We start from the raw sequence: 72,089 nt of genomic DNA, 5'->3' as shown, positions 1-72,089 counted from the left end.
GATGTTATCAAAGAGATTAGTAGAATTAAAGATGACTTGAAGGAAATTGATTAAGATGAAAACCCAATTGAAAAAACACAAAGGACAATTTTTCTTTTAGAGATTTGGGAAGAAAACAACAATGAGAAGCTCGGGGAGGAGGAAAACATGATTAGGGAACTTTAGGCGAAGTTGAGTACTTGGAATTGGAGTAAATTTTTGGGTTTGAGGATTTGGAACAACTACAACTTCAATCATTTTAGTTGATTCTTTTAGACATGACTAAACAACTACCATGGAAGGGGACACAATGGAGTAACAAATGGAACAAGCCAAGACTATATACCACTCTCTTCCGTCTTCACTAGTGGGACAAAAGAAACCAACCCAGTTGGAGGTTGATATCCAAAATGTTTGATTATATTTAAGTTTTTAAAGACTTTACTTCTACCAGAGAAATTTGCAAGTCTATATACAAGTCGATTTGTTAAGAGTAGCAATAATTTTTTTTAACATAAGTGCCTAGGGATTAATTGTCAATCCATAGTTAATTTTTAATATCTATAAAGAATTTTGAACTGTGCATTTCTTTTTTTGTTTATATTAAAGATTGTATGGTACAATCACAATACCCTAAGTTTATCATTAATCCAAAAATATCTATTTCCATTAAAAATATGTTATTGCTATGTATTATAAATAATTATGCACATACCCATATTAAAATAAATATTAAATATTTTCGTTTTGTTTTATTTTCAAATGAAAAAAATATTATATTTAATATGTTAGAGGAAGAAATTAATATTAAGTATGAATTATGTTATCTTTACTATGATTTAAAAACTAGGGTCTTTACAACCACTTACTAAAAAAAGCCCAGAAATATTTTTTTATACTAATTATAGTCATCCCCAAACATTTTTTATCTTTGCAATGTTTTATCTTTGCCTATGAATTACAAGGTTGTAAACCTACACTTAAATTTATCTTATTTATTTAAAAGGCTAATTACAACATAAATCTTTAACTTTTAGATATACTAAAATTTATGTCATTCTTCATGTTAAGTATTAACACGATATACCTTCTTTCATGGAAGGATAAGGTTTTTTAAATAACTTATTTGCATAATCATTAAATTCTCCATAGATACAGTTAAAGTATATTTATGAAAATTATTTTCTTATATTTAAAATTTTGTTTATAATTGAGATCAAATTTAAATTTTAAAATTTACTTTTTCATGCTTACCTAATCTATGTCTTATTTTGAATCCCATTGGACTTGAACATTACAAATACCTCTCTTAACTACAATTTTAAAAAACTTAAAAACAACCATAAAGCATCGAACTCTATTCTATCATTAGTCAAAAACATCGATAAAGCATAGAAATCTATTCAGTTCTCCCCTACGATATATTAAAACAATGCTATTTGCTCCATAAATACATGGGTTACTTAATAAGCATTGTCATATACATGGTGTTACTTAGTAAACATTGTCAAAATTTCACCAAACCACATGTTTGTTGATTCATAAAGTGTCCAATTTTTTGGTTGCTCAATTTTACTAAATTTATATAATCTTCTGTAAATTTACTTGTGTCATGAAATTGGATATATAAAAAAATATCCAATTTCATGACACACGGAAATTAGAGCAATATATTTTCTTTAAAAAATCATATAAGTTTTTCAAATTATAATTTTCGTGTCACAAAACACAACATTGCTATATAATTTACCGCTAAATTTATCATTATACTATTTTTAAGGGGTTGGTATCATGGCTAATGTGTTGTTCTTGATGACAACTTGCTTGATAAAAATGTATTTGATGTCAGTGATGAGATAATATGATTGTGGAACTCAAAGCAATCAAGAGGATATTTGATCCAAGAGGATCTTCAAAATGCTGAAAATTTTACAGTCTCAGATGCTCATGAAACTAGTGCTAAGTCGAAGAGCTCATCGCATTGATTCCGATGGTATATTCGATTTTTAAAATGGCCTCCGTATGACGGAAAAAGATGCTCATGAAACTAGTGCTAAGTCGAAGAGCTCATCGCATTGATTCCGATGGTATATTCGATTTTTAAAATGGCCTCCGTATGACGGAAAAACGGGTTCTGAAGTTTTTCCCAAACACACACGGAAAAACGCATTCTGAATTTTTTCCCAAACACACAAAAAATGGTCCAGAGAAGGCCAAGTGGCAGTGCGAGACACAAGCACGTGGCAGCAGGGTCGACACACCACACAGGGCAAATTTGCAAGTCAAACTTCCAAGGTGTGGGTTGAACCCGCGACCTCCAAGTCAAACTTTCAAGGTGTGGGTTGAACCCGCGACCTCCAAACCAACAAAACGAGACTTTACCAATAAGCCACAACATTGCTTTAAAAAAGGACACAATGCATATATTTGAAGTTTCATTGTTTGGGATAATGGGGGAAAGGGTTGGCAGAGCCTGCCATATATGGCGGCCTGCCAAACCCTCGATTAAATTAACACCGTTTTCAAACATGTATCGGCGCCTCCAAAGTTAGCATGGGAATATCGCACAGCGACCATAGTTATAACATATACAGTCCACAGTTATGGCATGGAGTTCCACATATCACGCGGGTTGATATTTGTGCTATGTTTAAACTTTGGTTAAAATTATATGTAACAACTATATGCCACAGGAGATATGTATCACCGTCGGGCTATGGTTGTAACTATATGCCACGGGTTGATATATGTGTTACCGTCATTCCACAGTTACAAACCATAAGTTATATATGGTCGAACATATATCCGTTGGTCCAATGGTTTCTACCATATGTGAAAAATGGCGTGGGCTTAATAATTCAAATATTCATATTTGTAATGTTGTTGCAACGAAGTGTTATGTTAATACATTTTGATGTAATCAAATCCCGGAAGGCCCGTGGGTTTCACCTCGGGACCTCTTGTGGATATTATAAAGGGTTTTTCCACTACACTAGAGCGAAGGGAGATATAAGAAGTTGAGTCTGTAATTCTTTTGAGTAGTGTTTGTAAATGCTTTTTGAGGCATATCTCGGTTAATATTGGGCTTTTTTGTAATTTAAAAGTTGTGTTGGAAAGTTGAGGCCGAAGCCTATCGGTTGAAAGTAGTCATTGATTTCTGTGAGCAGATCCCATAATGGTGAATTTTGATGTAAATAGACTTTATAAAAAATTTCAATACATCGGACGCCCATTAGAAGCGGACCCGGAGATGTAGTCCAGGAGGGACGAACTCCTTCATCAAATTTGTTGTGTTTGCTTCTTATTTCTATTGTTCGTGGTTGATTTCAAATTTCAAGTTTTAAAGTTTAATGCACATAAAAATCCATTTTCCTTATTAATTCACTTAAAAATCAACCTTAGTTAATATTTGGTGAAATTGTGCAAATAGTCAATTCTATTGTTTTTTTAATCATATTTTTGTATCAGAGCAAGGTTGATCATGTATTAGCAGGATATTTTCCAATGTGAATGTTGACTAGATCCAGGTTGCGACATGGAGAAGGGAAACTTGAGAAGATAAATCTAGAGATTGGAAAGAAGAAAGTCTCTCAAAAGTTGAATATGGGAAAGCCAAATGAAAGAGAAGCTCCTGAAACAAAGGTTGTTGGAAAGGAGCAATATCAGCAAACGTTCCTTAATATGAAAAGGATTATTGCAGAGCTTTATGAAGATAAGAAGACTGGACATGCAACTTCATCTTCTAAAGGCACGAAAGATAAAAAGGGCAAGGAAAAGCTGATGGTAATGAACCCCCTTCTCCTCCATCTTCGTCTTCTTCTTCTTTATTCTCTTATCATTCAAGTTCAGATTAATACCCACAAAAGAAGCAAAATAAATCTCCTTTTTTGAAGCTTAATGTTAAATTTGAGTTGCCAATATATGATGGTGAAATGAATCCTAAAAAGTTAGATAACTGGATAAATCAAATTGAGGTGTATTGTAGACTTCAAAATGTTGTTGATGAATTTGCAAAAATTCAGTTAGCTACACTTAGAATGGGAGGAACATCTTTGATTTGGTAGGAAAGTAAAACTCAATCAGATTTGAATCAAAAAGCTAAAATTATCTCTTCATAGTCTAAGTTTGTTAAAGCTCTTAGAAAACAACTCTATCATTTAGGATACATGCAACAGGTTGTAATGGATTGGAAACATTTAAGGCAAGGTAAAGGATGGAGTGTGCAAGAGTTTACAGAGGAATTCATAAAAAATTCATTAGCATTTAATGTTCCATTAAACACACGGGAAACTTTGTTAAAGTATATTGGAAGTTTGCATTCTTATTTGCGACATACATTGCTTATGTTTAATCCAACTGGCTTTGATGAAGTGTGTGTACAAGCCATTCATATTGAATCAGGTGGTAGACCTTTTTAGTCAAACTTTTCAAAGAAACCATTCAAGCATTCAGAGAACAAATATTCCAAAGAAGGCAAGGGAAAGAGTAAGTTGAAAGGGAAGAAATCGGCAACAACTAAGAAGGAAGGAGAAAGGCCTACTTGTACTCATTGTCAGAGGGTTGGACATGATGACTCCAAATGTTGGAAGCTTCATCTTGAACTTAAACCAAAGAAGTTCCTTAAGAAGAAGGGTGAAATGAAAGCTAATGCTGTAGTCCAACAAGATTTGGGATCTAACTCCGGTGATGAAAAGAAGATTACCGTTATGGGTCTGAGAGGTAATCCTTCTGAAACTATCTCTAGTTCTACTCGTTATGCATCTTCTTCAAAATATAATAATGTAATTAAAGAAAAGAAGAGGGTGGAATTGTTTCACATAAGGATCATATCCAAGCACACTAATATAGTCACATTATTCGATAGTGGATCACAAGAAAATCTAATTTCTGAGGAACTAGTAAGGAAGTTGGGACTGGAAAAAAAGTCATCCAAAACTATACCCTTTATGATGGTTGAAAGAAAATACTCAGATGCAAGTCACAAAATAGTGTCAATTAAGGTTCACAATTACAACTAATTTTGTTGATGAAGTTGAGCTAGATGTGATTCATTTGGATATATGTGGAGTTGTGTTGGGTAGTCTGTATATTTATGATAGAGATGCCATATTTCATAGAAAGGAGAATAAGTATCATCTCTCTAAAGATGGAATTGAATATGTTGTCAGGGCACACAGAATTAAGACAAACTTGGATTTATCAATGTTAGTCAAATGAAAAGGCTAATAAATTCAAGTAAAAAGTATATACTCGTGATTGTTATAGAACAACATAAAGATAAGTATGATGCTTTTCAAGGGTGATATCCTCGGTTTAAGGACAAATTGGTTGAAAGACTAGATTCTTATAAATAATTGTTTAAAGAACTAAAAGATTTACCTCCAAAATGAGAAATACAACATGAGATTCAATTACAATCTAATGCCCTCTTTTGAACATTGGCATGTATCATATGTCAGTCATAGAGAATGAGGAAATTAAGAAACAAATTCAGGAATTGGTTGATAAAGGCTTTATTTGACCTAGTTCTTCTCCATGTGGATCACTGATCATATTAGTCCCAAAGAAAGACAGAACTTGGAGAATGTGTGTTGATTTTAGAGCCTTAAATAAAATCACCATTAAGAACAAGTATCCTCTTCCAAGAATTGATGATTTTCTTGATCAGTTAAAGAATGTTGTTTACTTTACAAAACTCGATTTAAGAAGTGGTTATCATCATATTCGTATTGCAGAGAATGATATATGGAAAACTTAAGACTAGACAGGGGTGTTATGAATGGTTTGTTATGTTGTTTGGGTTATGCAATGCTCCAACAACTTTTATGAGAGTGATGAATGATGTTTTTCGTCCTTTTCTTAATAAGTTTGTCATAGTATGTCTGGATGATATTCTTATTTTTAATTCAAGTTGGGAAGAACACGTAAAACATGTTAAACAAGTTTTTGATGTGTTGCAAAGAGAGAAACTATATCTAAAACTTTCTAAGCGTGAATTTGGAAAAAAATCCTTAGTATATCTTGGTTACTTAGTTGGAGGCGGTCAGCTAAAAATAGATCCAACTAAATTGAAGTGATTCTTAAGTGGCCAAGACCTCAAAATGTGATGGAAGTTAGAAGTTTCTTGGGTGCAGTTCAGTATTGGAGGAAGTTTATTTCTCATTTTTCTTTTATTGCATCATCACTTCATGCTTTAACAAGTTCTAAAGTCTCCTTCCACTGGGGAGGAAAACAAAACAAAAAAAACATTTAATACATTAAAGAAAAAAATTGTTACAGCTCCAATCTTGGCTTTACCAAACCTTCAACAGCCATTTGAAATAGAAACTGATGCTAGTGGGTATGCAATGGGTGCAGTGTTATTACAAAAAGGAAAGCCTATTTGTTTTCATTCAGAAACATTTTCTAAAGCAGTTGCTAAATATCCAACTTATGATAAAGAATTGTATGCATTAATGGAAAGTGTTAAAAAATGGAAACATTATTTAATGGGAAAAGAAACAGTGATTCATACAAATCATCAGCCACTTTGATACCTTCAATCACGAACTAAGTTGCAACAGTCTCGACATTATGGATGGATGGGGTTTTTGCAGCAATTCCATTTAGTAATCAAATATAAGAAAGGAGCCACCAATAAAGTCACTAATATTTTATCAAGGCCTACTTTGAATGCTTCAGTTATTCTGCAAAACAGTTCTTTAGCACATGAAAGTTATATAGAACAATATGCTGCATATACTGATTTTAAGGATGTTTATGAATCACTAACTCATGGTGCTCAGGTGGAAGAAGTGAATTATCATGTTCATGACAGGTTATTGTACCATCTTGGCAAGTTGTACATACCACAGGAAGAAAGAGTTGTGTGGGTCGAACCTGTGACCTCCGAACCAACAATACAAAACTTTACCAATAACCCACAACATTTCTTTATTTAACAAAGGGCACAAACATATATTTGAAGTTACATTGTTTGGCATAATGGGGGGGGAGGGTTGGTGGAGCCAACCGTATCTGGTGGCCCGCCAAATCCTCGATTAAGTTAATACCGTTGTCAAACATGTATCGGCGCCTCCAAAGTTAGCATGGGAATATCGCACAACAACCATATTTATGACATATATGGTCCACAGTTATGGTACAAAGTTCCACATATCACACAGGTTGATATTTGTGCTATGTTTAAACTTTGGTTAAAACTATCTGTAACAACTATATGCCATGGGAGATATGTATGACCGCTGGGCTATAGTTGTAACTATATGCCATATATATAATGCCACGGGTGGATATATATGTTATCGTCATTCCACAGTTACAAACCATATGTTATTTATGGTCGAACATATATCCGTCGGTCTAATGGTTTCTACCATATGTTAAAAATGGTGCGAGCTTAATAATTCGAATAGTCATATTTGTAATGTTGTTGCAACAAAGTGCTATGTTAATACATTTTGATGTAATCAAATCCCGGGAGGCCCACGAGTTTGACCCCGGGACATCCTGTGGATATTATAAAAGGTTATTCCACTGCACCAGAGCGAAGGGAGATATAAGAAGTGGAGTCTGTAATTCTTTTGAGCAGTGCCTGTAAATGCCTTTTGAGGCATATCTCAACCAATATTGGGCCTTTTTGTAATCTAAAAGTTGCGTTGGAAAGTTGAGGCCGAAGCCTACCAGTTGACAGTAGCCATTGATGCCTGTGAGCAGATTCTAGAATGGTGAATTTTGATGTAAAGAGACTTTATGAGAATTTTCAATACAACAGACACCCATTGGAAGTGGACCCAGAGATGTAGTCCAGGAGGGACGAACTCCGTCATCAAATTTGTTTTGTTTGCTTCTTATTTTTGTTGTTCATGGTTGATTTCAGATTTCAAGTTTTAAAGTTTAAGGCACATAAAATCCATTTTCCTTATTCATTCATTTAAAAAGAAACCTTAGTTAATATTTGGTGAAATTGTACAAATAGTCAATTCTGTTGTTTTTGGATCAATATTCAAGTATCTGCAAAGCACTCAAGATTTTGGTCTATGGTATCCCAAAAACTCAGGTTTTGCACTTCATGCTTACATAGATGCAAACTGGGTAAGTAATGTTGATGATTGCAAATGTACTAGTGGAGGGGCATTCTATTTGGGACCTCGCTTAATTTTTTGGTTCAACAAAAAACAAAGTTCTATTTATTTATCAAATGTTGAAGCAGAATATGTTGTTGTTGCCTCTTTTTGTACTCAACTTCTATGGATGATCCAAACATTACAAGACATTCAAGTCACTTGTCCTCAACCTATACCTATTCTCTGTGACAACACTAGTGCCATAAGTATCTCTAAAAATCTTTTCATGCACTCAAAAAACCAAGCAAATCCCAATCAAATACCATTTTCTTAGAGAGCAAGTGCCTGAGCAAAAACTCAAATTGGAATATGTTCCTTCAAATAAACAAGTAGCAGATTTATTTACCAAGCCTCTTCCACGTGATTCCTTTGAATATCTCAAACAAAAATTAGGAATGATTCTTGCCTCTTCACTCTACTAATTGTTCTAATAGGCATGTCATGTTTAGGGGGGGGTTGTGGCAGTACAATTACAGATGGATGACAAAAGTGAAGTTTGAGAAAGTATACACGGTTCCCGTGAAGTAGGGTTGTGTACATATGCAGGTCTTGTTAGTAAAAGTCGCATACATAATCTGAACCATGGAAATCTGGATACCATAGGTCATTACCATGGTATTTTCCCAAAGTAATTAGGGCAGCAACATTTATTTGATCCCGTCAACAAATACTAACAACATTACCAAGGGATTTACCTAAGGTATTGGCTAAGGCAAAAACTATATAAGGAGATGGAGATCAAGGTGTTAAGTGTGCAAGTAATGGTTTATTCATGTGTGATCTAATATGGAATAGGTGTGCACTAGGGAGCAAGGAGAAAACTCATAAGAAATGTTGACATATATGCTTATTTGATTTACTTGTTGTAAATGTCTAAGCAACTAATAATGATGGATCTTTGACTATAGTAATGTTGTGATCTAAATGAGTTTCAGAAGTCTATAGTTTTGACAGTGAAGTTTGCGAAATGTTAGTTGTGTTTGTAGTGAAGGTATGTTTTAGTAATTTAAGATCTATACGTTGATTTACTTCTGGATAGTCACGTACATATGCATATATGTATTTGTTGAATCACATATATATTCTAAGATTTGTTTTTTGGTATGTTGAGATCTGTACATGTGTGTTTCACATTATAAGAGCGTATATACATAGGTATTCTGAATAATTGTCACGTGTCTATTCCGAGTGAGATTTGGTTAGGGTTTGCAATTGTTGCTTGATGATGATAGTTGATGATGTATGTTCTATTTGTTGTTGTATGTCAATGATGTCTCGATAAGCATAGTTTGTATCTGGTAGTGTTGATTGAGTTGATTGTGGATTGGAATATTGGTTAGTTATAATGTTATAGAAGTGTAGCTGGGTATGGCTCAATGATCTGTGAATGGTTCAGTACTTGATTCAGTGGTTGGTTCAAAGTTACAGTGATTTAGTTAGTTAAATGGTTCAATGTTTAGTGATATGAGATCTGTACGCAGGTTGTATGCAGAGGAAGCGCGTATATACACAGGTTTTCTTTGGAACAATCGCGTATACATTCTGAAGTAAATCTGATCAGGGTTTGTACTGACTGTGTTGATGATAGTGTGGTCATTATATTTATTCACGACTACTTACTAAGTGGATTGATTTATGCCTTGGTATATTGATGGATGGATATGCAATGGTATGATCTGGTTATGGTGATTCAATATTCTATGATGGTATCTTGGCTTGACCAGTGATTGATGATTTAATTCAGTGTTTGGGTTCAGAGTTGTTAATTGGTATTGAGCATAACGTTGGGTATGGGTCCATTTTTAAAATATGATGAAAGTTGGCCTACAGGTTTTGATGTGTATCTGAGACAGGTGGATCTAGTGTGAAACATTCTGAAACGTGGTCCATAAGAGGTGCTGAGGATTGGAGCCTTTAGTAAGGGAGTCAGAGCTTCCTTCTAGTGGTAGCTGGTAAATTTTTTCAGGGGGTAGGTGCTCCCTTCCAGTAGGAGCTGATAAATGAGATCAAGGGGTTATAGCTCCCTTTCAGTGGGTGTTGGAAAACGAGTGGAGGTTGGAGCCTCCTGCAGGTGGGTGCCTGCGTGTTGGTAAGAGTTTGCGCCAATACAATATGTAATAAAGTTTTTCTTTATAATAAAAAGAAGACGGAGACGACGACGACAATGGTTTTCTCCAACATTGAGTTTCCACCTAAAATCCTAGCGTGCTATGTGTGTTGCTAATGTGCTATGATTTATTTATTCTTTACTGCATACTGGATGATTAATGAATTAATAATGCAATGGTTAAGTCACTGATGGAATTTATGTTATATGGATATATGTGTTTTTCATTCACTAGAATCGCATACATACACGAGTTGCATGAAGAATAGCAACATACAAAATTCTGAATATGGAATTGAAAGTTTAAAGTGAATTAAAAATATTGATTCCCCCTCCTCCCTCCCCCTCCCTTCTCAGTGTTTTTTCTTAACATAAGGCAGGATAAAAGGGAGTCCATACTTTAAACAAATAACATTCACATATTAAATGAATACAATAAAATTTAGTGCAAAGTTTCTAATTCGATTTAATAAAAAAATAATATATTTTTATTTTTATCTTCTTCTCTTTTTTTCTTTTTTCTTTTTTTCGTATTCATATGTATATATACATTGTATAAATTTTGTTAAAATATAATCAAGTAGGATATAATGAGGTTAATGATTAATGTTGGTCTGATTTAGAATATTCGTTTGTAGTGCTAAGATCTTCCTCAGATTATAAACAAAATGTTTTCATTGTGCTTAAGGATTCATCAATTTTTGCAAGTGAAATGAAGAGTTTTTATGTTATTTTTATGAGCAATTTAACATAAACCATAAACTGAACAACAGCATAAACATATACAGAACATCATCAAAAACACATTACAACAAGCACATGATAAAGAAGTTCACCTCTCTTGGGCTACGTCTCCTTGGTCCAACTTCCAATGGCTTGAGCCTCTCTATTGTGCTCAAAAGTGTAAAAATCTATGTTTACAATGCTCAAATGCTTCCGAAACCTACTCCAATCAGTTCAGAATGTCCAAAAATGCTATCTAGCCTATTTTCGCATCCAATTTGGTGAAAAACTGAAGAATTATGACTTCCCTTAGTTCTCCCAATATTCACTCCACAAATTGCCCCATTTCTAGCATGATCCTACAAATTAGCCCCAAAAATGCGATAACTGGGTGAAAATTTCGTCGTGCGGCGGGCCATAATTTGTCGGCCGATTGTTCATCGCAAATCGCTATCGACATAAAAACCCACCGATCTTATGGTCTTTTTAACAAGACGGGCGATGTGCGATTGCGATGTGGCGGACCCGACAAGAGTATTAACCGAAACCTAAAGTCGCATCGCATCTAGGATCCTTTTGCATTTCACAATCGGCAGACAACCTAATGCGTGTATTTTTTTTCCTGCGAGTTGCGATTGTGATATTTGATTGTGTTTATCACATCATAACCCGGGTACGTTGGGGCCAATTTTCCGTAATGCCTTCCCTTCGCTGATCTGCAATTCCGATCCATCGCATCGCGCCTCCAACTGATTCTTGAATGCCTTCCTACTTGCCTTATTGTATCACACCTTGGCTGTTTTGGGGCCGATTTTTAACGCCGACCCACCTTTGACTGCGATTTGTGACATGCGGGTGCCAATGGCGGCTTGCCACTTGGCGCCTCCTAATTCATTGAAAGACTTTGCCACATCATCCAATCTTGCCATATGTCCAAGTCAAACCTGAACTTTGACTTGCTCTAACTTCTGCATATGAGCTCAGATTTGAGTGTCATTCACACCGTTGGAATCAGAATGATGAGCTCTTCGATCTGAACCTAAGTTTATCAAGATTCAAACACTTTGATTTTTGAGCCTAATTTTGAGCAGCTAATCACTCCTCCCCGCTGGAAGTCTTTTGGACCCCAAAATATCACTTTCAATTGTCTAACAAGTGAGGGTATAGTTCCCTCACCTTTCCAATCTCGATCCACTGATCACTAAATTGGAACTTGTGATCTGCACGATGCTTGTCATGCCTTGCTGTGAACTTGCCTTTGCCCTTTTAAAGTTGTTCTTGCACTGTTTGATTTACCATTTGGAATCGTTCAATGAACTCTTTGGCTTTGTCCATGTTGCTATCAATAGAAACATCCTTCTTACGAAGATGATATAAAACATTATGATTCAAATTGTAAACAAATTCCTCCACATGATTCCTTTGACTCAAGCTTGAATATACATCTTGAAAGTATGTATTCTTGAATATATAAAACATTTTCGGAAGAAATCACATTGAAGATTTTGGTCGACGTGTTTCGAACCAACCAGTGTTGTTCATCTTCGGGACATAACTTTCATGTAAAACAAAATGATGCTTGAGGAAAGTAGTTATACAAACTATAGGCTTAGAAAGTACATCAACAAACTTGTCGCTTATACCTTTCTTATACCTTTTGACCGAGTGGAATAGTAGAAGAAAACCCATCCAATGGAAGTGCCTTTGTCGTTGCAACTTAAACACTTTATCATTGAAAATTTATGAATGAAAAGAAATGGGCTCACCACATTGCATAAAAAATGCACCCATGGCATAGTCACATACAACAACCTGAAACTTAAATGACTATCTCAAGTTTGGAAAAGAAAGTACTGGAGCTGTAATGATATTTTGTTTTAAAGCATCAAATGCCTCTCGTTGTTTGCCTCCCCACTAGAATACCTTTTGCACAACTGTCAACAAATGCAAATGAACTACAATAGAAGAAAAAGTAACAAAATTTCTCCTCCAACATTGGGTTGCTCCTAAAAAACCTCTTATCCAAATCACTATCTTGAACTTGCCTGTGTAATTTACGAGTAGAGAAAAGGTGTCTGCGACTGCATGGGGATGTATGATTCCTTCACATGTGTCTGTAGGAATGGAGTCAATACCATCATAGGCTGTTACGGCTTCAAACTTGGAGAGGTCTAGCTTCAGCTCACCTTCTCCACGTCCCACGCAAACTACCAAAAAGCCTTTGGGAACCTGAACACGCTTGGAAGAACCAATTTCACGGCTCAAGTACATCAAAGAAGTTTTATCCAACATATACTTTGACATCTTTAGAAACAAATGTTCTTGACATACGACATCAAGTATTTTTTTCTCACACATGACATGTTCATAATGAAATTTTATGAAAATGAAAATGTCATCCAAATAGACTATCCTATCTAGAAATGGCTTCAACACATCTTTCTTCATATGCGTAAAAGTAGTAGGAGCATGGCAAAGACCAAAAAGAATAACAAGCCATTCAAACAAACCTTGCATGGTTTTGAATGTCATCTTCCCTATATCTCCTTCAACAAATCTACTTTGATGAAAACCACTTCTTGAATCCCATTCAAGGAAATTCTTACCATTCTTCTTAGGCGCCAAAACAAGAGGTGCACCACACGGTAAAGGAGTAGGCCGAATGATCCTTTTATTCAACAATCCCTGGATTTGTGTCTTAATTTTTGCGCTTTCCATCACTGACATCCTGTACATTCCAATGTTAGGAAGAAGACACTTTTGCTGCAACTGTAACTTAGGTTGGATTCCCCTCTTGGGAAGTAATCCTTTTGATTCCATAAACATTTCATCATATTGGTTAACAACGTCAACCAAATCAGTTTTCAAATTCAAATTACAACCATCAAACGCTTCATAATCAATATCATTCTTGGGTTTGATCATGAGAAGCATAAGATTCTTGCTCGAATTCACCAGTCTTTTCATTTGCCCTGCATTAACAAGTGAAAGATTTGTTTTCTTGCTATGAGCTATGACAATATATTCTACTCCATTTTTGAATATGTGATATTTGTTTTCACGTCAATGGAAAATAAATTTTCTATCATAAAGGTATGGGCTGCCCAAAACGATGCCACATATATCTAACGACACAACATCAAGCTCCACTTCATCTATGAATTTTGCGTTGATTGTGAATTTCAGTTTACACTTTCTCGTAACCTGAAATCACGCATTGTCACACACCCATATAAGCGGATACGGTTTATGATGTGGAAGAGTTTCCATATTTAAACTCTTGACAATGTTTTCTGAGATAAGATTGGCTTGAGAACCGTTATCAAACATCGTATCAATCTTGTTATGTTTCGATATCACCCTTATGTGAAACAGTTCTATTCTCTTCTTTGCATTTGGAGTTTCATTATGTGAGTTTGAAGAACTAGTGCTGGAAATGGATTCCTTTCCTTGAAAGCCCATGGCTGTGATTTTTGTTTCATCATCCGATTCAGATCCTAAATCTTCTTCTTGAGTGATTGCAGTTGTCTTTTCTTTTCCTTTGTTGTTGAATTTCTTTGGTTTCATTTTGGGATGAAGCTTCCAATAATGAGCTTCATCGTGACCCTCTCTAGAATAGTGTTTGCATATGGTTTTCTCTCCTTCCTTTTTAATGGATGCATTTTTCTTCCCCTTGAAACCCTTTTCTTTCTCTTTACCCTTAAATGGCTTTTTACTACCTTCTTCTGGGGTGTTTTTCCCTCTTGCCTCAAGATGAGTGGCTTGCACACACACATCATCTAGATTATTGGGATTAAACATTAAGATAGTATGTCTAAGGTAACTGTGTAAACCCCATATGTACTTCAACATTGTGTCCTATGATTGCAAATCTACACCTAACATCAGAGACCTTTTTTTGAATGGTGTAATCTTGCACATTTTGACCTTTAAGCTGTCTAAAGTTTTGCCAATTCATGATGGGTTTCTTCATATAAGCTAGAGGGTAGAATTGTCTTTGGGTTGCAGCAATGAAATCATTCCAAGAAAAATTGAGATCTTATTGTGTTTTTTAATCTCCTCTTGGGTCTTTGATTCCCACCATACCAGTGGTGCACCCTCCATTCTCAAGGAAACTAATTGAATCTTTATGTCATCCTGTTGAAGGTTTTGAATCCTGCAATAGACCTCCAACTGATGAATCCAATTATCAAGCTTCTCTGCATTCATTTCACTATTATACATGGGCAACTCGAATTTAACATCAAGTTTTAAAAAAGGTGATTTACTAGTTCCTTTTGAGGAATGATGATGACTATGAGTAAGGGTTGTATTAGTGGAAGAGTGTGAAGATGTTTGTGAAGAAAAAGATGAAGAAGATGGTGGAGAGGGTGGAGGTTTGTCTCCATTTCCATTACCTCCTCTTGAAGAGCCTTCTCTTTTGGGAGGTTTGGAACTTTCTCCTTGCAACCTACTATTCCTCTCTTCATAGAGGACCTTCACTATCTCTGTCATATCAAAGAAATCATTTCTGAAGGTATTCTCATCTTCTGTCATGTTTGTAGGTTCTCCTTCATGAGACATGATCTCTGGAGTCTCAACTGCAACTTGACGTTGCACTAGTGTTGGAGATTGTGGAAACCTTGCTCTTCTTCCCCTTGACCCAACTTCAGGGCTTCCAACTAGCTTTCCTTCACCTCTTTTAAGTTTTAACCTTGTAAGCATGGCATAAACTTGCAAACAATTAAATCCTTCTTTCACAAAACAAGCCTAGTGCTTTGATACCAAATTGGCTGATTTAGAATATTAGTTTGCAGTGCTAAGATCTTCCTCAGATTATAAACAAAATGCTTTCATTGTGCTTAAGGATTCATCAATTTTTGGAAGTGAAATGAAGAGTTTTTATGTTAATTTTATGAGCAATTTAACATAAACTAGAAATTGAATAGCAGCATAAACATATACAGAACATCATCAAAAACACATTACAACAAGCACATGATAAAGGAGTTCACCGCTCCTGGGCTATGTCTCCTTGGTCTAGCGTCCAATGGCTTGGTCCTCTCTATTATGCTCAAACGTGTAAAAAAATATGTGTTTACAATGCTCAAATGCTTCCGAAACCTGCTCCAATCAGTTTAGAATGTCCAAAAATGGCTATCTAGCCTCTTTTTGCATCCAATTTAGTGAAAAACTGAAGAAGTTATGACTTCCCCTAGTTCTCCCAATATTCGCTCCACAAATTGCCCCATTTCTGGCATGAACCTACAAATTAGCCCCAAAAATGCGCTAACTTGGCGAAAATTTCGCCACGTAGTGGACCATAATCTATCGGTTAATTGTTCATTGCAAATTGCAATCGGCGTAAAAATCTGGCGGTCTTATGGTCTTGTGAACACGACGGACAATGTGCGATTGTGATGTGGCGGACCCAACATGAGTATTAACCGGAACTTAAAGTTGCATCACATCTGGGATCCTTTTGCATTTTGCAATTGGCGGATAACCTAATGTAGGTCTTTGTTTTCTTGTGAGTTGCGATTGCGTTTATCACATCGCAACCAGGGTACGCTCGGGCCGATTTTCCGTAATGCCTTCCCTTCGCTGATCTGTGATTGTGATCCATCGCATCGCGCCTCTGATCGATTCTTGAATGCCTTCCTGCCTGACTTATTGCATCACACGTTGGTTGTTCTGAGGCCGATTTTTAACGCCGATCTGTCTGCGATTGCGATTTCTGACATGCGGGGGCCAATGGCAGCTTTCCACTTGGCACCTCCTCATTCATTGGAGGACCATGCTACATCATCCAATCCTGCCATGTGTCCAAGTCAAACCTCAACTTTGACTTACTCTAACTTCTGCATATGAGCTTAGATTTGAGTGTCGTTCACATTGTTGGAATCAAAATGACGATCTCTTCGATCTGAATCTGAGTTTATCGAGATTTTGACACTTTGTTTTTTAGCCTACTTTTGAGCACATGATCAAATGTCCATTAAGATTGAAATGTTTTATTAGACCTTAGGAAGATAAGAGATTGTTCTGAATTCTTTGGCATTTTATTCCTATGATTGGAAAACATTAAGAGAAGCATTTCAAGATCATCATATTTTTTCCGACTTAAAAGATCAAGAAGGTTGACAATGTGAGAAATATTTTGAAATTTAACTTGAATGTAAATATAAGCTAGACAATGTATGATTCAGGGAAAAAAAGGAGAAAATACTTTTCTTCTTCATCTCTCTTAGTGTCCAAAAGGGATAGAGTGTTTCATCTCATGGTGTTTGGGAATTGACCAACTTTTAGTTTCACTATGAAGCTCATGAGAATTTGTTCTTATTTTAGCAGCGTTTATTATTTGCTTTACAGTGGTCACAATAAAGAGATATCTTTTTTTTTGAGATTGGAATTGATTACCTCTTTATAATATCTTAATTTCCTTTTCTTTTCTAACTCTTCATCACTCCACAATTTTCCCTCCAAAATTGATTTAATAATATTTTTAAAATTATTCTTATTTTACAAAATAATATTTTTATTAATAATTTTACTAAAATTATACATTTTTATACCATCAACACTTAAATAAAAAATAATAATTTTAATTAAAACTAAAAACGACATTAAAAAATAATTTAAATTTTAAAATAATAATAATTTATTTTAATACAAATAAAATCAACAAATCTATTTTTAATAATAAAAAAATACAAAATATTTTTTCATCATCAAAATAAATAATCCACGTTGCATATTTTAATAATTAAATTTCATCTTTTTTAAAATTAGAAAATGTTGGGATAGTCACCTTTCATGGAGGATAGTTTTGTTCGGGTCAACTTATTGTTTAAAATTAAAATGATTTTGAAAATGTTGGGATACTCACCTTTCATGGAGGACAGTTTTTTTCGGGTCAACTTATTGTTTAAAATTAAAATGCGAAAGTTTTAATTTTAGATAATGTGATTGTTGTTGGACTTTATTTCAAAGAGTGGATATGTTGTTATTTCAAAGCGTGGATATGTTAATAATAACAAAAATTTTCGGAAAAGCGTGGATATGTTGTTTACCTTAAAATTGTTTTTGTTTGACGGTAAAATTATAAATTATTTTTGATTGGTTAATTTTTTATTTTTTTCCCTTTAAACGTAAAAAAATAAGTTAATGATTTAAAATTAAGAGACATTTGGTACGAGAAAAAGTTTATTTCTTTATGGATTATTAGTAATTATTTTAGGTGGCATTATTTCTTTTGAATAATGATGTTGAATAAATTTTCATTCATAGATGATAGTTATTAATGGTTATTCTCATCATTAGTTGGTAACTGAGTTATGATAAGTTTTGTTCCCTTAATTTTTTTTTGTATCTTTATAAAATATGAATGTTGCATATGTCAAACTACAATAGAGCTTTTATGTATGGGTTAAAATACATTGCATGAGGAAAGTACATGATCCCTTTGTTAGAGCTTCTATGATTACTAACATGGGATACTGGTTTTCTTATAGATAAAGATGAAGGTTAAAACCACTTCTTTTAGATGAGAATAAGACTTAAGATTACTTTTTATTGGTTAAGAGCTTATTTTCCTTGAATCTAAGGGAAAAGGTTAATACCCAGGACCCAAAGACATCTTACAAGACTAAAAGTCTATCCTCTTACAAATCACCAACATATTATTTCAATTTGCATAAGTATCCTTACATAATAAAAGACATATTACAAGATTAAAAGTCTATCCTCTTACAAATCACCTAACATATTATTTCAATTCGCATAAGTATCCTTACATAATAAAAATGGGTTAATCCACATTCACTAATAATAACCAATAATTAATATCTTTATTACAATATCCATGATGTGTAGATTAGTTAATTTTAGTGAAATTTAAGTCTCACTAATTATCATATTCAAACCTCTAAAAATATAGAAGAATTAAGAATGGAATCCACTTTGAAAGAATTAAACTCTGACTCAATCTCACTTCACAAATACAATCTAATTCCATCCACTAAACACGACCCCAACCCCACATTTTTATATATATATAACAAATTATCACATTAATATGGAAGTGTTTGTTATTTGATTAAGTTTGCCAATGCACATACGTATTGGAAATGAAAACAACTTTGTACCAACAACTGTAAACGCAAAGGCCTCCTTGTTTCGTGATTATCTACCAGTCAATTTTTGGAAAGTCCTTAGACTCCAATATCTACTAGTTAATTATTTGGGAATTCCGTAGGAATTCCGTAGACTCCACGATAATTAGTATTCATCTTTAAAAAAGCACGAAACAAAGATTTTGTATTCAAGGTCAATTTAAAATTGAAATACTCGGAAACTTATCATTAGTATAATTTCCAGTTTTGATTTTCTAAAAGTATCCCTTTTCATGGTGGTCCACAGAGGTTTTACTTTGAATTATTGTTTAATTATTTAAGGTATTTATTTAATTTGTAGTTATTTTTTAAGGTATTTATTTAATTTGTAGTTATTTTTTAATAAGATCAGTTATTTTTATTTTAAATTAGCAATGTTTATAAAAGTCGAAAATAAAGTAAATATTTTTTAAAATTTTATTTTTTAATTTAAATATGATAAAAATTAAAGTTTTTAAATTATTAGGATTTTTATAAGTTTGGAGGCTAATTGTTAAAGTATTTAGGTTATTATAGCATTTTAATGAACTAATTTTTTATAAACAATATTTTAAAAAAAAATTGAAGTGTCAATTAAAGGTTGATTATTGATTGCTACATGTTATGTGTGGGTTTGTCACTATGTAATGTTTTGATTTTCAATGGCTAGAATTTTGTTGATCTATGTTAAAGTTTAAGTACGTTTTGAAATGTGTTTTTGTGTTGTATATTTGAGAGTCAAGCTTGTTGCTAATCTTGTTGATTTATGTTAAATTTAAGTGGGTTTTGAAATGTGCTCTTATGTTGTCTATTCAAGAGTCAAGCTTTTCACAAATCTTGTTGACCTATATCAAGTTTAAGTGGGTTTTGAAATGTACTCCCGTGTTGTATATTCAAGAGTCAAGCTTGTCGCTATAGACAACCTCATCAAATTTAGGTACTAATAGTTTATTCTCAAGCCTAAATATCTTCTAAATAAATATGAATTGCTTGTTGAATAATAGGTTAGGGTTGAGCTTGTGGTTGAGCCCGTCACAAATAGGTGATGCTTTATGGAACATACTCATTATATGATGCATCACTTTACATTAAGCCTTTGACATTGTTGAGTAACAAAGTTTTCAACAAGATGTTTTTGCATTTATTTAACTAAGGCAGAGGCAATACTAAAGTCATGAGGGTTTTCCTATTCAAAAGACCTTTTAAAAGAACACTATATGGGAGATGCAAGATTCAAATGGTAATTCTATTACTTCTCTTAAGGAAATTCATTTGGAGGATGCTCGACATTTTGGCATGTAATATAAATCCAAGAATGGGGTGAATATAGAAAAACAATTAGAAGTCATAAATGATTTTCTGATTATATTTGATGAGGAGGTTAATGAAACACTGGACATATTGATTACATTAGATGGGCTAGTGGTTGTTTTGAAGTCATTTTCCAGAGATAAAAGCCTTGGACGAGACGATTGGTCAATTGAATTATTTCTTCATTTCATAGACATTATGGGACATGATTTATTGTTTGTGGCTAAAGAATCAAGAACTTCAGATTTTATATTAGGCACATTGAAGTCCACCTTTATAGCTCTAATTTCCAAAGTATTAAATGCTTCTTCTTTTATGGAATATCGCCTAATTTCCTTGTGGAACAAAATATATAAAATGATATCAAAGATCATTACCAACAGGATGAAATCCACTTCGTCTAAACATAGAGGGTTGGAACAATTTGGTTTTCTGCAACATCGCCAGATTCAAAATCTGGTTGCTATTGTACAGGAGTGCATTCACTCTATCAAGATTAAAAAGAAAGAGGTTGTTTTAGTGAAACTTTATTTACATAAGGCTTTTGACTATGTTGATTGATCTTTCTTGCATATGATTTTACATAAGATTGGTCTCTCGGTTCGGGCTATGAATTGGATCATGGCTTGTATATCAAGTGCTAACTTCGCGTTTTTGATCAATGGAGTGCCTTCCTCATTTTTTAAGGTTACTTAGGGATTACGACAGGGATGTGCACTATTTCCTCTACTCTTCTTACTTGTTATTAAGGGCATGAACATATTGATCATGGATGCACAACGTATTAGTACTTTCTCGGGTGTGGGACTTACTAGAAATTTACATATCACACATTTGACATTTGCATATGATGTCCTTTTCTTTGGAAAAATATCAGTATTAGAATGATAAGATTTACATCAGATCATTAGCATATTTGGCAAGGCTTCTGGATTATAGATGAACTCCTCAAAATCTTTGTTGAATACTTCTTCATTGGATTTGACATTTTTTCTAGAGATTGCTAGTCTTTTTAATGTGGAGTCTATGACATTCGATCAAGGTTTTAAATATCTCAGCTTTTTTCTTAAACCTAATGATTAAAAAATTAAAGACTGGCATTGACTTATTGATAAATTTAAACACAGGTTGGTCTCTTGGTCACATAGATGGCTCACATTGGGCAACACATTGATCTTGGTACACACAATTCTACAAAGCATAACGGTATATTGGATTCATCTATATATGCTTCCCAAATTCATATCAATAACATTAATTCTATCATTTCAAAGTTCATATGAGTCGGTTCAATAGATGCACAAAAATATCAACATGCTGTTTGGAGGTATTATCACTCAGAAAAGAAGATGGGGGTTGGGGTAAAAAGGACCTAGAAAAATTTGGTTGGGCACTATTGATGAAAATTTTATGGAGAGATCTCATTGGAGAAGGCATATGGAATTAGATCATTAAGGAGAAATACATGAGGAATCAGTCAATGGTGAATTAGATTAAGGATGGCGCCTGATTTCCATGTGCGGTCTCATATATATTGAAGAATATGATGATGGTTAGAAAATGGTTGTTGGGTAACATTAAGTGGCAGGTAGGGAATGGTACAAGGATTGAAATTGGTCTTGATCCTATATGTGGTTTCACTAGTGACCATTTGTTATCGATACCACTTATTTGTCTAATTCATAATTGTAGTGTTTATACATTAAATCAGATATTGACAAATTTTGGTGTTCCTTTTCCGGTCTGGACTTGCTCTAAGGACCTGGTATCAATTGGCGAGATGGCTCATTATTGGGACATGTATGTTCTAAATTTTATGTTGGTCAACATTACACTTAGCGATAAAGATGATATTTTCTCTTGGGGAGGCATATCTAACCAGGGTCATCTCTAGACGACAAAAGAATACTGGTATATCACTCCTCCATACTTAGAGACCTATCATTGGTTCAAGATAATTTGGGGTTGGCAGATTCCTCTCAAACTTAAATGTTTTGGCTAGATGGCATGGCGAAATAGGGTATTAACGTTAGATAATTTGTGTCATAGGGGATTTTGTAGTTCAGGTAGATGTGTTTTAGTGGATGTGAATTAGAGGATGTGGCCCACCTTTTTTTGAAGTGTTCATTTGCACATTCAATCTAGTTGGGCATTATGCATATCTTAAACATTAATGTTATTTGGAATACTGCTTCCTCGGAAACTTGTTTGGTGGATTGGATATTTGGATACAAGATATATTGTTCACTTCCATTATATATCATATGGGGCATTTAGAGAAATAATAGCTTATTTATATTTGAAAATACTCCTCCAAATATAAATGGCATGTGTATTAGGGTTGTTGCCTACTACATTGAATCTGGTCCTAAATTTGTGTAGGATCTTTGAGGACTCTTCTACCATTAAACATTGAGGATAGATTCCCTTTAGCTTATTTTGATGGTGTTGCAAAGGACAATGTTTGTTGGTGTGGTGCTTAATTTATTATAAACCCTAGACTTCATTACCGATTCAGCTAAATGGGGTTATGGTTCTAATACACATGTCGAGGTGCTGACACTATGGGGTACTTTATTATGTGATAAATGGCTGTCAATTGACACATTGGATGGTTTTGGATATTTGGAGGTGGTGGTCGAGTGGGTTTTAAAGAGGACGTCTTTCAACCCTCCGTCGCCGATCAATTGGTTACAAAGAATTAGGCAAATGGTTACTCATCTCCACAAGGAACTGAATGAAATGAAAAATTCTCTGTCCAAAGTGGGACTTAATCATATATTCAATGAGATATATTACACCAGGTTTGAAAATTCCAAACTCCAAAGTTCTTGAAAAATTCCCATGGCATGACATACATAATCATGGTTGCTACACTGGTTCTATAGTGGCTGTTTGGGAGGCGTTTTTTCTTTCTGGTGTACATGATGCTAGCATTATAAAGTCCATTGTGGCTACACAACTTTAAATATATATTTTCAGATATTAATGGAAATTTGACTCTTTTTTAGTTTGGACATACATATTATATCAACAATGGATATTGGCAAGTGGACGAAAGATGTTTTTCGTCCTCTGTTACTTTTTTTGAATTTTCTGGCGAATACTAATTCTGTTGGTTCGCATCAGTGATACATCTAGATGGACGTATATGTTATTTTGAGAGACATCTCACAATCTTTTGATATTGTTTTAATAGCATACATGTAGTGTGATGAGATAATAGAAAACCCATTTCAGTGTTTTGAGTGGAATAGAGATCACTTGACATATGTAAACAACTTCTATCTAATATAAGTTTGTTGGTTTTTTCTTTTTGAAAAAAAACAAGAGCTTTTACAAAGAACCATAAAACTAAAAAAAAGACAACAAATATAATTTTACACTTAAAATAGTGATCAACAAATTACAAGCAAAAATAAGAAAGATTAAAAAAAGAAAAAGTTAAAATTGCAAAAAAGAAAGAAAGAAAGAAAAGAAAAGAAAAATAAAGAAAGTGAGTAATAAAACTCTTAAAAAGCATGAATCTTTAAACTTCAATATAAGCTGATAAAAACAATATCAATAATGCAAATCCTTGCACATTTAAAAAAACATAAAAGAATACCAAGTAATGAACACAATACCGATAAATACAAATACTCACTCAAAAAAAAACCACTCTCCTTTTTCCGGTCTCAAAAGAAATTCAACATAATAATCCATGTGTGTTTGGAATCGATTTACATAATCCCCCATCATATAATTAGAAGTTAACAAATCAACAAAAATAAATTAAAAAATAAAAAAAATTAAAAAAATTAAAATTAAAGAAAAAAAAAAAAATAATAAAACTCATTAAAATAAAAATAATATCATTAATACAAATACTTACACATTAAAAAACATAAAAAATAGATAAAATGATAATAAAAACAATATCACTCATACAAATACTTCCACATCTTAAAAAAACATAAAAATACTTACACATTTAAAAATAAAAAAAAATACCAAATAATTAACACAATACTAAAAAAAAACATAAAAATACTTGCACATTTAAAAAATATAAAAAATATCAAATAATTAACGCAATACCCATACTTACACTTAAAAAATAAAAAAATACCAAATAATTAACACAATACTAAAAAACATAAAAATACTTGCACATATAAAAAATATACAAAAATATAAAATAATTAACACAATACCCATAAATACCAATACTCACTCAAAAAAACCACTCTCCTTTTTCCGGTCTCAAAAGAAATTCAACCTGATAATCCATATTTACTTAGAAGTTACTGAGTCAACGAAAATTTAGTTAGGAATCTAACACGTCAACGAAAAACTCGGTGTGCATGTTGAATAAAGAGGGTCCATTTTGAAACGTAACGAAAATTTCGATTTTTGAATATGTTTTCAAACCTAAAATTTTTAGATAAGATATTTCAATATTTTGAAACACAGATTTTAGTAAATTTGCAAATTCATTGCTTTTCGAATTTTGCGGGCACGTGGAAAATAATCTCCCGCCGCCGGTGACAACGAACCGTAGCTCGCGTGTTAAAACTTACGTGGATCCCTCTAACCACAAATTGACCATTGAAACTTCAGTAGAATAAACACGTCTAATAAAGCCATCCACAAAGAGAATGGGGGAGTCGGGGGACAGCATGCTTCCCACTAGCAATACATTGTTACCGAGGCTTAAAGAACCTGGTCCTGTAGCCTGCCTAATAAGTCGGATATATCTAATCAAATACTCCAAAGATTCGATCACGGGCGCTGACATGGCGTTTTCGACATTCTTGGGACCGATTGAGCAGGAAGGATCACCACTATTTCCATGCATGTAGGTTTTTGCCAACTCTGCCCCTCTCCTATTTATTTGGTTCAGATTTCGATTGATGGTACCTTCTGCATCCGGAGTTCCAGCCTTTTTAAGTTCGATCCAGAGTTCTTGATTTCCGTCTTCTGCTTGATCCGGATTTCGATCCCTGTTCTCTGAAAAATGGCGAGAGCGAAAGTCACAGTAGAGAAAGGAGCAGATGGAGTTGCTGTAATAACAGTCGATTACCCACCTGTGAATGCTATAAGCACTGAAGGTAACATTTTTAAAGCTAAATTTTCTGAAATTCATGTATAAGCAAAGACAAGATGTTGGATTTTTAGTTAATTTACGGTGTTTCTTGTACTGTAAGCTAAAACGCTGTTGAAAACTTTGCATATTACACTGGCTTGTAGAGATTTTAACTGGAATTCTTGATGTTTAACATTTGCATATAGCAAAACCAACATATCTGGTGTCTTTGATTTCATTTTGAAGATTAATTTTTGCAGAAACTTACTACTTTTCTTTAAAATGTTGCTGTTCAGAATCTTTTGTACAGAGCTGAATTTCCTGAAATTTGTGAATAAACAATGATATTATGTTTGATTTCAGTTAATTTTCACAGTTTTTGTTCTGTAAGCAAAAGTTCTCTTGAAAAGTATGCGGATAAGATTGGCTTGTATATGTTTTGAACTGAAATTACTGTCATTTTTTTATTAATTTTCAGATTTATTCCTATAAATCTTATGATTTTTTTCTTTAAATTCTGCAGTTCAGAATGCTTTGTTTAGAACTTTCACTCAGCTGCATTCAGATCAGGGCGTTAAAGCTATCGTGTTGAAAGGTATGGCCGTTACATTATAGATACTCCTGTTTATGGGTTCTTATATTAAAGCTAAGCCCTGTGATGCTAATGCCCGTTAAAACATTTTTTTAAGAGTAAGCATTGCTTGTTATAGGCAAGGCAGAATATTTGTGTTAGCTGTAAGAAAAACATTCACCTTATATCTTGGTTGCTTTCAACTGTATTGCACAGTATTCTATTAAGGATTCTGCTCCAATTTAATTTGATTCTCTCTTGTTTTCCGCTTTCTGGATTGATTTAAAATAGTGTTAAGAGTTTTTCCTTTGACTAAGTTGCACTGTATTCTATTAAGGATTCTGTTCCAATTTAATTTGATTTTGGCTCTTGTTTTTCTCTTTTTGGGTTGATTTGAAATAGTATTAATAGTTATCCATTCGGCTAAGTTGTCATGCTATGAAGGACATTGTTATCATGTCAAAATCCCTTAGAATTTACACTGATCCTCATTTACACTCACTTAGGATTGATGAACTCAGGTCTCCGTGTTAATACTTGGCCGATTACCTCCCTGCCTGTTGCTAGAGCACACGCCCATGAGTTTTCCTTCTTCCTTTTAAACGTACATATGAATCTGCTTTATAACATTTAATTAATTAATTCCAAATATTTACAACATTTAATTCCAAATATTTAGGGTGGTTTTTTATTCTATGATAAGTTATAATAAAACCAGGATGTTTACAACAAAACCAAATATGTTAAAAGCATATGTCAAAGTACTTGGATAGCGTTCTTTAGGACACATCTGGACAGCTGGAAATGCATTTCAAGGCCATATCACACACATTTCTGTGTTTCTGTATGAAAATGTGCTTGGTACGGCACCTGAAGTGGCATTTCTTGCAACATAGGCGTTGACTCTACTCCTAGAGGAAATTGAGTCAAATCAATTCTTTCTAGTCTAATTTGGCCTTGAGTCATACTCATGGTTTTGATTTGCATGTCAAACACAAGTCAGATTGATGTAGTGAGTTTGACTTTTGAGTCGATGAGTTTGTCAAACGAGTCTCACAAGCCAGATTTGGTCCCCTCCTGATAAAAGAAACTGAAGAACATAAAGAAACACTCAATTTGCTTATTGTTTAGATTTGATTTCACTATAAACAACCAATAGACTTGTCTTATTTAGAATCCATGTTGTTTTATAGTGTGTAGTATCATATATGCACTTGAAATGAGTTATTACTAATTAGTAAAAATCTGCATCATATTGAAATTGTAAACATTCATATTAATGAATTTTTTTAATTTTAAATTTGGTGTATTTTAATTTCTAAGTCACGACTTTTTTCACTCGTTCAAGTAAACTCTTACACTTTTTTGCTGATTCATCCTCTGAGTTATGGGATCTTTTATGCAAACATGGGTCTGCCAGAGACTAGGTTGTGGAGCCCATAATTCCAATTCACGATCGTTGTCCCATTTCCAAGGGTTTCTTTAGCCCCTGTTGTTTTGGCTTCCCATTTTTCTTATTTCAAGTCAAATTCGAATTCTTTTTCTTCAATTATTAACATTTTTAAAACCCCCCTCCTTTGCATAGGCCATCTGGAGGTTTTCTTGGGATTCATCTCTTGGGTTGCCCTCCTAGGAGAATTCTCCACAAAGTGACCAAAGCCATCAAACGATGTCTGACATTGTATATTTTCCTAAATCCAAAGCCTGCATCCTCTGTGCTCCTTCCGTGTCATTTTTGGCAAATCCTTGTTTGGTTCTATCACTATGTCAAACAGATTCTGGCATAGGTAAACATGCCTTATTGAACCCCTCTTTTATCACAACCAGGGGATTTACCGGTGCAATTTCCTACGAACTCTCTCTCCTAGAAATGGAGTGGCAGATTCGGTAACTAAACCATGAATGTCTGAGAGTGACATTGCCGCTGGATTGAATTCGCGAAACCATAGCCTCATAAAAAAAACTGCCATATCCTAGAACCAAGGCCTATATTTTAAGGTTTGATTACTCTTTTCTTGAGTTGCAAAAGATCCAAGGAAAAAAAAGCTCTGGCATAAAATCTTACTAGGCAATCTTCACGCCAATGAAGATTGACCCATTTCTTCACTACTTCAGTACTTAGTCAGAGGTCATTAAACCTCCATTGACTATTTGGTCCTTACGATTCAAAAGGGTAATTTCGACCTTCTTTAAATTCACTTTGTATAGGATTGTTAGATGTTCTTTCAATGAAAAATTGAGTGTCTAGTTTTCTGCCCCCCTGTTGCAATTGATTTGGTGATTGCTTTGTCCCTTCTTCTTGTAAAAGGCGCATATTTATTTTATTGGTTGCATCTTTATAAGAAGGATGGGATGGATCTTCTTCCTCCCCTTGCAAAATCTGGTTACTCTTGGTGTGCAGAAGGGGTGATGGTGATGGTTTCTCCATCAAAGCCAAAACCTAATGAGAATTGGGTGTTTTCTCACCTGGTGGAGACTTTGGTTGTGAATCTCAAGAAACATCCCTTACAGAGATGAAGTCCAAAGGTGTTGCTTGAGAGAGAGCCAACTGCAACAAAACACAAGATCCCTCTTTCACATCATTGGAAAGTCATACAGCCCACTGCCATACTTGTTCTCTTAAGATACTGTATACAGTGTATTTAGCAGATCCATTGTTTATTTTTTAGGTCATTTGCGGATATTAATATTGGTTCCTTCTTTCTTTATTCCTTGTTATAACCATAAACATGCCTTTTATTGTATAGGACCATAGGTTATTTTAGTTTGCTTGATTATATCATGGAGATAATTTTCAGTGCCTTCGTTCTAGCTTTTGTCAGTACCTTGGTTTTGTTACAGAATATAAAAGAAAAGTTTTGAAACTGCATTCATCATAATACATTTTAAGCTAGGCTGGTTAACCTTGGTGTCCTGTTTTAGGAGCAAATGGAAAATTCTGTGGTGGAGGAGACATCAGGGGATTTCAAAAGATTCAAGAAAAAGGTATGAAGGCAGCTGCAATTTGAAATTTGGATTCCTCAAATGTCATGATGTGTTTCATATTAGGAGGTATATTTTATACTGGTGTGATCCTGTTCAATCTTATTCTGACGTTGTTTAAATGTGCAATGCCACTGCCTTTTTGTCATTATATTCATAAAGAGATTGAATGGGTAGAAACCAAAACCTGTAGCAATGTAGTGAAGGTTCATAACTAACTCCACTAGTGAATAGTGGAAACATGACCTTGAGTTACAGAAGGTTTAACATTTGTCATTAATACATTATGTGTTTATATCAAGGACAAGAACTACAAATATCTCTATAGATTATATCAGAAGATTTAACATTATGTGTTTATGTCAAGGACAAGAACTACAAATATCTCTATAGATTACATTGCCTACCCTCTTCTTTGAAAGTGGAACAAAATGCTAAAAATTAAAATTATGAATGCTCAGTGCTAATTTCAGGACCCCAAGAAGTGAAATTGTAAGCCACAATTCTCTTGGAAATTTTAACAGTGCTGTTTCATTGCTTAGCATCATAACCAGCAAATAGCCTCTGAACATGTGTCTAATAGAATACTTGATCTCATTGAATGCTAGAAACATTTGTAAAGAAGAGAAATGTTGAAAATATATCCTAGTTTAGCAAAACGTCACATGAATCAAATGCCCCTCGAGCTCTGCTAATATGTTGCGTTGAAAGCACAGCCAATGCTGAAACAAAACCTGCAAAAGCATGGAACCCTCCAGAGTCTGCACCACACACTTGGCTGCTAGAATACTGTATTGTGATGCTTTCTTTTGGATAGGAATATTGGCTAGAATTGATGTCATGTATGGATTTAGCCATAATATGAGCCACAAAATATCTATGAAAAATGTGATTCAATGACTAAATAACATTCAGACGACTTGTAGACTAACGATATGTGATATTAATGTAATCTAATATGACATGGGTACTCAAGTGTCAAAACTACTGATAATCTATCCAAATCTTACTTAAGTCAGAATTAGCAACAATATACAGCTAATAATCAACTTAGATATGCTTTGAAATATGACACCTTAAGCTATGAAGGTTGGAACATAGTTATGCAAGTATGCCAATCCTTAAACCTCATCTAAATTTTGTGTGTGCATTATTTTCTCAGTTCTTGTTATTATTGGTGAAAATTTCAGTAGTGATTTTATTTGTTATTTGCTGTAATTAGTTTTTGAAGGCAAATAATTTGCATAAGATAGAAGAATAATTTCCAGTAATTGCAATTAAGGAAATTTCACACTAAGTTGAAGTGACACCAAACTAGGGTTTACCTAGGGCAAACATTTAGGGCAAGAAAGTTTATGGATAAAATTGAAGTGAATGCTTACCAAGAGGGTTGATTTTGAGGCAACCAACTATACCCTTGGCATTTAGACTCTCCAATCCCAAAAATCTTCCTTGCCTAGAAATTCGTACCAATCCCTAGCTTGGACGCTTGGCCTTGAAGGAGCCAAGTTAGGTCAAAAGAAAAAGAAACAAAATTTATGGATGAAAAGTGAATTTGATCACCAATAAGGTAGGCCAGTGCCTTGTTCCTTGGGTGGGCAGAGTCTATGAGTTGATTGGATAGCTAAAAATTGCCAAGGAGGAAGGATAATTGATGCCCTAACATAAAAAACCCTAACAATTACCTATGTAATGGATCAAGAAGTTTTATGGGAGAGCTAATCAAAGTTCACCACTAGGATTATCATTCACATGTTATTCATGAGTAATGTATGCAACAATGATATCTAGATTCTATCAAATAAATTTCAATAAATTAGGGCACAATAGAAAACCCTAGATTCAAGATATTCTATACATTAGACATAAAGAAAAGATTTTTCCAACAAAATTCTCACTAACAAGATAACATGCATGAAGTTCCATCCATGGATCTGAGGCAACTGCTCCAAAGACAAGCAAGTAGCTCCAAATATCAAAATGCATTCATAGATCCAATATCCCCCACAAGACAAAGAGGCAAAAATTCTCAAGAGGCCGAAAATCCCAATCCAGTGATGATGATAATTCAAGTGTCCTCTTCTCTTTTTATATGACGAGGAATACATACAATTAAGCCTAAAAGCCCCTAATCAACAAGTAAAATTACAATGACGAGGTGGGTTACAAGCCAACCCACTAGCCAAGACCTAAAGCATACAAATTTGCCCACATGTGTGAGCCGTAGGGCTAGATATGCTAACGTCATCCACACGTAAGGCTCTCTAGGATATGCATTGAGGGCTCAAGGTGTCGTTAGTGGTGCAGAAGCCCTCTAAAATCATGATGTGAAGGTTGTCCTTCACACTTCTATCAAAATCTCTCTGTGGGGCACAAAGGTGGTCTCATGGGTCTCCAAATGGCCATAGTGTTAATCTTTGGTGCAACGTTGAGGGCTTCCAAGGTGGTGCTATCCCTCCCATGTCACAAGGGGTGAGACCATCCTCATCTGGGCGCTGGATCATCTTCCATCCCTCATGAAGTGCTAAGCTGACTGCAGTGTTATTAGGACCAGATTGAACCGGTTTGAATCAATTGGTCTAACTGGTTTGAGGCCAAAACCGGTTCGGACTGGTGACCTTCGGTTTTGTACATTGCTGCCAAGGACCCTTTGAATGCAATTTTTTTCAAAAAGCAATGACATTCTCCTTTATCTTTCATTTTCATCCTTTTACTTAATCTTTTAACATTACCATGAAATGACTTAGGATGTTTGAGAGTGGTCCTGACCTCATTGGATTTCATATGGAAAAAGTAGAATTTTAGATCTCGCTCAAAATGCAACAAACTTAACAGTTTTCTAGGATTTCAGGATTGGGGGGATTGCCACGCTCCATTGGATTTTGTCATGTACCAGAGTATGGAACTAGTATTTAGTCAAGAGCACCAACCCCTCTATGTACCTTGATGTTAGTTGCATTGGTTGTCGAACACTTCTATCATGAGCCCATTAAAAAATTATCCATCACTCAAACAAAAGCTTGACTTGACATGCTATATTTTTTCTATCTTATTTTAATTCTTAGAGGGTGATGTTGATGACGAAGATCCCAATATAGGAAATCATTTTGATGGTATGTATGTATCTGTTGTAGCATGATTTTTTTTGGATGCTAGAGACCATGTGGAGCATGTTTGTTGATGTATTTTCCGGTTTAGAGATGGATTGCACTTGGTGCAATCCTTACATGCTATATAGATGAAAACTTTTGCTTATTTATGTATAACTGGATTCATATGGATGCATATGAATATGTATGATTTTCTTTAAAATTTAGGTATTTTATGTGTTCTTGGTTGATCGGTCTTTTGGTCCGTTTTTTTACTGTTTCTATTCCGGTTTTGACCGGTTCTCGGTCTAGGGTGTCTACCAGTTCGATGGCCAGTCTAAGTCTAAAAACATTGGCTAGATGGGGGCTTGCTGGGTCTAGGTCTAGTCACGAGACACAGGGATATTTCTTGCACAAATTCTCATTCATGATACAAATTCATTGATTCAAACATGATCTTCATCTGGATGTAAGTTTTACAAAGTAACATTATCCATACAAATACAATTGTGACATAAATGATAAATGATAAATTCATAATACATATCTAGTTCATCAATGATCCAATAGGAGAAAGACAAGATAGTAAGATATTGTAGTTTTCTCATTAAGTCATCAAAATCAAAATGTGTTAGGTAGTGCAATGCCAATGGCAAATAGAAATAGCAAATGCAAAACAACTACAAGCCTCAAGGCAGTAGGTAGCTCATGAGTCATCAATCCTCATCATCAAAATTAGCATCACTATACTCATCATCATGGTCACCACTACTCTCCTATGCTGCATCCTCCTCTGTATCCAAATTCATCTATGCATCCGCTGGTGTGGAGGATGACCCCTCTACAGTATCATCGTCATCAAATGTGACAGGCTCTAGCACTGGATCGTTGAGATACAAGTTGGCCGATGCCAACTCAACACTGCTATTCAAACCTATATCATCAGGAAAGACATTCCACATCTTTGTCTTTCCCTTCAACCACTCATCCCTCTGCTTGTAAATAAGACGAAGGTTGGTGTGCACATACACCATTGTCTCTGCCCTGGACTGCTCAAGCCTGCTCTTCTTGACACTATACAAATTCCCATATGTGCTCCAATTCCTCTCGCAACAAGAGGATGAAGTCACCTGAGAGAGGAGCCTCATGGCTAACCGCTGTAGAGGAGGGCTTGTTGCCCCATGAGTTGCCCACCAAGAATAGGGTTTCTTAGCCCCCCTTTTTCTAATCACATCATATCCTACAAATCGGCCAGTGCCAGTGGAAAAGTCTGCAAAGGCATCCTCCACCTCATCAAGGGATGCTCTATCTTGAAAAATCTGCCTGAATGCATCTTTCCTCCCGTGTGAGATTTCACCATTCATGTGAGGAGGGAATCTGCAGGAAGGTCCACCATTTAGCCACTCATGGATGTAGTATTTTGCGTTCAATGAGTGAGCCAAACAATGTAAATGTGTGTAGTTATTGTCCCATCTGCTGATAAGAATATCCTGTATGGTGGTGAAGAAGGCCTTTGATGATTTCTCATACTTAGGGCACTCACTCTGTAAAATAATGCTCCTCACAGACTCAATCACGGAATCCCATCCCTCATAAACCTCTCCTCGGATGGGTTGGTCTATATTTGCAAATCGAAGCAAAGAAATGATAGGGTCCATGATCTAAATAAGTAGATCTACCCTCTCCCACCAAGCATCATCTAACATTGTGTCCTTCACTCTTTTAGAGGCTGCTTGATCTGACTTTCTCCAAAAAGATCAAAACTCTGAAATAACCATGGCCCCAAGAGTGGTCTTGACATCCCCTCAAGCTCTTCAACATGATGAATGAAGAGGCAAACCGTGTATCCACAATCTTCAATAATGATAGATTGGTGTTCTCCTTGTAGATAGTGAGGGCATTTGTATGATTTTGTATAAAGTTGTGGATATATCGTGCATCCTCAATAATGCTTCCAATCCAAAGCACATCAGAAGCAATAGATTTAAGTGCTAAGTTCAATGAATGGACAATGCAAGGTGTCCAAAACACTTGTGGATATTTAGCTTCCACAATCATGCCAGTAGCCTTGCAAACAGGTGCATTATTTGTAATGATTTGCACACAAGAATCAACACCTACATCTTCAATAACTTTAATAAACAACTCACGCCTATATTGTGCATCCTTGAATTGTCCAAGTGCATCCATTGATTTCAAGAAAACTAGACCATTCAAGGAAGACACCATGAAGCTGATGAGTGGGTGTTGTGCTAGATCTGTCCATCCATCAGAAACAATGTTAACCCCAGACGTTGGCCATGTTGATTTAATAGGCTCAAGCATTTTTTCCACCTCTTTTTTTGCCTTCGTCAACAATGTGGTTCTAAGCTTCTCTAACCCAAGAGGCACATAACCTGATGGAGCCCCTTGAGTTAGAGCTCGACACATCTCAATAAATAGAGGTGAGCGTGCAACATTGAAAGATATGAAGTTTTGATAGAAAAAAAAGGAAATGGTGAGATCAAGCTCTTCCTGTTTCTCTTTCTGAAAAATCTTGTCCATTGGACCAAGTGCAATCTCCTTTCTTTTTGCTACTTGTCCCCCACCAAAACTCTCAAATGGCAATTTGTTGCTGCTTTTCCTCAAGAATGGAAGGGGGTCATCATTCTTTTTTTTTTTTTTAGATTTTGCAACCACATTTGCCATACCAACATTGACTTCTCTTTCCATTTCTTTCCTCTTTGGTAAAGGCACCTTTGTACAAGCTGCAATTCCACAACTTGGTAAAGCCAACAAATGAGATTTCACATGGTAATATGTGCTCGTGAAATTAGTGTTGCAATAGTTGCATTTCCAACTCACATTGCCTCCTCCCTTCACCTTGCTGCTTGGCCCTTGCTCTCTTGTGACATATTTCCACAAGGGATATTTGTTATCTTGAGGAGGATGTCTTCCCTCAACATTTGAAGCTGTTGTTGCAACCCCACTTGCAATAGAGGGAACATTTGCAGTAGATGGAATTGGGACAGGAGGGGCATATCCAATGGGGACATTATTCCCCTTCCTTTGCCCCTTCCCTGCTGCCCTTGATTGAGCCATAAATTCTGTAAAAAAAATAAACAAATGTGGCACAAATTTGTAAAATAAATGCACATGCAAATTGCTGTAATAAAAATGCAAAAGAAATAAAGAGAAAATGCACTTACCTATTGCTTGAATCTCCTTGAAAATGCTCTCACACCCTTTGCTCTTTGCTCTCACACACCCACAACAAACCCACAACCAAGAAGAAAGGTGAATGTGAAATTAGAATGGCCAAATCAGCGTTTTAGCACCGTGCGAAGGTTTGATTTTTGGGATTCGTGTCCCAAAATCGGGACACGATTGTGTTTTGATTGAACATGAATCCGACTGAATCGTGTTTGATTCGCCCGGTTCGGGACACGATGGGCCAGGGGGACGAATCCGATTTCATAGGTGTAGGTGCATCATCCCAAAAAGTCATCAAATGTAGGGAAAAAGGCCAAAAATTTGTGGGTGTTGGAGGTGCCCAAGGATGTGTATGATGCTTTGTTGCTAATTTGAGTCCCATGGTTCTCAATGCTTCACCTGTGGGTGCCAATATGCTTCTCTGGAGGCCTGGGCCCCAGTTAAGTTGTCCAGGTCATGGCTGTGGAAACACCTAACAATTACATCAAAAAGTCTAGCAAGCAACAAATCATTCGGTACAATAATCATCTTTGAATCTCAGTGGACCAAGCTTGAGAGCAAAGGGCTAATTGTACTTACTGTATTTTGCACTTTTGTGTACATTCATCTATTCTTTTCTTTGTTTCTCCCAACATCTTCGTGCTTGATGATTTCTTGCTGTGTGACGAAAAGATATTATTTCCTCGTCTTATTTTTTTTCTTCTAATTATTTATTAATCGGAATGGGGCTTAATGTTTATCTTGGAATAGAATAACATTGATCATTAAAGGTTTTGAGCCTTAGATTGAATTAGTGAGCTTAATCTTCAGATTTATGTACACCCCCATAAATTCTTTCAGTATTCATAACCTAATTGATTGTTTCTTCTGGAATAGTCACTTTATTAGGCATTTCTTTACTTGATAGTAGCCTTTAGACTTCGTGAAATAGTGAGTGCATGTTCCCATGGGCATGGAGGGGTAGCCATGAAGAAGACCTCCATCATTTGCTATATTTTGAAATGATTGTTAATTTTCTAACCCTAATAACTGAATAATTATCTCCTAATAAATTTCCTTGCTGATTTTAAATTAAATTTCAACTTTACTGAATAATAAGTACCACTGGGATTTTAACTTGCTGATTTTAAATTAAATTTCAAACTTTACTGAATAATAAGCACCACTGGGATTTTAACTTGCAAATAAATAAATTTCAGTGGAAGCAAAAATTAAACCAATCTCCGCAATACACATAAATTTTGCTGCCCTTCAAAATCTGCTTTTCATTAAATAATCTCAAAGCATACAAGGGCTCCCTTTCTAGGAAAAAGGCCCACTGAAAACACAAATTACAGCAATTTTTTTTCTGGAAAGACTGGGCACCTGTATGGCCTGTACAGCCCCCAGAAAAACCTCCCGATCACTCCCAACAATTTGCTGTCCTTCCACACATGCGAACCTGCACTCTTGCCTGTGGCACATGCGGCTGTCAGCAAACCCACGCGTCGCACATGTCGCTGTCTGCTCAGTCGTTTGGCCGTTTCATGCCTTCGAGTGGCACATGTGACTGTCCAACTTCGCTGTACAGACTTACACGTATGGTTATCTGCTGCTGCGAATCCCTGCTTTAAGACCTCTGCTGGAAATTGATCTCGCTGCAGGAAATCACCCTTGTATTCCTCTTCTGTAACTTGCATATTTGGATGAAAATTCTTCACCCAGTCATCGATATCTCACTATCTCACTATGTCTTGTGCTCACTAATTTGTTTTCTCCCTCTCCCAGCCTTCTTTTTATAAGGTTGAGTTATTGACAGAATACACAATTCTAATTTTCCAAAGTGATTGATGGTTGAGATTCGATCTCAACATCATTTGAGATTAGTGGCTAAGATTCATCTAATTCACTAATGTGAATAACCTTTGCATTTCATTAGATTAAGTCACTTTCTTATTTTTAATTTTTTTAATTTTATACAAGTAAATTACTTAGGTAATTCCATTAATTAAAGTAATTGTTAAGGTTAAGAGTCAATTAGAAGACTTCCACACGTCTCGACAAGTAGACCTGTGCAGAAGTACCTGTCTGAGCTACAAAAATCAACAGTGATTGCATTTATGTTCCTCTGGAAATAGAGGGTTATTAATGAACAAAGCCTTTACCATTTGGCTATAATTTTCAGTGGTCAGGTTTCTTATTTCGTCTTTGACAACTTGGTAGATCCCAACTCACCGAACGTACTATCTTTGAAGAAAACTAAGTAAATTTTGAATCAAATCTTGAATGTGTTAAAGTAATACTTAACTGGTGTTAAAGGTAATTTTTGTGTGATTTCCGCCAATACTAGAAGCTTAGGCCTAAGTTGCTTGCCATTGCATAACCTTGTCTATTCTTTCTATTTAAGATGGTTATTTTCTTCTTTTGGATGCCTTTTATCGTCTCACTTGAATTATTGTCATTGTGAGAAGAAACATAGCTTGTTAAGTATTGCTTTTTGCTCCTATTTTTTAGTTCGTGGGCTGCTTTTTTCATTTTTTTCATGTCTTTTAAGCTTGATTCTTTCCCTTTCTACGTTTATCCTCTAGTTTGTCTAGCCATATTTGTTAACCATTGATATCTTTGAAAATATACTATATTTCTTTTGTGCCTGCCATGCTAATGAGCTTGAGGACTTGGCTCTAATTCTACGTTAATGGAGATTGCCATTGTGTCCCTAGAATTTGTTTCACACTACTTGAAACAATTATCCACAGAAATCAGACGTAGGCAAGTCTAAGAAGTCTAAGATTTCTCTCCTCATATTAAATCAAATATAGATACTGATTTATGAATAGTAAATGTCGTATCTTTTTTTTGAACAAAAATTGGCATTACTATTATATTATCCTATGTTTAAGACATAAGTGGTTGCGCTCTAACTCCCAATACACTTAATGAAAAAAATGTTTTGGTCAACAGCTCCCTTCCAAACACATAACAAAAGGTTGATAAGAATGGGACTCGAATTAGAATGAATTAGTTGCATTCCTTGAGTGTGTTAAGGGTGTAAAAGCAAATGTACATGAAGAACATGATCTAAATGTGCCAAAGCTTAAGTAGGTTTGGAAATTTTCTCCAGTGCTGGGATGAATTATAACATTAATTTTTCACCCTCTAGTTTATTGTATATATGGGAAAAATAGGCTAGAATGCGACATGTATATGCTCTCTTACCTTTTGGGATAATATTGATGCATTCAATGAAGCATTGACAATTTACTTTATATTTGTATGGCTTGTAAGGAATTATAAAGCGCATGGTCAAGGACATGAATATTGAATTGCCAGAAATAGAATAATGGCAATGTTCAGTAATATTTTGATTTATGTGGTATTCAATGGAAACTAAAAAAATTATGTCATAGCATACATGCTCAGAATATATTTTTATTGTGATTTTTCTGTGGCTATTAGGGTCTGATGGTGAAGAATTAGTTGTATCTGGATTTACCCTTATGAACGATGTGATTGAAGGTAAGAATTGGGAACAGACCTTCCATTGCTATTATAATGAATGATCATATCATAGTGAGTAATTATGAATTCCTTTGCTTAAAAACATTGTCATTTTTCTCACATTCATTCACAAATGGACATTCTTTTGATAGGAGGTTCAAAGCCTGTTGTTGCGGCAATTGAAGGTTTTGCACTTGGTGGTGGCTTGGAGTTGGCAATGGTATTGCATATTTTAGTATTTCCAACCTGTTATTATTATTGTTAGATTGCATAAAAATGCCATCCTTTTCTATTTGTTATGCTGATTCACAACTTCCAATGGAAGGATACATAATGGTATTATCATCAGTTTTTCATCTGAGAAAGAAACACATATTCTCTTTTGGATATTGGTCTTCATGTATACATGGATGCCTTCCAACTTTAACATGATACTGTAATTGATTCCCTCTCTATATGCCATACATAATTTGAAATTTCAAATTTCTGAAGGTGTAATGTTCTATAATATAAAAATTGATAATTAGCCATGATTACATTGCAAAATGTTTCTATTGATTGACTTGTAAAAGTTATTCTTTGGATCTCATTACTTTGGATGCATTATGGATCTCCCTACACTCTTGTTCATATTTGTCAAATCCAAGTCTTGAAATTCTGCCAAATTATTTGTTGCATATGTTGATTTCATTTGTCCTCAAATTGTTTACTGTTTTTTCTAAGTTGTATGGGGTCCTTGCCCCCCAGCCCAGCAAAAAAAAAAAGCTCATGTTCCCTATGTTCCTGCATTCCGGGGATTTGAGGACCCTTAGGAAACATCCCCAAACTGCTGGGGACTTCGACTCGGGAACTTACTGGTTGTCCCTAAGATGTTTTAGGAAGATTTTAGGGATTTTTCAGATAGCTTTCAGGAATTTTCTGGGCAGATTTCAGGGGTAATTTGAACATATAGCTAAAATGGGGACAATCATGGACATTGATGATTGGACAGTATGATCATTTTTCCCATCCATTATTTTTGTATTGCACTGAATATAAATATTTTGTACAAGTTGCGGCTCAAAAAATGGGTTTTTTATGATGTATTTCAATTTGTGTTTTTGGTGATTTAAATATTGTATTTTCAGTGACAAAATTACAACAAGCAAAGCCTCCATGTTAAAACAACAGGAAATGCAATATTCCAAAAGGCTGATCCTTGTCAACTCCCTCTACATCCTTGCCTTCTTGCAGAAATCATTGAAATCCATCTGCAAACTCATCAGCTACTAATGCATGTTGCTATGCCTTTTCTTCCTTGCATGAATTGTATGAACTAGGGTTTCTTCATCTGTGAATTGTCCATCCACACCAAAAGCGCTCAACTGCAAGCTAATGACATCTTCATGTTACCAAGTGCATACTCCTACTAGCATTCAGCATTCTTGGTCACGTTCTAGGGTTTCACAAACCTTTAACTCATAACCTTCATATTTTCTAGGGTTTACAAAAGCTAAGATTTTCAATTTCACGACACCCTTTGCAAGTCCAACAAATTTGTCATGTGCAAATTTTCCTGCTATAGTCATGGAATCAATCATTATACCTTGAGAAGAATTTGACATTGATTCATTACAACATGCCATCATATCAAACCTTTGAAGATCATTTATCATTAGTGAATCTTTACTGGAATTTTATTGCTTTACACAAATAATTGAAGGAGCTCCCTCTGGCTTTGGACCAACCTCCAACTTTCCATTGCATACAATTTCATAATTCTTACATTCTGTCCTCCAATGCTTATTCAAAGGTTTCTTCTACAGATGCTTGTCAAGGAACCCTTCTTTAATCATACAAGGTTTGTAATTGTGACAATGTACAACTTCTGCTTCTGTAATACAAGGAAACAGTTCTAAAGAAAACTTTGATATAAGCCTCAACACAGTCCTTTCAACCAGGCCTAAACTTGGTCTCCTTTCATGAACAACAGCTTCCAAGACTCCTCGCTGGCCTTTCTACAACACAGAGACACCTCGGCCTTATTTCATAAGGCTCTGAGTCCTCTCGGCTCCCTTTGTAGGCCTGCGGTCTGACCTTAGACTCTTCCTCAGCCTATGGCTTTAGCATAGAATCATTGCTGCTCCCTTTTTATGCCAAGACTGGCCTCTTTTGCTGCTCCTTCTTGGACCCTTCTGTTCACAAGGCTGTGACTCTCAGCCTCTTCTAGGACTTCAGCCAGCACCTTCCTCTAACTCGGTAGCCTGTTCTGTCCCTGCCTCAGGTCTCCTTCTGCTGCTAGATCTCAAGATAATTAGCCCCTTTTTGTGGCTTGGACTTAGCCCTTGTTGTGGCCTAGAATACACATAATCCATGACCAGATCTGGCCTCTACATAGCCTCTGTCTGTGGGCAGATCAAGTCTCCACATGGCTTGTGATAATCCTCCTCCAGCCCTTTACTGTTTGTGGTCTACACAGCCTTAACCTCGTCTCCTGCCTGTAGCCTATATAGACCTTGCTCGGCCCCCTGTCTGTGGCTTAAGCAGACCCTCTATCTGTGGCTCACAGGGCTAATTCAGCCCTTCAACAGACATTTCTCTGAGGACAGAACAGCCCTAACAACAGACATGAATTCGACCTTATTCTCTGTGGATGAGCTCAGGCCTCAAACCTCACTCTAATACCATGTTGATTTTTTCAAGTGCAATATAGACAAGCACAATTTCTGAAACTGATAATTATTTCCAATGATATTGTTATTACTTTAGCACATTCCAGATTATCATTAAGCAATTATACTTCATAAATTTCAACCATAAATGCAATAATGACAGTAGGATCATAAAGAGAGTCAAACACAAGAGACACAATTTTTTACCCTGGGAAAACCCTAACTAGGGAAAAACCCAGCAACTTTTTCTTAGGAGAAATTGTCTAATTCAACAAGAGATACAATCTGATTTTTCCAATCAATTTAGGTCAAACTGACCACAGAAACAAATGAGTCAAACCTGGTCAAACAGACCAACATTTCAGCCTTCGTGCTGCTGCCTCAGAAATTTGGTCAACCCTGGTCAACAGGGCCAGATTTCAGCTTCCTGCGGCTCCTCTGAAATTCGTTTGACCTGTGGTCAACTGCCTATAAATTCTGCCCAGAAAATCTCTGTCAAACAGTCAAACCATGTGGCCACGCGTGTGAGTTAGCCTGCTGGTCAATGCTGGTCAAATACAAGATAAACTCGGCTGCCACAGAAGATTATCCTCCACAGAAAAACTTAGCCTCTTTCCTCAGCTCCTTTCAAGTGTGAACATAAAAATAGATGTGTAGGAGATGACCCAAATTTCTCTTGAAGTGATGGCAATATATAGTGATTGGGGTGCTCGAATTGGTGTGTCTTTTCACTGAGCTGACTTGTACTTTTTGGAGGGCCGACGTGACTTTTTGGAGGCAAAGTAAATTCAAATTCAAATTTTAAAATTTTCCTTCTTTTATTTGGAGCCGACTTGAATTCAAATTCGCATTTTCATTCACTTTTAATTTTTGTGGGCTAATGCAACTGAAGAATACTGACCACAGCTGCCAAAAATAAACACAAACTCCACCAATGTGATGAAAATCACAATGTGTAACCTCATACAATATGATATGTATCAGGAAGCATAATCAATCACTCTGTTCACTATTCTTTTCATAATCTACAGTTGTCGGATTATCATTTGTCATTTCAGTGGTTGGAAACATAATTAAAATTCTGTCCCTCTTTTATGATTTTAGACCTTGTAACCATTGTTAATAGCATCTTAGTGAAATTCCTGTGAGATATCATATTTAAAGGATGCCTTTCTGAAATATTTTTCTTTTCAGGCTTGCAATGCACGTATAACTGCTCCTAATGTTCAACTGGGACTTGTTGAACTTCAACTTGGTATCATTCCAGGACTTGGAGGTAAGTTTATGAATAATTTTCTACTTGCACACGTTTGTGACAATTATTCTGTTCTAAACACCAGTCTACGCACTCTGATTAGTACATATTCTATTTGAAAAGGTCAGAATTGATACTAGAATAGAAAAGGACGTTGTTTTAAAGATTGCCTGAAACTGTTCTTCTACACATGTTATTAGGTTTGATATGTTTTGTAACTTCAAAGGATTAAACTCAATCTTAATAAGTGAATGAAAAATGTGGTTAAATGTGGAAAGTGAACTTGACATTGGCTTTTCTACTTTATGGTGTTGTGTGTGGCTTTTATAGTTGCTGTACTGGCTTTTGAAAAGTTAGATTAAGTGCTTTTGTGTGCACACGCTGTAAGACATTGCACAGACATTCAGATGGAGTCCCAAATTTTGTACAAAGCAAAATAAACTACATCATAATAAAATATTACGGTACAGTTTATGGAGTTGATTCTCTCAAGCAGAGGCTTCTTCGAGGTGCTACTGGATTTACTGAGAAGGATCCAAAGTTCCCTTTATCTCCTATCCAGCTGCTAGCCCCCAGTGTTAAGTACTAAGAGCTTTTGGACAGCTTCCTCTGGGATGTAGTTGTCTATTTTACTGGGCGACTGTTCAGCTAACTAGTAATGGTTATCAATCCAACTTGGACATCAACATTTGGTCAGTTTATAAACTAGTCTACTCCATTGAGTGGCTTGTATATTCTTTGACTGGTTATTGTCTTTCACTAGTCGTTGGTTTTTCTGGTGATTCTCTAGACTTGTCTGTCCTAGACAGATCTTGCCTCCCTATTAAGAGGATGATCATTCACAGGCATCTTATTCTTTTGATATGTGGACTCCTTTTGGAGCTAGTTTTCTCTGTAAGGCTTGTGTTTTAACTTTTTAAGGCAGTTATTCTCGTTCTCTGACTTGGTACAATTTGCATGTATTCTTTCTCATCTACTTCTCAACTTGTAATAGAGTGTCCAACAATTTCTATGTTTTCAAAATGAAGTTTGATGCAGCGAATTGACTTGTTTTCTTCTGCTTCATCCAACAATGGTAGCCCATACAGCTCTAGTTGTTCTACACTGAATGCTGGATACATGCTTGAATATCGTGGCAAGTTCAGTTTGAAGGAATTGTTGCCCCTTTGTTTCGTTATCTGGAATAGACCATTCTTTGCCCCTTTCTTGTTACAAATCACCAGTTGAATTATTGAAGGGTGTAATTCATTTCAGATGCCAGATTTTGTATGAGTTAGATTGTGCTGGGAGATATGGTAATGGCTTATGGTCAGCATGCATTCTGTTCATCTTGCTCAACAAACTATGTCACCAGTGCTTCATGGCTTGCATAATAGCGTACAGTTCTTTGTCATAGGTTGGATGCTTGACCACAACATTAGATATTGTCTTTGTTTGATGTTACTTGTCTGTCTTTTCTAGTGAGAATAGTCTCCTATGAAGGAGTATCTTGCTATATCTATTTCTATCTCAAAGGATTGTCTAAGGTTTGGCAGTGCCAATAAAGGTGCACTATAGATCCTCCTCTTAAGACTAAAATTCATTGAATTGGGTTCTACAGTTCAATCTAGATAAAGTTGGCATTCTTTCATAGTGTTCAAAGGTAAAGTGACATTGGAGTAATGAGAGATGAACTTATGCTAGTAGTTTGTCATTCCCAAATGGCTTCTTAAATTAGGCAGTCTTGTTATACAGCATTATCCACTAAATCATGATCCTAAACTTATCTAAACCTATTTGTAGTGCTTTCTTGTCAATTAGGCATCCCAGATATAAGATCCAGTTCATGATGGATAAACTCTTCTTACTACACACCTAGAATTTGTACTTATTTAGCTCCATAAGGTAGCTTCAATGTGCTACAAGTGTTTCATGTCTTGTTATATACAAAGATGTCAAGTTATGCAATTAGATGAATCGAAGTATAGCCTGGCCACCTTGTTTATTTCTCTTAGAATTTATTGGTACATTAGTGAGCCTAACCACATAACCCCACTATTTGTATAACACCTATTATGTAATATACCTAATCTATACTAAGTATATTGAATAATAAGTATAGCAGGTTGTCTTCAGCATAGTCAAGCCCCTTGTGTCATCTATATATCATCAACTGTTGTATCTTTTACCTTTATTGTATTTTTTTGTCCTTTTAGATAGGCACGTCCCTTTCTTATTAATTCTTATGGCATCCTATTCCTATTTGATCAACACAATGTACATCACAAGCAGTATAAGAGCAAGTCTAATTCCCTACCCTTTGGCGATCTTTATTTTTTGGAATAAAATTTCCACTGATAATTTCATGAATTTACTTTTAGAATTTTAGAAAGTTTATATTATAGATAGATGGATAGTTTTCAAGGAAATCATTCAACTGATAATTTCATGAATTTACTTTTAGAATTTTAGAACATGTATAACTATATATATATAGTTTTCAAGGAAATCCTTGTGGGATCCCCATCCTTGGAATATTTGGATGGAGGGTGACTCAACCACCAATCACAATAGAAGCTCAAAACCTAGTGGGATTTAGTTGGACTTGAACTTGTTAACTTTTGGGGTTACTCCAAAAGCATTTACGCCATGTTTGGGGGTGGTTCATGAGATTTGGGGAACAGAATGTATGATTATCCCTTGTATGGTTTGTGATGGATTTGCACGTTAGAGGTGGCTTACTTAGTGGCTGATTGACCTCAATTGGATGCTTGCTCATTCTTCCTTGGAGATCTTCAGATAGCTCTGGACATTCTTCTTGTTGGCCATGTCAAGGTTGTTTGGGAGCGGGAGCGGGAGCGGGGAGCGACATTTTCAAAAACTCCTGGTTCGGGAGCAAATTGGGAGTGAATTTTATATAATATATATTTTTATATATTTTGATGCATATATGTCAACAAAAGCATGTAGAATGATGAATTAGATATAAAAAGCATAAAAACATGGATTAAACCATATAACATCAATCATCTAGAAGTTATAATCTTCATCAACCACATGTCCACAAGTTACATGTTACAACATATCAAGTCTCATGATTCATCAATCTTAAAGTTTCAAACTTTCAAAATTCAATATATAACATTTGTCATCACTAAAGTTGTACTTGTAACCATTACCAAACTATAACAAAGAATATCAAACATGAAATGAAATGTTTCAACTTTCACGAAGCATCATATTCATAATTCATTACCAATGAGTTATAATTGCCAATTTCAACTTCAAACTTAAATTGTCATATATTGTTTAAAAAAATATCATAATAAATATGAAAGAGTCAATAGTTATAAATATTAAAAACTACTAGAAACTAGAAAAGACAAGTTAGCTACTGCTTGGCCCTCTTGCCACGAGAAATTTCTAATTTCTTTTCTCATGGTCTATTGGGCGTTTCCTCCCGCATAGTTGGACGACCATGTCCAAAACCAGAAGGCACATGACCTCCATGTGACGCTGCAAATGGAGGTGGCGACAAAGTTGGTGGAACTCGATCACTGCTATTGGATGATGGGGTGGCATGGCTGTTGCTGCTGCTGCTGCCTCATCATCATCTTTCAAAAGTTCAACTTCCAATTCTTCTAAATGTATAGCTCCATCCTGCAAATTGTCCTCTTAGGTTTTTGTCCCAAGTCATATATGATGTATGAGTACGAGCCTGCTCATAACAATGTGTCAACAACCTCAAGTCGTAGTGCACAAAAACCAAGCTTTCTTTCCGATTTTCATTGAGGCAGTTGCTTCTCACATTATGTATGAAGGTATAGGTGCTCCAACACCTCTCTGTAGAAGTAGTGACAACCTGGGAAAGCACTTTTATTGCCAATTTTGCCAAAGGTCCTGCAAAGCCATAAATGTTCCACCATTCAACAAGATCCATTCTATCCCTATCTTCGATTGCATGCAAAGAACCAAACACTCCAGTTTGACTAAAGTATTTGCCTAATTCTCCACACAATCTAGCACACTCCTTGTCAAGGACCAACTTGTCTAATGTTGCCATATACCCAACTTGTACCTTTGGATCTATATGGGGTTTGATCCTAACCCCACCCCCAGGTGCAAGTTTGCCCAACCAAGATGGAGAGTAGTATTTTGGCATAAGGACATACACCAAGGCATGTAGTGGAACATTAAGTTTATCCCACCATGCACACACATATTTGTAAATATGATCATACAAGATGGGATCTTTCAGCTGAACAATATCTTTTATTTGCCCCAACATGTTATCCATCTGCTCATACACCTCCCTAATCACCGATGCATCTATATCTTCAAAACAAATCATGTTATAAATGGGCTTGGTGTATTGCAAAACATCCCTCACACTTGCCCAAAACTGACCATCAAGAGCGGTGTGCTTCACCTCTTCAAAATATTCCCTGTTAGTTGTGGTTGCAACCTTGTCCTTTAATGCCTACCAATTTGGACTTGATACCATGCTAGCCAATAACTCACTTACCTTCAAAAGGTGCCTGAAGGTGAGCTAGTGAATCTAGTCTTCCCAAGCTTTGATAGCTCCAACCTTGAGTGATTGCAGAAAAGTCTATGGGTATTGCTATGATTAGTAATAAATTTTATCATTTTCTTGCCTCTCTTGTACAATTCACCAATCCATTTGTATTGAGGTTCCTTCATCTTAATAATGTCATGCATCAAAAGGTTCATTGTGTGAACCAAACACCCAGACCAAAATATGTTGGGGTATTTATCCTCAATGATTGCTCCCGCTGCCTTACAATTAGAAGCATTATCAGTGATGACTTGGATGACATTGTATGGCCCAATACTTTCAATTGTTTGAATTAATGGTTGTGCAATGTTGATGGCGGTCTTGAACTTTTCTAAGTAATCATGTGATGAAAGGAAGACTGCACCAGTAGCAAACACACCAAGAACATTTATCAATGGCTTGCCTTTTACATTTGTCCAACCATTAGATACAATGGATACCCCATATTCATTCCAAGCATTTGTGAATTTACCCAAAGCATTTGTTATTTTGGCTTTTTCACGATCAAGTCCCACAATTCTAGCTTTGTCATACCCAGGGCTCTTGTATCCTTTAGGGGCATCATTGATGGCAGAAACCATTTCATGCCAATAAGGTGAGCGAAGAACATTGAATGGTATCCCACATGTATCCAAGATAAGAGTGGTTGAAGAGGACTGGAATTCTTTGATGATGGGTAATCCAAGATAATAAGTCCTAAAAGGACACACCTAGTGAACATCCGGATGGGGTATGTGCCTTAAGAGGTAGTGTGGTGTCTCACGTAAAGCCTCCTAGCTATATGCTATGATATAAATAGAGCTTATCAGTTAAAGGCCTTACTATGTTGACAATGTTGGTCATGATGTTGATGCTTAAAGATGGCTTATCAATCTGAGTCTTCTTATGAGAGCATTTCAGTTTGAGAGTATCCGTGTACCAGGTAGTGTAGCACGACTCTTATAAGACCTGCGAATACCCGCGGGTCTTGACGGGTTCTATAGCAAGACGGGTCACTCACATAGGACCTGTGGTCTCTACCCGTACTTGTCTAAACCCTCATAGAACCTGTCTAATCGTATTGAACCCTTGAAGACCCGTGGACCCACTCAAAATTCATATTTATTTATTTATTTTTTTTTTCTGCATTTTGCCTAGTCTTATATGGGTCACCGAGTCAATAGTTAGACGAGTCTTATACGAGTACGAGTCGTGCAACATTGGTAACATGTGTACAATTATGAATACCTCCCTAGTTAGGAGGGAGTGTTGGAGAATGTAACTAGTTTCAGTCTTCATAATTTGTACCATTATGTATTTTATGTAAAAAGAAAAAGAAAAGAAAAAGAAAAAATATTATTATTTTTCTAGACAAGCATGTTCTTCATGCTTTTAGGTTTTTGAGTCAAAGTCCTATTTGGACCGAATGTAAAAAAAAAAGAAAAAGAATTTTAATTATGTAATTTTGGGACAAAACCCCTTCTAGATGCCAAGTCAGCCTGCATCTCAAGTTGGCCTTGCCCCAAAGGACATGTCTATTCGCACCCCTCTAATATATATAAATAAAGGGAAGATGGAGCTCATTTAGGACACACACAGTTGGATTTTTTTGCTCTGAAATATCGTCGATAGGTTAGAGAAGACATGGAGAGCCGAAATCTGAAAAAGAAGATATCTTCTTATGGTAGAACTTGTGGAAGATCTATCTTGGTTCATCTCTTGTTGCTGGTCTCTTGCTGATGAATCTGTTGGAAGGAAGAAAGGTTTGACTTGGCATCTAGAGGTGGAAGTTTCTATGGTTGTGGGTCTTGGATATCTCATTTGATATGGTTCTATAAGAAGAGAATTTTTTGGGTTTTCCCCTTGAAGGGGTTTTTCCCTAGCTTGGAGCCTATATCTTGTGTTCTATTGTCTTCTGTGATCTTCATGTTTTATGGTAATTGCTTGATAAAGAAAGAAATCACAATAATAAAAATGCTAACTGTCTCACAAGTAATTATCATGTAATGGAAATCTAATGATAAAATGAAAAACCTCCCAATTTCCAATAGGAACAAGAGGCTACATTACATTCCTTTTTAGGAGCAAAGAAGATAAAGAAATGATTGTGGTTGATTTATGTCTTTTGGGTAATTCTGCTCTCTTTTAACTATTGTTCTCCCTGCTTTGATTTTATGAATGAAATGGCCAATAAAGCACCTATATGAATCAAATTACCTTATCTACCGTTGAAGTTTTGGCACAAATAGGTATTTAGGGTCATTGGAGATAGAATTGGTAGATTCCTTATTGTGGATGAGAGAACTAGGACAATGGAGAGTATTTCCATGGCCAAGATTCTAGTAGAATTGGATTGAGGAGATGGTCTCTGGGATGGAGTTAAATAGAGGTGAAAGGGTAGACTTTTAGATAATCTAAGCTATGTGAAGATCCTTGTTAAGATGGTTGGTGTAAAAAATGCAAATATCTAAAGAATGTGTGTCCTAAGAGAATAGAGGAGGACTCCTTGGATGATATCCCCTTAATGCTTACTCTGACAGGATATAATAGAACCCAAAGAATGTTGCTGGTATGGTGAAGGATGATATTGGAGGCATAGAAACCCTGCAAGAGTTGAATAAGTGAGAAGTGAAAAACTAAATGAGGAAATTAGGGAGATTTAGGAGGAATTAGATTTGGTTATGGAACATAAGCAAAATATCATTGAGAAAAAGAAAGAAATAGCAGATGGACAAAAATATCATTATGAAATTCAAGAACTAGAGTCTTCAAGGAGGTATGAGGAGGACTGTGAACTGTGGGAGGCTCATAGACCTCGTGGCATGACAGCACTAGCTACATCTCCCTTTTGAGTTTGAACAACTAGATGTAGTAGCACGAGGGGTTCAGGTTGAGATAAATGAGCCTCATTCACCTTCTAGATTATTGAAGAAGGAGAGGATGGACACTTCTGTAGAGGTTTCCAAGGAATGCTATTTCTTTGGACAAGGCTTGATGGGGGGTTGTATTAGCATAGGAAACCCTTACGAATTCAAGATGAAAACATGTCAGCTACCTGTAAATGATGTCTAGTAGTTACCCATATGTTATGTTTTCAAGATCTTGGTGCAAGATGTGGCGAGAGTTTAATCTGGAATTTTGGGTGGGAAAATCTCCAAGAAAATCCATAAAATGTCGAACCTAAAGAAGCGTGATCTTCGGGTTTTGATACCAGTTGAAATTTGATATATGCACAAGTGAAAAATGTCAACAATTTCACAGTAAGAAAAATGCAGGAATGAAATTGCCAAACTGTACAACTACACTATATATTCCATTAGATCATATACAAGAGTACAAAATTTTGTAGTTGGAGAGTTAGGTGAGATCTGCAAATATAAAATAAAAATATATTGCATCTTTGACTAAGAAAACTTTGACCAAGTCTCATCGTGGGGCAATGCTGTTTTCCCCTCACCATTGATTATATAAAACACTGCACTTGCATGCTCATAATGCATTGTATTATTATTCTTGTTTATGATCAGTCGCACTAGTGCATGTTTCACCATGGTTGTTTGATAATAATAGCAACTTGACTCTCTGATTTTTGCTAGAAACAAGGTATTATCACATGGTCTTGTTGATTTCAATTGTTACAACATTTCAGGCATTTCAACAGTATTTCTTTTATTAATATAGTCATTTCTTTTATTGTTATAAGTGCAGGCACACAACGATTGCCTCGATTGGTTGGACTTCAATTTGCAATTGACATGTTACTGGTATGTACAATCTATTGTTAATGTTAAATTTTTGATATGACCAATCTATCTTTAGTATTGATTTTTTGGCATGTACAATCTACAGTTAATGTTAAAATTTGGCTTTTGTTATTTAGAGCTTAATTTATTGTAACTTATGTATTGTGATATTTGTGCTAAACAGGCTTCAAAGACTTTGGATTCGAAAGAGGCACTTAAAGTTGGACTTGTAGATGATGTTGTGGCTCATTCAGACCTTCTTGCAGCAGCTCGGAAGTGGGCACTAGACATTCATGAAGGTCATCATCCTTGGCAACGGTCTCTCCAAAGAGTAGATAAGCTAGGTTCTTTACCAAAAGCACTGGATGTGTTGGAGAATGCCAGAGCTAAAGTAAAGAAGACATATACTAATGTTTCCTACCCTTCAGTATTGTTGGATGTAATCAAGGAGGGGTTGGTGAATGGTGCTGTTGCAGGAGTTATATTGGTTTGTTTTTGCCAAACCCATCATTTAGAAGTGTTTATTCTAAATGAAATGAAAGAATTTGCGTCCTCTTGTAAAGTTGTTCAACGGTATATCTAGTTATTGTAATGATTACGTTAGAAATAAACTTCATAACTGTAGCAACTTGGAAATTTCTGCATCCAATGATAGTGTTCTTTATTTGTGAATTTATTGAAAGGAAAAATTCTTTATAGCATATTATCAACTTCATGCAGAATATCTGATGACTTTGGTCTTTGGCAGGAAGGGAAAGCATGCCAAGATTTGATCAGAACTCCCGAAGCAAAAGGACTCATGCATGTTTTTTTTGCACAACGCTCATCTGCTAAGGTAGGCTGCAATTATGAGGAAGTTGATTATGCTTTATTTATTTATCTTTTGCTCAAGAAAATGCATCTTGTATACTTTTAAATTTCACGAAGCTTACATGAAGGGTTACATGACGTGACTGAAGAGCTACTTATGAGGCACTTATTCCTACATAAACAATAATGGTCATCATGTCAGCCATATCCCCAACCTCCCAACATCTTTCCTTAAACAATTCTTCAATTTGAAATAAAATATATTCTGTATTAATTGAATTGCTTATTTGCAGGTTCCAGGAATTACAGACCGAGGATTGATTCCTCATCCAATTAGAAAAGCAGCTGTAGTTGGAGGTGCTCTTATGGGTTCTGGAATAGCAACTGCTCTGGCTTTGAGTAAAATTCCTGTTATTTTGAAGGAAGTTGATTCAAAGCAATTAGATGCTGGCATCCGGAAAATACATGGTTAGTTGAGAGTAATCAAAACTTGCTGCTTTCTATTAGTAGGGATCATCCTTAAAATTATGTTAAGACAAAGAGAATACTTCAGATCATGGCACATTTTATTTTGGCTAATGATGTAAGAAGCAATCTATCATGAAGATGCATTGCCATTTGCTGAATGCTCTTTTCTGTTATTTTGGACAAGTCAGTGTAAAGTTTAAACAACTATTCTTAGAGCTATATTTTGAGCCTTCTTAACATGATTGTGTATTTTGTACAGAAATCAGAATTGAAGAGTGTGGAACTTTAGAGCTATATTTTGAGCCTTCTTAACATGATTGTATATTTTGTACAGAATTCAGAATTGAAGAGTGTGGAACTTGTTAAGTGTTAAGGAATCATATGATAATATTTGTAGAGACCTCAAAATAGAAAATATGTTATTCTAGCACAAATAAAGAAGGCTTAGAAGAAAGGATAAACAGGCGATGGAAACTAAAATGAAAAGGGGGGCTTACAAGATGGGATAAACATGAGAGAGAAACTGAAAGAACGGATAATGCTTGAAAATAGAAAGTTCAGTGGGGGAATAATTGACCTTTTGCACCTCAAGTGAAGATTGAGGCTCTCCTATAAAACATGATATAGAGTTCCATTCATTGGAGATATGCATAAAAAGGTTTTAATTTTCAATCACGAGGTGCCATACAGTGTAGACATGGCACATGTCATGCAACAATGGCCTACTTCTGAGGATTGGGGTATAAACTGGTTGGTTAATCTAAAGCTTGTCTCAAATATTACTTGCTGCTGACTCTGCTGAGTATCACACTTCTGAAAATTCCTTCTTTTGTATAAATGAAATATACAGACAGCAACGAATTTGAAATGGCAGTCGGAAACATAAAGAAGATTATATTTCCTTCCTTGACTGGATGTAAATGGAAGAAAACATCTCAACAAATTCCAAGGATAACATTCTGACATAGCCTCATCTGAAGCTCCAAAGTTCTTTCCTTATACAAATGGAAAGAAACAAATTCCACCGGGATAGTAGAATTCAATGTAGATATTAATACTCAAACTGTCATGTCTTCGGCTAGGATCTTGTAAAATTGCCTGCTATGCATTTTTTGAGAAGCTAGTCTAGACTATAACTCAATATAAAAGTTCTAACTGTGTTCAACATATTTATACAACATCATGTAAGATGTAATTTGCATAACCTTTGAGAAGTCCTTTTGTTGAACATCATGACAGAACAGATATACAGCAATTATACCCTACGTCATGGAAAGACAATGAAGGTATTTATTTGCATAATACACACAGCCACTGACTGCATAGGCATGATTCACCTCTTAACTGTAAATATCTGCTGAAGATATTAACCTCATGCTGGGCTATGAAACAAGATAGGTAAAATTTGCCAACCGGTCTCTATCTCAGTCTCAACCCAAATCTGGGCACTACAGTGCTATAGAGCTTTAGCAAATGAACATACACCATGATACTCAAAAGTCTGTAGCACTACTCTCGTAATTTGGACACTTTCCTTCTTGCCACTTTTTGACTATACCTAGATTCTTCTACTAAAAATCAACTCTCTCGGGAATCGTTTCCCTGCCAGGGAAGAAGGTTTTGGGATACATAGGAAAAGAATGTCAAGATTAGTATCAATGTCCTTAAAACAAGAATGGGCAAAGGCTATTATGAAATAGATGGCCAAATTGTTGATTTCTAGCTCTAATTAGACCAAGTAGCTTTAAAAGTCTATCCATAAAACAGAGCCATTGAAACTCTAGTATCCTGAAATTCTACTTGATAAGCAAAAGGTTAGTTATAAAGAGTGAATTAATTCAAGCTTAACACACTACGAAATGTGAATGTAGGAATTAATTAGAAAAAACACACACACACAAATTAAGCATGAGCTTGAACAGTCAATACTATGAGACTTGAAGATGAATTTGTCATGGAATTTCCCAGGTGGATCTGATGCATAAATTTTGTAGTAAAAAGAAATTAAGAATGCAGAACACTTAGTTCAGGATTGCTCTGCCTATAGAAAGAAATACACTCCAAATATAAGATCACTAAAATGTACTCTGTTCAACATCCAATGACATAAAAAATCAATGAACTAAGGAAGTTAATAAGATCCCTAGACTATATAGGAACTCGATACACAACATACAAACTAGAACGCCATTATAGTTTGACAGGCTTTATTTGTCTGAGTGAAGGTTAGAAAACAAAAGTACATTACTCATCTGGTTTCTGATTGCTGTGACTTGGCTTGTGATTTTTCCAATTCCATGCTGATTGATGGTTTGATCTTCTAGTGGTATCTAACTCTTTCCTATCTCTTTTACATGAAGCCAATTTGAAAAACCGTGCTTCAAGTGGCAAAATTACAGAGGAGGAGGCAAGACGTAGTATGGCACTTGTAAAGGGCGTTCTAGACTATGAGGATTTCTACAATGTAGATATTGTAATTGAGGTATGTCTGATTTTCAAGTTGAAGAAATCTTTATAAACCATAACCGTATTAATTCTAAATTTCTATATATGCATTTGAATCTTTTGTGTTATGTAATTGGTGTTATGTTATAAGCTATTTAGAAACAGATGCAGTTTGTAAGGCATGTGGCTTTGGGGTAGGATTTTTACTGGTAAAATACTAAAATTGCTTTGAAATTTTCAGGCAGTAACTGAAAATATACCTTTGAAGCAAAAGATATTTTTTGAGTTGGAGCAGGCATGCCCTTCTCATTGTATCTTAGCTACAAATACATCATCGATTGATCTGGAAGTAATTGGTGCAAACATAAAATCTCAGGATCGCTTGATTGGTGCTCATTTCTTCAGGTAATAACCTAGTGTTTTTTTTGCAAACTTTTCACATCCATTGTTACCATATTTCACGAAACAAGTATGCAAAGAATGTCGATCTTGCAAAACTTTCAAGTTGAATTACCACAAATAATGACATAGTGCTATAGAATATTTGGAAGCATCTATTTCTTTTATGATACTGAGGAATTGATACATTGTGTGAAATTCTATGTCTGGTGTCTTGAGTATATTTGTCCTTGAGCGTGGAAAATCCTGAAATGCATGGCATAATATGGTGGTTGACTCATTGTAGATTGGGCTTCTGTATCTTGGTTGGGTCTACATTCCATTGATTAAATTTTCTTCAACTTGTACTTGGTTCTTATGAAAATGATTGTGACCATTTTAGTGTTGCTTTGTCCCTGCCTAGTGTCAAGTCAACCTGCCCACTTCCAAATAACTGTTGATGGTGGCTGCAAATGTTTTCATACTTTTACCAACTCTAATATATTTTATCGAATTGCCTATTTATAGATGTTTGCAATAACATACCACAGGCTATTCACAGCTTCCTTTGTTGATGCCATGGAAAACTGTATTCATTCATCCATTGAAACGTGGACAACTTTTGCATCCTTATTTCATCCTAGAAATGACTCCCTGCTGCAGCTGTCTACTGCAAACTTATTCTAAAAGATTCTTTGATCTGTTAAATAATTAATTTTTTATGACTAGGTTCAAGTCCCTTGAAATTAACCTTGAATTCCATTTCCAAATCTGTAAGTCAGCTCTCCACAAGGAGTTCTTACTTCAGACTGCTTGCCTACTTTCTAAACATGTGCCTGTGGATCATGCATGATAGATGTTGTTTTAGAGATCCCCTGCACTGCCTTTATGCAATCATGATGCAAATCCTTAGAAATATTCTCCATCTGGCATTGGTAAGAATATGAACGAGGAAGTATTACTTCAGAACTTCTTTGGTTGTTTTATTTCCTTTTCTTTGCTGAATTTAATGCTTAAACTTATGTTGTGTTTGGTAGACGTCCTACCTGTTTTGTCTGGGAAAAATTCAGAACTCGTAACAAAGGATGATTTCAAAAAGGAACTTTCTTTGGAAACTTATAGGGTTTTAGGGGATCTTTTGCACCCCTCTATTTTGGTTTAGCCACTATTGCTGGCTGTAATCACTAGTCCCTTTAACCTATTTTGGTCTTTAGTAGATATGAATTTCAATTTTAATTTTGTAGGATTTCTCACCCCCTGGATCTTGTCTGAAGCTATCTGTTTGAGACTCTTATCCTTTTTTTCTTGAATTTGGAAAATGTGAAACTAACTCAGTTTTGATTCGTTTTAAACTATAAAAAATATTTGAGGGGATAGTCTACTAATCTTTGTTGTTGCTACATATACGGTAATTCTCAACCCAATTAACAATATCTACTGTTGCCATTTGAGGGTTTATTGGTTTAATTTCTAATCAGTTTGAGTGCCATTCAGCCTTATTTAAGTGTTAAATGTCTGTTTTTCTTGGAAGACAGGTACCTTAACGAGAAGTTAAAGGAAAAGTGGTTATTAGTTAATGAAAGTAACATATTTAAGATAAATGGATATTCAAGGCATTGGTATTCTTTCCAAAGTCTGCCAATGAAGTGCTTTCTTTTAGATTTGGAGCTCTATTATAATTGTGTTAACATATTTGCGATGCATTATCTCCTGTGTTGGTAAATTGACAATGATGTTGCTTAATGTGTGCAGTCCTGCGCATGTCATGCGATTGCTTGAGATAGTGCGCACTAATAAGACGTCTCTGCAAACCATAGTAGACTTGCTTGGGCTTTCAAAATCTTTAAAAAAGGTGCCAGTTGTGGTGAAAAGTTCACCTGGATTTGCAGTGAACCGAGTATTTTTCCCCTATGGAATGGGTGCACATTTGCTTGCTGATCTTGGTGTAGACCCTTACAGAATTGATGCTGTGATTAAAGGTTTTGGAATGCCTATGGGTCCATTTAGGTATTGACATCCATTTTGAACCACTTGCTATTTTTATTCACTTTCAATTTTGAGAGAAACGTGACTCATCAGTTTTTAATGGTGTATTTTCAGGATGGCAGATCTTGGTGGTTTTCAAACTGGTATTCTAGTTGGCAAAATATGGTTGCAAGCTTATCCGGATCGTGTATATGCTTCACAGCTCATGACTTTAATGTATAATGATAAGCGTCTAGGTATGTTTGGATCCTCTACCTTGGTCGAATTTCACATTTGTTGCAAGTCGCTTTGAGATACTAAGGGCCAAATTCAATTTTTAGTATAATGTCTAAAGTAAGACCATTCATAGGAGCAATATGACCTTCGATGGTTGGCAATTCAAGCCTGTCATGTTAGGCTTTGTATTTACGTTGACTTGCTTGAAAAGTTAAAGATTGAATAATGAATATCATTATTATAAAACAGAGGAAATACTATTGAATTCGAGAAATGATATTGAATTTGCTTCCAATGGTATGAAAATTTCTTTGGAAGTTCAGCTACATCTATTGTCCCCAAATCTGCTTTATCAAGAGCCAAAGTCATGAAATAAATTTGTTAGAGCAATATCAAACTTTAGAAAAACTTAAGTACAAAAGCAATAGAGGTAAGACTTTTGAAATGACTGAAAGTTCATTGCAGTATTTCCAAAAAGTGGAGCAAAGAGGAGAGCAGTCCTCCACTAAAAATTCTTGGTAGTGAAGCATTCTCGAGACCATTTTGTACCCACACACACATACACACACATATTTTTATATGTTGTAATGCATAATATTAAGAAAGGTGCAGAATGCTAAACTAGTTGTGGAAAACATACATTTGAGTGCTATTAGTAGAGAAAATCTAAATACTGCATTAAAGTCAGTTAGGATGAAGTAGAATAAGAAATGAAGTGGAATGAGATAATATCAACCATCTAGCAGTTACGAAGTTATAAACCACATAGAATGAAGTAGAATATGAAAAGAATTAGGTCATCACGATGAAAGAAATTATAACATGCATATAATAATGTTGACAAAACAGGTAATGTGCCTAATTTACAAAATAGATATTAGAAATTAAAATATTAGAGTGAGTTGAAGCCTATGACAAATAAAGAAATGCAAATTGATAATTTTACTATCTACTATTGTTTTGAGCAATTTATGGTTTCCTATGGTTGAGGAAGGGCACCACCATGAGTTGCATGGTCAACGTGCTGCTGTAAGGGTAGTGAAGATGAAGTTGCTGGAATACTGCTGAGAATCTCTGTAACGGGTCTGGCATTTGAACTGTAGTTGAATGAGATAACATCAATCATCTAGCAGTTCCCAAGCTATAAATAATATAGAAGTGAAGTATGAAAATAAATAAGCCTTTATGGCCAAAGAGTTATAACATGCTTTGATAGATAGTTTGAGGAATTGAATTCCAGGGTAGGGTACGAAGCAAATCCAAAGGCATAGATATTCCTTTGGAGTATATTCTTTTCTATGGTAGCGGCTTGAAAGTAAGGGTTTCAAGTTCCATAGACTTCGTATCTACTTGAGTGCATTGTTAATTTCAAATGCTATACAATAGAAAAACCTAATAAAATGCACTATAAATTTTAAATGCTATATAATTGAAAAATCCACTGACAGGTGAAAGCAATGGGAAGGGATACTATAATTATCATGGCTCACGAAAGGAGCACCCTGCACCAGAATTGAAGCAATATCTGGATAGATCTCGCAAGCTTGCTGGGCTTTCGCCTCCCGACAAGGTACGCTTTACACAACAATGAAATGATCTTTGCATTTTCCAAAATAATAGCAGTGAACGCCTGAGAAAATATACTTTTTAATAAGTTACGTATATTTTTATTGCAGATCGCAGACATCACAGATCAAGAAATAACGGAGATGATCTTTTTTCCTGTAATTAATGAGGCATGCCGTGTTCTTGAAGAAAAAGTTGTAATTAGCAGTTCAGATCTTGACATTGCTTCAGTATTGGGAATGGCCTTCCCAGCATACAGGTATTTCATACTCCATAGGTCCATGATGATGTCTTTCCATTGCATGGAGTTACATTCCTTGGTGATCGGATGTTTATGATTGGTTAACAGTTTAAGAGTTGTATTTACTACTTAGTATAACTGGACACTGACATGCACTTTCCTGGATTTTTACTAATGAACGTGTTAAAAATATAATGGCATGACAGTTGGTATAGATATTAAAATTTGGTCTGCCGTATAAAATTTCGTGTTTACTTTTATATGCTTCTAGCTTGCTACTGAAAGCCTTAGGACCCCTTGGGCAACACATGGTCCTTTACTAAGCACAACTGGACACTGACTGATGTATTGTCCTGGATTTTTATCAACTAAATGTGTTAAAAATTAAATGGCATGAAAGTTGGTATGGATGCTAAATCTGAGTGTTAGGGTTTTCACAGCTAGTCATGATAATGCATAAACTTGGTAGAAATAAACTGTATATGGTATTTCAGAATGTCCAACGTTTTAGGTGGACATTTCACCCATCATCACGAACAAAAATAAAGCTATAATGATAGAAAAGAGTGCTGGGGAACATATATACATTCGTCAGGAACAAATAAAGCTATAATGATAGAAAAGACTGCTGGGGACATATATAGACATTTGCAATTATTTATGGTATAAGTTGTACTATTTGGGTAAGACATGGTCCCTTGAGGATTTGAACACAGACATTGGATAATTGTCTAAACCTAGACATGGTGTAACTTTGAACTTTATTATTCATGGAACATTTTGTAGAGATTTTCTGCACTGCCCCTTTAGTTTATCCTCACTGTATAGTAAAGGTATTATAATTTATATAACCATTTATGAAGTGAAAGGTTAGCATCTTTCCGGTTTTTTTTATTCCATGCGTACCCAAGCATTGGAAATGAGACCAGGAATGACAGGATATAAATGTACGAAATTGGGTAGCAAGTGAAGTTTGGGAAAACTTCTTAGGAAACACTAGAGAGTTTCCGGAAATGGCTAGAAAATTTTGAAGTAAAATCGACCATCTTTTCAGTGTTTATTATTTCTTTTTCTTTTTTATGCTTTAGAAGTGTTGCTTAAAGGTTTGGTGGGTTTGGGTTGGGTTAGAAAGCCTTTCGGTTTTAGCTGTTCTTTTTATTTAACTAAAAAATTGGAAAAGAAGTGTGCCAAAAACTACCGATAAATGGCCAGAAACCAATGAGATGTTTCAGGTCTTCTGGAAACGTTCCAGAAACAGTTTCCAGCGTTAAGATGTGATTTAGAAAGCAAAAGCGGTTTTTTCGAATCTAGAACTATACAGTATTTATTTTTTATTTTTATTATTTATTTATTGACCACGGTGAATGGTAACTCGTTGGAGTTATATGGGGAAGGCCCAGATCAAACCGTCCTGCCACTATAATGTCAAGAATATATCCAGCTATTTGCAAGTCAAATATATATGACTTAGCAAGAACCGAGACATCCTGTATTCACCACGATAAACTCCCTAGGGCCGCTTATTCCTATACAATATTTTAAAAGTTAAAACCCATAAAATTTCTGACGGTTGCCCTAAATGGACCAGATTTCACGAAAACATCTCTCGTAAGTGCAAGAAGTTTGAAGCTGTTAATTGGATAGTTTGTGGATAAACTCCATCCTGTATTGACCACGATAAACTCCCTAGGGCCGCTTATTCCTATACAATATTTTAAAAGTTAAAACCCATAAAATTTCTGACGGTTGCCCTAAATGGACCAGATTTCACGAAAACATCTCTCGTAAGTGCAAGAAGTTTGAAGCTGTTAATTGGATAGTTTGTGGAGGAGTTATATGTGGTAATTTGCTCCTTTAATGTGAAGAGAGATCTATGATATTCCATTATGCTTTTCAGATATTGGATAATATTGGAATTGACTTATGCAGGTTTAAGATACTGTTAAAAATTTGTTAATGCAGCAAAAGAGTGCAATTAGTGTTTGGGTCCATCACCATTTGTCTTAATATTTCTTGATTCGTCAGGTTCAATAATATTTGGTAATTCGTGGCTCCTGAGGTTTATTATCATTTCATGATTCATCAGGGTTATTAATACTTCATGATTGTTATTATTATTAGCCAAGAAAATAATGGAGGCTTTCGGGCAGTCATTTTAGACCCTGAAAATATTGAAATAGGGGTTTGTAAACACGGGGAAAACTCTTTGAATAACTTGGTTACTAGGAATCTTCTTAACCAATTATAATAATGAATCAGGGAAAAACTTTCAATTTTCCTCGTTGATCTTGATTTTAATCATTTGAACATATGTCTAAGATTAAAGTATCAAATTCATGGGATGGAAAATCTAGCATCTTGCTTCCATCAAGAGTGCCCACCATCTCAAGGCCTTCTTTTTTGAATTTATGTATGTGCAGTGTTTCCATATTATAGTCAAATGGAATCTGTAAGGGGTCTGTAAGGGGTCAAATATATATGTGATAATTTTATTAATGTCCAACAAATGACCATAAAAGTGGGTCCATGGGACTGCTAAGTACAACAATATTGATACAAAGTGGAGGATAAGAGTTACTCTTATAAAAGCAAGATAAAACCAGATCTGATCTCCAAGAACTAAGATCTAAGTTCTAAGAAAAACATTGAAAGAGAAAGCCACCCAAAGAGGGAGACCTGAATATAGGTACAATTGTATGCTTTTTGCTGAAAGCCAAAACCTTAGGTCATGTAGAAGGTACAAGGGAGAGAAGATCATCAACTTTTGGAGCTATCACTTGGGACCAATGATAGAGATTGAGAGCTATGTCCCTCGTCCAAGTCAACAATCTCAATATGTATATCTCTCCTAAGATTTAAGGCTGTAAAGCATAAAATTTGAATAGATGTACTGGGCTATGAAATCTGTCACTGCTCGAAAGAAGCAGTGTGCCAGTGGGGTATAGAGGAACTTGACTTTTTGTCGGTGTGATGTGAACTATCCTAGGCTTTGAGGCAACAAATTTGCAGGAGTCTCGGGAGGTATGATAAGGGTCTCGAGAGGCACGACAATTTGTTGGCGAAAGGTGTATGACTATGACCCCACAAGGTCTCACAGATCTAGAAGTAGAGACGGTGCTATTCTCAACTTGTTGTTTGGTAACCTTGTCAAATGGGAGCACTAGGATGGAAGATGTGATTGCCCTGAAGGTGTTTGGTTAGGTGTGGCCCTGTAAAATCTGATATCTAAGTCCGACGGCCTCCCTCATGAACAAGGCCAGACATTATTATATATGTTGGCCTATGATTAGTGCACTTGGATATATTTGTGTTATTTGTAAGAATTTCCCTTATTCTAAGAATTTATTGTGAAAATCATTATAATAATATTTTTGAGAGTTGTATTCCATACCTAAATTTGATGTACATTGTGTGTGTACAAGTTTATATATAGATATTAAAAGTTATTGTTGACAAGAGGTTGCGTTTATAAGTTGATACACTTTACATCAAAGGTAGTGAAGTCACTACAAGGATGCCGCTATGATGCTTATAAGGAATTGGTAATAAGCATCAAGGGTTGGTGTGAGTCCACTAGGAATTGAGCTTGGGTCATTGTTACGATAGTTGCTCCAAGTTGCCGCTAGACCATAGTGTGATGGACTTAAAAGGTTGTTGGCCTTAAGGGGAACATGAAGGTGGGATTTGATCCACTTATGTGTACATGGGTAGCGTTGTGCAACCTCACACATTCAACCACTATTTCCAGGTGTCTCCATGGCTACCTGAAGGAATTGAAAAAGGCTTCACAAGATTTGGACCTTGGACAATGATGAAAAACTCCTTGTTCTTGACTTAGAGCATGGTGGTGGGCTATGATCCACTTATATGTTGTGCTATTCAACTTCACACGTTCAACAACTGCCTCGAAATGCTCCCACGACCAACTTAAGGAGTTGGAAAATCCCTTAGTGGAATTGAACCTTGTTTAGTGATGAAAAATTTAGTCATTCCTTATCATCAGTTCTAACCCATTCATGCATTTTAGAAACTGTTGGCCTTAAGGGAATGATCCACTAATGTGTGTGAAAATTTCTGAATATACACATAAGAAATCCTACTGCAATTACTGGTTTATCATCTCCTACTTGTTATTACATTCAACAAGTTATTTAATTTACAAACATTGATGAAAAATGCTACTGCAGACTACACTGACATATAGATCATAAATTGAACATATATGAGACAAACACACAAGGGACACCATTATTTTTGGACAACACGTCCCTGGAAAAACCCAATGTGGGAAAATCGGTGCAACAAATAGAGGGTTTGTATTATTAAGCAAGCAGAATCTGAGTACAACAGGTTGTCTCTCACACTGGCTAACCTTTCAGAGAAATCTCAATAGCAAGAAATACATACAAGGGTTTACCTCATTCTCCAAGTCATCACTGATCCACTGAGTGGCCTGACTCTGGCAAAACAGACTTGATCCTCACCTCTTAGAAGCTTCTCACCCATAATTTTATTAATACCCATTAATATTTTTATTTTCCTAAGTTTAGACTTAAGAACCCCGTTAAAAATATTAATTATTTTAATAACTCACAATCCAGGTGGAATTTCTCCAAATGATTTCTAGGTCTTGGAGACCTTATGTATTTTAGCCCCTCCACAAAATTTCGGAGCTAGAGCACATCCGATGCTACCTAAAATCAACAATGTGTGCGTAGGTTGTGCTATGCAAACTCACATGTTTGATCACTACCTCTAGGTGCCCCACGACTACTTTAAAGAGTTGGGAAAGGCCTCATGGAAATTGAACCTTGGTTAATGGTGAAAAACTCATTCCTCACTGTTAGATCCAATTAGTGTTACAAACATCTACATCAACAAAAAATGTTTGGGCCATGAACTTGTACAAAGTATATTCATTTTTACAAATTGGATAAAAAAAATTGGTACCCAAAAAACATGATTTTATTAGGATAATTTATTGATTTTGAGTACACATCACGAAAATGGTGATGTTGTCAATACATGACAATGTTTGCAACACTTGGTCAACTCTTTTAAATAAAATATATATATATATATCTTGGTGGGTTAGATGTAAGTCTCTGGTTTGATTCCTTGGGTTGGTTGCATTTGTGTTGTGTGCCTCACTTGATATCCCTACTAGGTTAGGTGTTACTAGGTTAGGTGTCAGGTGTCGTAATTAACACTAGTAAGTTTACACTGACTACCATCCATGAAATGCATAAAAGTGCTCAAGATTTTCCTTGTATTTAAAATATTTATATTTCAAACACCCTTCCGTGACCCAATTCCCAGATCCAGATTTCAGAACTAACACACTTTGTACTCATGCACTTGTACACCCTGGATACCTTACTGTGATACCACTTTAAGGCATTTGTGCTAATAACTACTTAATCACCCAAAATGATAATGGAAATGCACTGATGTATTATATACATCAAATCGTATATGAGAAGGGAATTTTATAATGATTGAGGAACAGTTCTCAACGTTACAAGAATGATGAGTTGCACAACAGCTCCAAGAATAATAGGAGAATATCTTCGAAGGACCTAAAATTTAATAATATAATAGGAGAATATCGTCGAAGGACCTAAAATTTAATAATATAATAGGAGAATATCTTCGAAGGACCTAAAATTTAATAATATCAACATACTTATCTGCCTTTCTGATGAGAGGACATAATATTTTTATTTATAATTAGATTTCTATCTTTTTCTAATTCTTGTCCAATCAATAGATTAATTTTACAAGTGGCCCTACTATTTGCGGGGAGATCACACCAATTGATGAAGAAATGTGGTCCTTAGAAACCATTTATATGGACACATGTATGTCGAATCTATCCCAAGAGACCTACGTGATTGCTTAGAGAGTTGTACCAGGCTAAAACGGATGCAAAATACTATTTCTTATAACAGTGGGAGGGATTATATGCTTGCCAAAAACCTGTTTCCGCACCATGGTCAATATAGCAGTTCTTTTGGATGTGAGAGGAAATGAAAACACATTCTTTCATTCAAAGAGGAAATGATGAAGATATAAAACAAGACGAAAATGATTTGGTTTACTTTGGTCAGTTTCGTTTGAATGCCATCTATTAAGCTTGCACTTATTGTTTTGCATGCAATTTCTCAGGAGTATGCAATACGATGTACTCACTCAAAACATTTTATTAGACACTATTAAGCTTGCGCTTACTGTTTTATATGTTGTTTTTTTCATGAGTATATTTTTGTGATAAGATGTACTCATTTTATTAGATACAAATAATTGTGATTATGCATAGTTTCCCATGGAATTTTGATTAGTTTTTTGTTAAAAGTTTTACCGACTTTGGACTATGGAAGTTTGCTGTGGATGATGCTTAAATATGCTGAGTGAGCATGCTTTCAATCCCTATCAGGTTCTAGAATTGTTTTCTTGGCATGCAGTTTATAGCCTCTCCATTTTTTCAAATGAAAATGAATTCAATTCATGTTGTTCACAAATCTCCTGAAATAGAAGAAAGTAGATTAGATTTGGCTACTTGGTGCTACTAAGGAATGATGAGACAGTCAACTATCGAGGGTAGAAAATAAAAATTATCTTAAGCAAGCAGATGGCTTGGTGGTATAAAAGTTTTAAACATGCCATATTGTGACATTATATTCAAACTTCAAAAAGCTTGTAAACCGAATTGATCTAATGGAACATAAATCGTACTTCAGAGGAGATTGAGGGTTGAGATAATGGTAAATAAAGCTTTCAATCTATAATTGTATTTCAATATATAATTGTGTTGATAAGTATCATAAGCCCAATGGGTTAGTTTGAGGTATTGAGTTTCATGTAGGAGGTCTCAAGGTTTGGGCTGGCTGTTTTTCGTTATGTGTTTCACTCAATGTCCCTGCCAAGTAAGGTGCTGTAATCAGCGCCGATGGGTTTATACATCGGGTACTATTTGTGAACTGCGAGGAAGTGTCTGAAATTTTCCACAAAGTTTTCCTTCGGAAAAAATTGATAAGCATCGTATGTTTCTCCTCTCTGGAGAAAGTTGAGAGATACTCTGATCTAGCGTTTTCTCAAATTTGCATGAGATGTTAATTTTCATTTATAATAATATAAAACAAATTAGATCACCCACTTCATATCTATCTCTATACTTGTTTTCCTTGGGAAATTAGCTGGTACAAGGAAGTCAGTTTGTAACTTTGTGGCAATTTGATATTTTGTTATGTTATAACTTATTTGTTATGAATCCAAAGAAATGACCTTGACGTTTTGTGCAGGGGGGGTATTGCCTTCTGGGGAGATCATATAGGGGCGGGATATATATTTTCCAAATTACTGAAATGGGCAAACATGTATGGCAACTTTTTCAAACCATCCGAAGCATTAGAAAAGTGTGCCACGCAGAAAATTCCGTTGGTAAGAAAATTTCTGAAAATCTTAGTAAGGCTTATTCCAATCTATATTATGGTTTCTTTCAAAAGATTTGTATGGCTTATACCAATCTATATTTATGGTTTTTTTCAAAAAAATTGCGTGTGTAACATGCCCTCTACTTCTATGGCCCTATTCATGCAGAAAAGGATAGAACATTTGATAAAATGCCTCATTGTTATTGTAGGCACAACTTCCATTGCAAGGTGCATCTCGACTGTAATAAAAAAATTCCATGGAAAGCTAACGTTATCAAGGTCAGAGAGCCTGGAGAGTCGAAGATCACAAAATCTATATGAATCACGATAATCTTGTTTATCGCAATATGTTAATTTTTCAATTCTAAATTAGTACGTGTCTAAACACAAAAGGAGTAAAGAGTGAAATCCTGGATGTAGTATGTATGTCCTGGTCTAGGATCCGACGGCGTACAATCCATTAAGAATAAAGTTAGGACTTACCAGATCAGTTTCTCATGTTATTTTAGATGCATAATTGGTTCGAACCAGTGTGAATTATATTTTTGGTATCATTGAAAATAAATGGAATTTTTGTGGTTACCTGAAGGAAAAGAGTCTACAAATACAACCATGTACAGTTCAGAAGCTTTATTCCTGCTGTAAAACAGATTATTTCATCAATAAATTGAGCATCTAAGTTGTTGCAACTTATGATTGAATTCCAAGAATATATTTCATTCTTGGTGCTTCCTTGCTAATTATTTTTGGGAACTTGGCCTTGCAATTCAAAGCAATTATATGAGTGACTGTTTTATTTAGACATCTTCGTTAAAAATATAATGACATGATAAAGTTTGAATTCTGCATTGAAATTTGTTGTCATTGAACTGTGTCATTAGTTGTCAAGTGACTAATACATATAATTATGAACTGAAGTTTTATGTCATTTGCATTAGTTTTGGGAGTTTGTTTGAAGGAAGCTGTACCCCTTTTTGATTACATAGCATTAATTGTTTCATTGTGGTGGATTTTATGCTTTATTACGTTATAGAAAGTCATTGGTTAAAATTTCACAATTTTATTTTCTAAGAAATGTAAACTACTGATAATTAGGTTATGTTCAAACAATTTGCAGCTTTTCCATGATGGAAAAATGATTTAGCACTTTAATTGGACAGGTTGATCACACCTTAAGATAATATATTATTTGGCATGATTAGACAACAAAAAATTTAGATTATTGCTAATTAAGTTATAATATATTATTTGGCATGATTAGACAACTAAAAATTTAGATTATTGCTAATTAAGTTTGGCCAAACAACATACTTGAAAGTTCTTTATAATGGTTTAACATCTTGCTTGGACAGATTTGGTTGATCATACCTTAAGATAGTATATTATTGGGCAAGATTAGATAACTAACACTTAAAATCTAGGTTATTGCTAATTAGGTTATGGTGAAACAACATATTTGAAAGTTGTTTGTGATGAAAAAATGATTTTAACAATTTGTTTGGACATACTTGGTTCATCACACTTTAAAATGCAATCTTTTCCCTTAAGATTGGATAACTGATCCTTAAAATCTAAGCTAAGCTATTTGTGATAAGAATCTGTACATACATTGATTTTTTGGATACAATAATTTTTGGATGCATGTGGCTTGGAGTGATGAACAAACATTCCTACTAGCTTAACTACCTTTAACATGTGAAAGATTTTTGTTAGATTTACTTTTGGTGAGATGATGCGGAGACTTTTTCTTGTTATTATGGTAAGCACACTAAAAACAATGTATTTTTTCTTTTGGTTACTAATGTGGTAAGCACACGCCTTATTTTCCAAAAATACAAGATAATTACCCTTTTTCATTACATAATTATATTACATTAGTGACTTTAATATTAATAACATGCTGCAAATATATAAAATTATGATTAGGGCCAAGTGGTTAAACTTTCATTAATAATGTACCTAAGGGATGATGTATTTAAGATGTGGGCGTATACATTGCTTCACACTAGCTTGCGATATATATTTCTTGTACTCTTCATATAAGATATTGCAAAAACCACTTAATATTTCCCCTTGAAATATTTTTATATTCCATGAGGAATATACATGTTTTGGTCCTCAAGGCACTCTCATAAAACAAGGCTTGAACCATTACAAGGATATATTTATTATGAGCTCAACATGTCACATGTGGGAATTGAACAGGGGTTGGGAGGATAGTAACATTCCTTTCAACCCCGTCAGCTACATCTGATCGATGAAAATATCACCTTTATTTACAAACAAAAGAAAATTAAATTCCTAATGCATTAGATGTCAATTGTATAATTTCAGCACTCTTTGTATTGAACATCCAACCAATAAGGGCTTCCTTGCAACAAGTTTCTCTGCAATGAAAAGAGCTACTAATACATCTAATAATTGATCTAGTTTTCAACATTATTGAAGTTTTCAACTCTACCAGCATTGCATGCACCTATTCTACTAGGAAGACCCACATGTACTCACAATAGGCTTGCCATCTCTTTCACTATTGGAAGCAAATATTTATTTTGTGACCACTTGTAAAACTTACTAGGCATCCAAAAAGGTCTACATGTGCTCACAATAGACTTTCCATCTCTTTCACTATTGGAAGCAAATATTTATTGCGTGTCTGCTTGCAAAAACTCACCTAAGTTAAGCCTTTAGGCATCCAAAAAGGTTTTTGATATTTGGAGGTATCTTATAGTCACCTTTCCAAATGTTCATTTTGAATTCCTCTCACCTCCAAACCTAATTATCACATCTTACAAATTTTTCTCCATATTTAAAGGTAAGAAAAAATAACTTAAAATCAATATCCATCATCTCTTCCTTCTCATTCAAAATTTTAGTACTCTCCGTGAGTCACTGTCTTTTCTTAAGGAAGTATGTACTTTCATAACGTTTTCATGCTATGCTGATTCCTCACACAGCTGAATCCTACCCCCCTCCCTCTCCCTCTCTTTGCTTTGATCCCATGTTAACTAATAAGAAAAATTGTAGTTACAACAAAGAGAGAGAGAGAGAATTCTTTAAACTATGTAATATTGCATATTATTCACAATAAACACGTATATATACAATTGTGGGATTATTGAAATGTTTAATGTGACTCCCATGGAATATCAAAAGGCACCTTATTTATAACAAAATATAATCAAATTGCCAATGTGTTTTATACAATTACAACAACACCTAGGTAAAGGCATAAACGTCTAAGTGATATAATGTCACAACCACCAAAAGGTTTTTCTAGACAACACTTGCGAAGTCAAAACATGGGAGATGATACATAAAAATTATGACATCTCCAAGTTTAGTAGAAAGTGACTTGCAATGTGACGGGAAAGTGGTTTTTGCACTAGAGCTACTTGGGAAATTTAAGATTCATTGACCTAAGTTTCAAACTCTGGTGAAACTAAATGAAAACAGATGTAAACAAAAAAAAATCATATGTTAATGAAATAATAAATTAAACATCAAATACATGAGAAACTAAAACTTGGGACATGAATATTTTGAATATTAAAATTTTAATGATTTAGAAACATGTAATAATGACAAATGTCCGAGTACAAATGGTCTTTCCAAAGCAAATAAGTGTTTTTCCTTAGATGTTGGTTATAATTTGAGGTTTCTGAATACAAGCTTTAATGTTGAGAAATAATCAATAAATCACAAAACTTCCACAAAATTTCTACATGAATTTTACAATAATATAATGATGTTAGAAAGATAAGGGAAGCACATTTCTTCTCCAAAGAGAGAGTGCTCTAGGTGGAGAAGACACAATAATTCAAAATCTTGAATTTGTCATCCAAGACTACATTACCTACATATAAATACTAAATGATGGGAGCACAACCTATAACGTTGGTGGGATCACACCTTCATTGACTAATACTTATTATAATTAGATATTCTAAGTGATTGTGCTTGGTGCATAACATGTGATGTAGGAGCATCGTTGGGGTTTTAGCAATGCTGAAATACCAAAACCATTTTTAGCTCAATTTCAATTTTGTTTCAAGTTTTTTAGATTTCCAATGTGCAAATTAGTGTTTTAGTGTTTTCATTGGTGCCTACTCATATCTTCGGATTAGAAGCTAAAGTTTGGATATGTTGTAGAGGAGGTATTTCTCTATCTACACACAGAAGTCAAAACAAGAAAAGGTATACTAGGTTTGACTTCAATGAAGGAAGGCATAGTTGGGGTTCCCTAAACCATGGATAAGACATTGGCAAGATTGAAGGTCTAATGTGCAAATTTCAGATTTCCAATGTGGAAATTAGTGCTTTAGTCTTTTCATTTGTGCCGACTCATACCTTGGTATGACACATTGCTCATTGTAACAATAGACTATTATGCATGTAATATCCATACACCTTTCAATACGAACAAGTGTCATTTGTTTATAATTGAGGATTCTTTCCTTTCTTGGGAGGATTATTGGGATATGTGTTATAATTTGTCGGATTAAAGTTCCCCCTAGCATTAGCAGGTTAATAGGGAGAATTCCCCCAAACGCCTTGATTTTGGTTGTTAATGTTGTATTTCACTTATATTTTTTTGTTAGGGTTTTTTTGCTTTAGGAAGAATGGGAACATTTTGTTGGTAAAAAACAAACCTTTACAAGGGAGGTATCATTTGAAATAGATTTGGTTGGAATTGAATCATTTGTACTTATGGTGCTAAGGGGCTTGATGGAGGATTAAATAATGGATAATAAGGGTTGTGGGCCAATGGAGCCACATAGAAAGATTATGTGACATTATTACAAGTAGTACCATGGGTACAAGGTGAGTAGCAGGAATTAAGTAATACATACTAGCTTTGGATGTGACGAATGTGGTTAGTGTTATAGAGTATAGGGCATATTAGGTTTCCCATATTGATGTTGATTAAATGTTGGACATTTCCCACCATAACGGCCCCCTTACATATTAATACCAGTAGGAAATGATATTTTTCCATATGAATTGGAAGCAGAGGTGGTTGAACCTATAATACCATCCATAACATGGTATGCCCTCAATTGATCATAACAGGTGGAATTGGAACAATAAGCATCAAGAATTGTGGTATATAAGTAACCTAACTAGACATATATAATGCCTAATAATTGAGCCTTAGATGTATTCTTTGCAACTTTGGGGCATAGTCCATGCAACATCCTTAGCTATAACATGGAGAAGTGATTCTAAAAACTAATTTAGGAAAAGGGAATCATCTAACTTGAATATACATAAGCTCCTTCATCTACGCCATTCATGGATGTGATATGTGATATTGGTGGTTGTGGTGTAACAACACAAGAGAAGGACCCCAACTCCCTTGTCATATCTAACTGATAATTGAAAGAAAGTTAAAAAAATCATTGTTAGTGGCACAAAGGTTAGATGAGACCTTACAAGTTGATCAATATACCATTTCCTATGAACTTGAGTGAGGGTGCCTTAAAACAAGCATAAACTAATAGAGTCATCATCACTATTGTTTGAGGAACACCAAAAGTGGAGGCACATGGTGTGATCACACATATCTTCTTTAATATATCCTTCAAACTTTGCAATATTTGAAG

General features: G+C 35.2%; 1 protein-coding gene across 3 annotated transcripts; it reads left to right on the top strand.

The window, feature by feature from the left end:
• Positions 1 to 25,020: 25,020 nt before the first annotated feature.
• On the top strand, positions 25,021 to 67,195 carry LOC149186741 (peroxisomal fatty acid beta-oxidation multifunctional protein AIM1-like). Of its 3 annotated transcripts, XM_089411110.1 has the most exons (19): positions 25,021 to 25,218; positions 25,302 to 25,471; positions 25,970 to 26,041; positions 28,940 to 29,002; positions 38,716 to 38,775; positions 38,910 to 38,977; positions 42,603 to 42,684; positions 50,906 to 50,961; positions 51,125 to 51,427; positions 51,689 to 51,775; positions 52,044 to 52,218; positions 54,579 to 54,700; positions 54,905 to 55,068; positions 56,794 to 57,048; positions 57,142 to 57,263; positions 58,692 to 58,813; positions 58,917 to 59,068; positions 66,352 to 66,490; positions 66,693 to 67,195. In XM_089411110.1, exons 2-19 carry the CDS (start codon positions 25,378 to 25,380, stop codon positions 66,726 to 66,728), a joined length of 2,172 nt encoding a protein of 723 aa, XP_089267236.1. In that variant the 5' UTR covers positions 25,021 to 25,218; positions 25,302 to 25,377; the 3' UTR covers positions 66,729 to 67,195. The 3 variants fall into 3 exon arrangements, with proteins under 3 accessions (XP_089267236.1, XP_089267239.1, XP_089267238.1); XM_089411113.1 differs by having other exon boundaries at positions 25,021 to 25,471; positions 38,913 to 38,977; XM_089411112.1 differs by having other exon boundaries at positions 25,022 to 25,471; positions 58,920 to 59,068.
• The last annotated feature ends 4,894 nt before the right edge of the window (positions 67,196 to 72,089 follow it).

This window comes from Pinus tabuliformis, chromosome 3_1 (genome assembly GCF_031772625.1).
Source record: "Pinus tabuliformis cultivar Carrire ecotype Pingquan chromosome 3_1, CPIR1, whole genome shotgun sequence".
Lineage (NCBI taxonomy): Eukaryota > Viridiplantae > Streptophyta > Pinopsida > Pinales > Pinaceae > Pinus > Pinus tabuliformis.
The sequence above is the reverse complement of the archived record's forward strand: the minus strand, read 5'-3'. Positions and strand labels throughout refer to the sequence as shown.

What these genes read in the sequence shown, in the direction of transcription:
- LOC149186741 (XM_089411110.1), top strand. Translation starts at nt 25,378, where the DNA reads ATGGCGAGAGCGAAAGTCACAGTAGAGAAAGGAGCAGATGGAGTTGCT. An exon ending in GTGGCTTGGAGTTGGCAATG is followed by an intron (nt 38,978 to 42,602) that starts GTATTGCATATT and finishes TTTTCTTTTCAG; the next exon opens with GCTTGCAATGCACGTATAAC. An exon ending in TATCATTCCAGGACTTGGAG is followed by an intron (nt 42,685 to 50,905) that starts GTAAGTTTATGA and finishes TTATAAGTGCAG; the next exon opens with GCACACAACGATTGCCTCGA.